Source organism: Sapajus apella, unplaced genomic scaffold (genome assembly GCF_009761245.1).
Source record: "Sapajus apella isolate SASKATOON/1434 unplaced genomic scaffold, GSC_monkey_1.0 scaffold4, whole genome shotgun sequence".
NCBI classification, from domain to species: domain Eukaryota; kingdom Metazoa; phylum Chordata; class Mammalia; order Primates; family Cebidae; genus Sapajus; species Sapajus apella.
In genome coordinates this window covers 20,515,815-20,587,903 of record NW_022436944.1, presented here as the reverse complement: position 1 = coordinate 20,587,903, position 72,089 = coordinate 20,515,815, and positions in this window count along the sequence as shown.

Genomic DNA, 72,089 nt, shown 5'->3' with positions numbered 1-72,089 from the left:
ATGGTTAACTCAAGTGTCTTCAGTTCACATTAAGGACTATGCAAACTTCTAATAGCTGCCACATGCATATATGAAGGAACTGACTTATATTGCATGCTGCCACATTTTAATTTTGATTGGAAGTTTAATAATTAGACTTGAGTGAAATAATAATGCACATTCAAAATGACTCCCCATTTTTGTTGCCTTCATATCATTGATCATGACAATGTATTATGAAAAGAAGGCCAGATAAGGGAATCAATAATATGAGGTTTTGTTCTAATTTTAAGTTCTATAACCTAAGAGTTCTATGACCAGGCCCTTATGATCAGGAAACATACATTTAAGTTATGAAGATAAGACATGAGTAAATAAAATGATTACCTGATACTATGAAGCAACATACAAATATAATAAATATAACAATTTCACAGCTACGAGAAAAAGGAAAACTGGTCAGTGGTTAAAGAAATATGGCTTCAATTGGATGTTAAGAAAAGCACATTAATTAGTTTTGGAGGCAGAAATGAGAGAAAATTTTAAACTAATTGAGCATAATGAAAAGAGTTAAGAATGAACAAGATGTACAAGGAGTAGCGCACACAAGGATCACAGTGACATAGTTATTTTAAATTTGAGGAAACTTGGTAGATGCAGCATTTTAGGCTTCTTAGGATAAAAACTTAAGACCTAAAAACCATATACTTGAGTTCAGTAAATAACTAAATTAAAATATGCAATTTAAAGTTCAAATGAAGCAAATATTTAAAAATTTAAAAGTATTTATTTGCCAAGTTTATCTTTCTATGTATTAAAAACATTCACATTCCTTATAAATAAAAGCCAAGGGATCACATCACATATTTGATGCAATTTCCCCAACACTAGAATCAACGAGAGAGCAAATAAATTAATGAATTGAAATTCATTTAGAATTGAAAAATTATTTGCTCCTCTAGAAATGGCTATTTCTAGTTTATTGTAAACTATAGTAAAGAAGTCAAAAAGTGGTGGGGTCTGCAGTGACCCCCCTTCTTGGATGAATATTTCATAGTAGGTCACTCTCTAACCTTCTCTTCCAATATTTCTATTGCTGTAAGCAGCCAGCCAGAGAGCTAAATAAACCTGTAGGACATTCTTAAGAATATCTCTAATAAGATGGCCCTGCTTTTCGACTTCTATACTTTGATCAGATATATAAAGGTTAAAATAATTTCTCTGGATAATGTTTTTCTCAGCAGTTATATAAACAAAGCAATAAAATTAGAGAGCATAGAAGAACATATTATTAAGCTGCTAGTATAATTGTAATATCTATGAGCTTCATAATAGAAAATAAAGCATATTTTGATAGCAAGAAAACAAAACCTATTAAAAGTTTACACACAAAAAGGTGGTAATTTTCATTCCTCAAGTATTTGCCCCATTTTTGCCTTAAAACGTAATATGAATAACCAATTAAAATAAAAATTTCTTTTAAACATTATGAATTAAACTGTGTTTTGGTTTATCTCTGAAATATACGTAGTCTATGATTCTTCTACACACAGTTGTTAAAAAGAATACACATTTTAGAGAGAAGTAAGAGTTTCCTGGCTCCATCAAAATACTTTTTTGGATTTTAAAACATGATTCATACATTGTAAAAATTCATTTTTAGTTTTTACTTCTATATAATATTATTTTTAAAAATATATTGAAAAGATCATGGTAACATGACATTAGGTTCAGATGAAGAGGTTATGTCAATGGCTATTTCTAGTTTATTCTTGACTTTGACCTACTTAAGCTACATAGAGTGTTAACTTCTGAGAAGTTCCAAGAATTCTAACAGAGTTTTATTAACAATAAATACACATTAGATATATTATTTTAAACAAAAAGCATTTTGCTTTCTCTTATCATTAAACCCTCATATAGTTATAAGTTCATAAAATTAAAAGATACAAATGTAAAAATCTATTGGAGCTCTGGTTAAAACTTCATCAAATTATCATTGATTTGTTTTAAATGACATATGGAAAATAATTACTTTTTGGCTTAGGTAACAATATTTTTATTGCTTCTTTTTTATGACTGCAAAAATAATCTGGAAAACAGAAATTACCCTTAAATTTCATAAAACTCTCAGGGAATAAACCCCTGAGCCTCTTCTCAAGAACTTGCAGTATTCCTCTTGCCTTAATAGGTATAGTTTTGGTGTTCTGACTAAAAACACACTACCCATTTTTTAAAATTGAAATCTTTTAGAAATTCACCCTACATTCTTTATTCTTAATTAGTTGAACTTCCAACAAAGAACTAACAACAATTTAAATCATTATTTCCTATTTTATATTCTACCTTTATTGTCATATTTAATCACATACATTAGTTTCAATACTTTTAAGTTAAATTTAGAAATATTTGAAATACTGGCATTCGAATAAGATCGACCTAAGCAGTGTAAGCCAATTTGAGGTGTGGATAAAATGTTGTGAAAAGGGTAAACAAAGGAGTAACATCTGGACTTTTAAAAAGTGACAAATCGATGTCCTCTGTGAAGTGTAACCTTTATATACTTACGTCGCTCACAATGGGTGATTTCTGTTTAGATTGTTTATTTTTTAATCATTATATTTCCAATATACATGCATGCTCTGCTTTTCTAAACTTGCTTGAACTATAACTTATTTATAGTAAAAAGTAATTCTTAAAGATTTTAGACTTTTATTCAAAATTCACATTTCATGGTATTACATTAACTAGTTTGGTATACTGTGCAACACTTGTATTTACTTAACATTAATATATATTCTCAAGAACTTGGGTTACAGGAATACAACTAATATTGACTATTACAGTGCTTAACATGCTTAATTAAATAAATCTCTATTTGTAAAATAGGGGAAAATATGCGTGACTTGTACTGCAAATTTCAGTTTTAAGAGAAAATGGATGTATTTTCTACTAGCTCAAAGATACAAGGGAAAAATTTATCTTGTGTATTATCTAATAGGCCTTCCAGAACTAAAGACCACAGGAGGTAAGGCTAACAAAATTAATATGCAAAGAAGCTCAACACTGGGGACCTATAATTTTCTTGCAAATGGTTTCTCTTTAAGGATGAAACAACACAAGACAATACCAATTTCTTTCTTTTTTTGCAAATAGATGAAGCTTTAAAAAAAATTAACACATGACAGCAGGTGGGAAAAATCTAGACAAGTAGATATTCAAAGTAGGGAGACTCCAAATTTGATTTGCCTAACATTTTACAAACTAATTTAAATTCATTGGTATGTTTTTTAAAAATCAACTTGAGCACATATATTTAATTCATGAAAAATTGGTGACCTATCAGTCTTGAAGTAAACATTTAGTAGACTTGGCGAGTCACTGTATGTTTTTGAACATTAAAGGGTCTACAAAAATAAAGAAATTTATCTTTTAAACTTTGTATTCATAATTTTATCTGTAATGAGCGTCTTATCTGTAATTTCTTTACTCTTGATCCTTTCATTTAACATAATATTAATACACTATTGATTACAAATAACCTCAGTAGGTTAGTAGACAAATAATCTACAAATCTATTTTAAGTATTTACTATACTCAGAGTTACCCATGGAAAAGGATATATTAAGATTTTAAACAATGCCATTTTCATCAATCTTCAAATGCAGTAAATTAAAATTACAGTAAATAATTTCCTCTAGTTATAGAATTAGTAGTTTCCCTACTCGTTCTTAATCCATTAGCAATGTGTGGATGTTATCTGCTTTCTATTAAAGAGCTCACTATTAAAATTTTTAATGTATTCCTGCACCCCAGGAATATTTGGTTCTGCATTACTCCTACCAATTTAAACTAGTGTTGGACAGCCTTTGAAAATAACAAATCAGTATAATTAGAATTTTTAAAATCTGAGCTTTCAGTAGAAAAAAATTATATGCTAGAGCAAATATCTTATTTCAACTTCCTCTCATACTTTGATTTTCTGATGTGTCCAAAAGTTATTTGTTGTAACAGTAACGAATACTAGTTTACATCCCAACAAGACCGAAGCTATGGAACAAAATCACATGCATTTTTATTGGGAATTCTTGTGTAAATAAATGATTAAATTTAATTGACTAATGATTTAGATATTAAAGATGATTTAATGGAGCAAGTTTAAAAGTTTTTTGTTTTAACAATTAGATTAAAATAGTTGATACAGTTGATATTGAAACATAATTGTATTTCTCTGGATGTAACAGAAAAAATAATTTTACTACTACATGTAGCAGTTTTGAATTTCTTTCTTAAACACATCAGACATATTTTTGCCTCTCAATGATGAATTTAAAATCGGAGATACTAATATATTAGATTAATGTAGTGTAATGTAGTGTAATGCTATGCTTTACAACAGTGTACTAAAAAAGTCTAAATGATTCATACCCCAGGGAAGAGTTGATGCTATCAATTTAAAGTGTTTAATATACATTTATTTAAATGTGAAGTTGCACTTTGCCTGAGGAATGAGTATTTAAATTGACAGCCTAATAAAATTCCTAAGTAATGTAGTCTTTCTCCCCCATTTACTTATTAGTCATATTTTAAAATCATTCATTTAGAGACACCAGAAAAGCATGTGAACTAATTGTTAAGGGATATAATAATTGTTTAGGGAATTAAATGTTAATTCTATGGCTATCTTCTTTTTCATCATAAATATAGAGCTTTGATCTTCAGTCTTACTTCTTAAGAGCAAATAAATTCCTGGATCAACCGTTCTACATAATGTTAATAATGTATATAATTTATTTAAAATATTCTGGCTGTTACTGTTCATGGAATCATTCATTTGGATCAAAGGCTCCAATGAAACCAATGAATAGAAAGTCAGAATATTTTTGCTAAGTAATATATCTTATTAACATTATATAGAACTATTCAAAAGTTACATCCAAATTGTAATTCTTAAACTTAAAACAATAAAATGTTTTATTATAAAATTATAAAGTAATGTTTCTAAGATTTAATATATAAAAACTAATTCTCTTTTCCAGAAGCATTTTAGTTAAAATTTCACACATTATTATGCCTTATTCTATTCTCATAATTTATGGCCCTTGAAAAATTTAATTGTTGTAGACATTATAGAATTGAATTACTTTTCATGCAATCAAATTAGTTACATTAATTATTTGCTAGAGCTATAAATATGGAAATCTGGCAAAGCAAATTGTTTTAGCTTTTCCAGGTAAATGATTAAAAATTGATTTTCCTTATGTTCTGAACAAAATGAAAATTGTCCTAGTAAGTATATCAAACTTTTAAATAATTCATTAATAGCATGTATCATTTTTAAGCCTTAGTTTGCCTTCACCAAGAGTTACCTATTAGTCAACCAAAATCTAAAAAAGTATCTAAAGTATCCACAGGCTGTATGTAGTAGGTTGCTACTCTATTTGTAACACATCGGTCTGAAATCTAGTGGAACTGCCATTCTGGAAGGGTTCCAATCAGTTATGGTGCCCTTCACATTCTCCAACAATTTAGCGACTTTCTGGCCAGAAACTTAGAGCACATATACACAGTGTTACACAGAGGATGTGATGCTAAACTTTCAGAGATTGCTATGTGGTAACCCCCTCAAGTGAATTGAGCCTTCAGAAGGGTTTGGTTTGGCCTCATGGTGGTTTTTAAATTTCTCCATTTGCTTGCCTCTAAGTAGACATGCTCTCTCTAGTTAGTTCATCACAAGCCCATCTCCTGTGGTCTTACATTTGGCCCAATTCACACAGTGTGATATGCAAGTGGATTTTGGATTTCTTATCCTTGCTTTGGATTGACAAGTGTCTCACAAAAGATTGGATTAACCTGATTTGGAAAAAGCTCCATTGTTTTTATTGCATTCTTACTTGTCACTTGTTTTATAATTTAAAATAATTCCCTGCTTCTTCCTAACCCTGATGTTTGACACCAAATAAAAATAACTATTTTTATTAACCTATAGTATACTTACAACCTATTCAAAAGTATGAACCATAGTGAGTAGAATAAACCAAAAAGGATGCTTACATATGAAAATATCACTCTTGCATAAGAATACAAAAATGAAACTTTAAGAGAGATGTTATATGTCAATTATTTATCAAGCAGAACATTAACTTGTTAATAATAAATATTTTGTTATTTATTTGTCAATTTAACAATGAACAATTGTTAATAACAATCAGTTAATAGCCATTTTGTTTCTGTGTTGTAAGCAGTCAAATATTGTCCTGATTTTTTCATTATGAAACATCATAACACTGTATATCACCAAAATTACATGATATAGTTAATAAAATAAAATCAATAATATCTCAAAGCTATATGATTTTTAAATATTTTCCATACTCATAGAATAATAAGGAATAACTACAAATCATTTTAACACATAAAATTTAAAATGACAAAATAACATCTTTGCATATGCATACATGTATTGTAGCAATTTAAATATTAACCTTTTTAAATATTTGAAAGAAGTAATTTGTCTTTATATTATCTAGCTTAAACTTAATTACTTCTTAATTCTATTTAAATTATCAAACATATTTCAATTTGACTTCCACACAACAAAAATATATGTGTGCAAAAAACCCAGACTTTTGTAAAACTATATGAAAGTGATAAAGTCAGGAATATATTTTTTAAAAGCATACACTCTCAAAAACGTTATCATTTTTCCCATTTCTTAAAGAAGAAAATGGCAGAATAAAAACATATTCATTCATAGCTAAAGAATGTAGTGCCCAAATGTCGTCCTAGAATCATTTAATATAAATGTAATATAATTCATAACAATATTGGGTTAAATAAATGTTGCCGTTAGTATAGTGTAATTTTCTTTTGTGATAAATGCCACTGACTTGCTGTTTACTTTTCAATTGATTTTATTTGCCAAATTATATACCAAACAGTCCCGTGGGTTTAGTGAATATATGAGGACTAACAATGAAAAATGTACATAGTTTTAGCACCAACTTTGTAAATTGCCTTAATAATAGCTGGTATAATGTAATAGTATTTTCTACCAGTACTTTTAATTTCTAGCTCATAAAGCCTTTTCATTGAACCCCAAGGGTGTAGCTATAAAAGTAAGATTTAATTTTGTATATAATGTGGCCTAAATTAGCTTTAAAGCAATAGGAGAAACATCCAGTTACAAAAGATAGGCTGAAATTATTATAATTTGATATGAATTTCTGTAACAAAATTAATTATTATTTCTATTCTAACATAATTTGTAGTAAAAACTTAAGTCTATTCAGAATATATATTCTATGTCTTACATTTTTAAAACTGTAACAAATGTGTGGGAAAACTTCGTGGACAAATAACAAGAAACCAAGGGCCAAAAACATGCATTTTTTCTCATACGTTCAAGTGCCCAGGCAGTCCTAAAAGCCAAAGATATTTGTGTAATATAATACTTCTTAATCAAAATATCTTTTCTACATTAATTTTCTGCTAATTATTTGCCATTGAGACAAAACAAAGAAGCCTCAACATTGTTCTTTGGTACCTCATATTTATAAGGAGTATAATTCTTATATTTGAATCATGCTTTACAATTGACAGTAAGTTCCTATTTGTGATTTAATCTTGTCAATGTGTGAATGTTTATAGCAAGTATTATTACTATCTCTATTTCATTGATCAATAAGTTTACTTTCCTGTCCAAGATTGATGCTTTAAGATGATTAACTAATTTGCCAGGTACAACAGTATAATATTTCAATATATAGTAGCATGCAATAGGTCTAGGAAAAGCTCTCACATAATTACAGATTTGGATTGTCAATTTTAATGCGCTATCTTTCTTAAGTGCCCCAAACAAACTAACATCAATCACTAACAGTATTTAAAGCCTTTTTTAAATGACCTGTAATTTACACCTTTTTTTTTTATTTCTAAAAGAAAAAAATTATTCAATAAGGCAAGTCCATTCTTAGTAGGGTGAATAATAGCTATAAAATTACCTACATGCTACAAGTATTTAATATTTGTGACCTATAGTTTTATATTAAAGACAAGTATTTAGTCTCTTTCTAAATAAATGTTGATCCATTTATAAATAAATGTTTAATAAGTGAAGAAAAATATAAAATGTAAATTTCTATTTTTAAATAAAATTGCCATTTTATTCCTTTCCTTTCTAATTTTTGAGGTTAGTACATTTTATTCTGTGTTTTAAAGTTTTGGCCTATTTCTTTACAATAAATTTTTTAAAATAATATATAAGCAAGTATTGCTAAATCTAATAGCCCAGCATCTGAGTTTTAGAGTCAGCTAAAAAACATACTGATTAAATTAAGTGAGTCATTTTATATTTTAAGATCTTGATTTCTGCAGCTTTTACATGAAATAATTAGGATATGTAAATTCAAAGTGCCATATCTAGCTCCAAAATTTGTACAAATGTACAAAATAGGCTTACTTTGTTTTTCAAAGGTTTCCAAAGGAAAAAAAAAAGGATTGCTGCTTTTCTGTATTTATTAGCTTAATTAATCCTTCCCCCAAAAGGAAATTGTCATATTATTTAACTCTTAATCGAATTTTGAAAATTAGTACACACAAAAATCAGTAATGGGAGAATAGTAAAATAACTGAAAGTATGTTTTAAAATTTTAACCTTTAGCATAGGTTAAAGGTTAAAATTTAGCCTATGGGAGGGAATTTTCACCATAAAATTATTTAATTTCATTTAATAAACATGGGAAATATTCAAATATTATTTATCTTAACATAAAATATCTATATTCAAATCTCATTTATTTTAACATAAAATATCTTGCTAAGCTGATTATCTTGGTATTATAAAATACAATATTTATTTTAAAATACAATATGAGAATAAATAAAATTAATTTTTAAAGATGGCCATTGTTGCTACATATACCAAAGCAGAGCTTGAGACCAGTACTGGCGTGCAGTTGTAGTCTCTGTACTGTAGGAGACTTCATGGTATGGCACCATAGCAGCAATTTGAAGTCCTGGCTATGAGTTCACTGACTAAAAAGGCTGACATGGCATTAATTTATTATTAATCTGGGGGCTTTTCTTCCCCTTACTCATTTTTTTTTTTAGGCTTGTCTTTAACCGAACATTTAATTTGTTTAGTTGCTGTCATTATGCTTTGGTCACATTTGGCAATGGGAACGATCTGGAAAGCTTAGAGGGAATACGTTATGGTGCCATAAATTTGAGATGGAAGTATGTTTTTGCATTTCTGCCAGGAATATCAGACAGCAAGTTACTGTTTGAAAATCTGCTTTTTCAGTCTGCTCTACTAATACAGGGGTGGGTGGTCCCAAGGTCATCTCATTTCATCCTCAAAAAGACAATCACTATTCCTGATGTGTCCTGCTTCTGTCTTTCCTCACAACCAAGAGGAAGAGATAGGATTCAAGTTCAAGGTTTGGTAGATATTCTATTACTGAATTGATTTTATAAATAAACTTGGAAGTTTTGTTTTTGTTTCCTCTTGCAACAACATATATTTATCAACCCAGCTTTTCCTATTTATAAACTCCTCTGCACAAGTTGCACATTCTACACCTGAAGTGGGAGGCCCACATTCTCCCCGCCCTAGACCGTGAAGAATGTGTTCCTGATCTGCATTTCATCCTGGCTTCCTGCAAGATAAAGAGGGATTCAAACATAAAGTCTGGAAATTCCCATGAAGAGACAAAAACAAATGATGTGGTTCAAAGGAAAAGTTGTTATAAGAAGAGATGCATTCCTGATGTTCTGCAAATGATTGTGAGCATTCTCTATCCTACAGAAGTTTCTTAAGAGCAGCTACATTTGCCAATTCAGTGTCTCCATGAGTTATCTGACTCGCAAGTGTTTATTGTGAAAAGATGTGTTGCCTGGCAACAGCTTTAACATGGCACAACTGACTTTTCTGCACTTCTAAAAAGATGTTTTATTCATTACTTGCCTTCTCTTGCTTATTTGTATGGGTACACCCTCCCTTTCTGTATCAAATTCCACTTTCTGGTTGTGAATATCTCCCTGTGAGCCTATGCTAAATGTGCCATTCCTCACCATTTATACTTAACCACATTTGTATGAAAAATACACAATAAAATGACTGAGAGGGCCATACCCTGCTATATGGGGAACAAGGAGCCATCCTTGAGAACTACAAGGTTATACCAAAAATGCCCTTAGAACAGAAAAACAAATACTACATGTTCTCACTTATAAGTAGGAGCTAAATATTGATTACTCATGAACATAAAGATAGCAACAATAGACATTAGAGACTACTAGAAAAGGAAGGGAGGAGTGGGAAAAGGGTTGAAAAACTATCAGGTACTATGCTCTCTACCTGGGTGATGGGATCAGTCATACCCCAAACGTCAGCATCATGCAGTATACCATGTAACAAACATGCACATGTACCCCCTGAATCTAAAATCAAAGTTGGAATTAAAAAAGAAAATAAAAGGATACCCTTAGTATTTAAAGGTACTTTCTAAAACTCAAGCATTTATAGGTTGAGAGGGCTTTGATCAGTTCACTACTGGATTATATTCCAAATTTCTACTCCTAACAATGAGCTTGGAGAATATGGAAGAAAACATCAAATAATAGCCAATGAGGTGTTTTAGACTTCACTCTGCTACAAGCATTGTTTTACCCATATTGGCATTATAGCCAACCCTTTTCTATCACCTCCCTGTCCTCAACTTACAAAAGCAAGCTTGTCGTTGATCCTACAGCTCTAAAGTCTGAAAGAGCAATTAAGCCACCTAGGGAATGAATTAGAAATTTGAGTTACAGTCATAAAATTTCCATCCTGAGATTATTTTGTCCAAGCTTTTAAAAATTAGACTAGAATCCCAGAAGAATTATATCACTCTGCTGAAGTCACACAAATGCTTAGTAACTCAAGTCACAAAAGCATGGTCCCATGCTACACTTTCAACAACATCATGAGATCATCCTTGTTGTGATTTACAATCACATAAGAAAATACTGTTTCTGCAGACAGCATAACACTTGAGAAGAAGGAAATCTGGTCACAATAACTACCTGATATTGCAGCCATTCTAATAGGAACAAAAGAGTTTATTGCTAGTAGAATTCATTGCACAAAAACAAAAAGAAATAACATATGCTTTCTTAGTAATTATCAAATCCAAGCATCACCTTAGCCCATTTAAGCTTCACAACGCTAGGAGAGTTTTATCATCTTCATTTTAAAAAAGAAGACTTTAAATATTTAAGTAACAATTCACGTGGCTAGTATGTGATATAGCTAGGATTTGTACCTAATTACTGAACTATATCCTCTAAGAACACAGAGTTAGCATGTAAGTATAAACGTAAATAATTACATTTGACAATGAGCATACATTACCTAAAATAGTTTGAATTTTAGAGCTGAAAAAGTTTCTGGACCAATATAGTTGCTTAATAACAATTTATTTGGCATTTGATTTTCCAAGGATTCGTTGTGTTAAACGTAAGAAGCTCATTCATTCATTCAGCGAGTACATATTGTTCTCCTGCTACATGCAGGATACTACAACCAACAGCAGGAACATAACCATGAACAAGGGAGAATTTGCATCCTATCTACACTATGCTCACAGTCTTCCAAGGGAAATAGACAACTGTAATGAGAGCTAAATGTGAGGAATAATATGCCGGGATTTGATTAGGAGAAGTAGGAGGTAGCTAGGGCTCTGAGATGGACAGGAGCTGAGTGTGTTTCAGGAGCTGAAGAAGGTCATTGTGGCTGGAATACAGCTAGTGAGGGAGAGGATAGGACATGAGGCTGGGGAGGAGGAAGGAACTGGATCACAATGGTCAGAGAAGGCCATGCCAAGGATGCCAAGATGGTCTCTATTTTCATGGAGATTGCAGTCAAGCAAAAGCACAGAATTATTGACAACCACATATTTTGTAAGTGATGCTGGATACATTAATTTACAGTAGAGACCAATTTCTAAAAATATTCCATTACAAACATGGCCTTTTCCCCCTTCAGATAATAGATCAGCAATCTAAACTATTGACAAACACTTCCAAAAAACTGGATATTTAAGTCAATCTTGTTTTACAGACAAGATAAATGTATCTCTAAAATAAATATGGTCTCATTTACAGCTCTTATAGTGTTTTCTACTATAATTTTACTGCTCTACTGAACTATAAATTATGTTAAAGGAACCATGTAACTGATGAAAAAATTATAAGATGTGAAATACAAATTAGGTTAGATTCAACTAATAATTGCTTTATAATTAAGGCTATTTTAAAAATAGAATAGTATGTAAGTATACATCAAAAGGAATGTTCACTTTGATAGTTTGGCAAACCCTGTCAATATTAACTAAAATAAGAGCAGTTAAAATGGCATGTGTGTGAAGCATTGTATCTGTTTCTTTGTGCTCAGTCATGTTTTTAACTTGGTTTAGAATGCAGTGGGTCATGCAGGCAATCTCAGCATTTTGGGAAGCCAAGGGGAGCAGATCACTTCAGATCAGGAGTTCAAGAGCAGCCCTGGTCAACATGGTAAAACTCCATGTACTACAAATGCAAAAAAAAAGAAAAAAAAACCCCAAAAAATGGATGTGATGTCACAGCCTATAGTCCCAGAGAATGGTTTGAACCTGAACCTGGGAGGTGTAGGCTGCAGTGAATGGAGATCCCGCCACTGCACTCCTGCCTGGGCAACAGAGGAAGACTATCATCTCAAAAGGAAAAAAAAAAAAAAAAAGGACAGCTTACTTTAAAACTAAAAATTTAAGAGAAAAGCCATGGGTTATTGTTTTGTTTTTGTGCTACATGAAGAATAATGGTGTAATTTTTATAAGTGAAAAGTTGATTAAAAACTGGACTGTATTCTAAGTTCTTGATATAAGACCAATTCAGAAATAATTGAATCCACATTTGCAGAAACCACTAAAAGCTGTTTGTAAACTATTCCCTAGTATTTGCATTCATAGTGGGATATTCAGACTATTTGAAATGCAAAATGTGGAATCAATATCTGACTTTAATGTACCATGTTAAACACTTTAATGTGGTTACTACATTTTAGACTGTTAAAATTAACAATGCCAGCACATCTATGAAAAGAATAGTCCTCATTTTCTCTTTTAAAACAAATAGCATTTTCGTACATATGTTTCATCATGTTTTTATGTTTCAGTAATTCAGATACAGAGCAAATTTTTCATTGGCATAATTTTTCATTACTGCAAGTTGCAATGAAGAGCAAATGAAAAAAAAAGAAACTAATTAGATTTTCATCTCTAAGCCCTACCTTGCATACATATCATAACATACATATCACAGCAAAAGTCAATGAACTAGATAATTGCCCCAAATTAGGAGATTGTGCCTCTGCTGACATTTAAGTTTTGAATCTAATGGTTTCACTATTTAACTGACCTTTGCTGTACTAATTATTTGCTTTTATAGCATTAAATATTTTTTTAAGTCAGTACATTGCTTAGTTAGGGAAAAAATGTAATATAATCAGCACTATTTTGATATGTAAACATCCAGTAATACTGACAACAATCCTCAGTTTAAACCCACAAAACACTAAGAAGGAAACAGGAAACAACAATGTTAACAAAAGCCCAATTTAGTAACTTGCCAATCTTTTATAGGTAATAGCTTTTAGTCACGTGTATATACACCCATGCTTTCAACATATAGTTTTGAAGAATCTGCACAAAACAAAGCTATCATGATACTACCTCAAGAGGGCAAGTTAGAATTAAGTCCAAGATGGTGTAGGGAGCAGGCAAAATAATAGCTAGCACTTGTTTGGTGCTTATTATGTTGCAGACACTTTTCTAAGCACTTTTCACGCACAATCACATGTATCAAATCCTCACAACAGCCCTAATAAGATAGGTAGCAATATTGCTATTATAATATTCTTTTAGAGATGAAGAAACTGAAGTTAGAGTTAACATCCCAAAGCAGAAACCTTCAAGACACTGCTGCACTGCCTCTTTGAATGTAAAACAGAGGTTTTCAGCCATCTATTCTTTATTTTCTAAAAGGTTACACTGAGATATTTTTACATTTTGAAGTCCCTTTTGCCAGCTAATTTGCAAAAGTATCATTCTCCAGGTGGCTGCTACCAAAACAGTCTTCTTTTCAATATAGCCATTCCATGCTACTGTAAAATTTGAATACAAATCATCTGACATGCCATCTTGGTTGTTGGTTCACTTAGCAGATACATTACTAAGCCAAAAAGAAGTGTAAAGTATTTCAGAGAAAAAAAAATGATTCTGGAAATTTCTTCTCTACAGGCACAACTATGCAAGGTTTCAAGGAACCATGACTCAAAAATCAAAGCTCGCACAAATTGGTTAACGAAAAGCAACAAATGTCCTCAGCAGTCCTCTTTATAGCCTTGGAGTGTTCTGTACTGAGCAGTGAGTACAGTGCTCTAGTGAGCTCCGAGGGGATTAATTCTGCAGGTAAAGGCAGTTTTTAGGACTCCCTTGAGCCTCTACTAGAGATTCCTAACTGATCACTTGCATACCAACTCCCTTGGCAGGTGTAATTTTCATTTTCCCCCCAATACTTAAGAATACTTAGAAATCAGGGAATTTTGCAGCAAATCTAGATTTACAGTCTTCTCTTGAAAAATATTACCATCAGTCAAATTTGGGCAGGCTACCACATAACAATGATCAGCTATGAGCCACTACCTCTTCTGTATCTTCAGCTGATTACTATCCTCATCACTATTGCATCTGATGTAAGATTACGTTACATCCTCTCATTTTACAGGAGAACCATTTCCTGTGTTATCTGTGACTCCTCAGCCTAGACATGAGTTTGTGACCTTTTCCCTAATCCATGATTTCTTCCGGCCCTGAAATTCTATTTAAAAACAACGAACAAAAAAAACAAGCAGGAAAAAAAAAAAAAAGCCAACCTGGGGTATCACTAATCTGAGTTTAATGATTTTCTCAAGGTCTTCATTCTAGGACTGGTTGAGAACATAGTCAAAATTGATACTCATATCTTCTGAAATCTAGGCTTTTGCTTTTTCCAACACACCTACACACTTCACATGCCTCTTATTTGCACATAAAGTGATCTGATTCTAGACCAGTAAGATTTGGAAATACCGTTCTTGCAGCTATAAGGAAAGCTAATTTAGGCTGCTTTGGGAGTAAGAAAACCTAAGAGTTGGGTTAATATTTGGGCAATGCACAAAATTTACCACAAATCCTATTTACAGGCCAGGCATAGTGGCTTATGTCTATAATCCCTGTGCTTTGGGAGGTCAGGAGTTCGAGACCAGCCTGGCCAATATGGTGAAACAGTGTCTCTACTAAAAAATACAAAAATTAGCCAGGTGTGGTGGCACATGCCTGTAGTCCTAGCTACTCAGGAGGCTGAGGCAGGAGAATCACTGGAACCCAGGAGGCAGAGGTTGCAGTGAGCCAAGATCGTGCCACTGCGCTCCAGCCTGGGTGACAGAGCAGGACTCTATCTCAAAAGGAAAAAAAAAAAGCTATTTAGTGAAAAGATTTTAAAAGCTCAGAGCCTGAGTCATGAATAGAAAAGGGTATAAGCGATATGGGGTAATAAAGAGATGATACTCATATAGGTGGGCTGCTTCTATGACATCATCAACTAACTGTGTGGCCTGGAGTCCTCCGCATACAGAAGTGGCTGAAGACTCTCTCTATTCCAGAGTATAATCATGTTTTCCCAGTGTCCTCTAAGAAGCTGAGATATGCAGGCTTGAATATGCACATCCAACTTAAGGCTAAAACCAAGATAGGCCTAAAGTTCATCTCAAAAATTATAAGAATATAACCTTGTCCAAATTTTTAATAATATGTTACTGAGCAAATGGATCCAGAACTTTAAAGAAAAACATTTTTAGTTCCTCTAGGGGAATTATACAAACAATTTACAAATAACTATGATATGTAAAGTAATCTGGTAATTCTTTTCTCAGAAATCCTATTATTCAAACAGGATTTCACACTAATTAGTTATTCTTTTTATTCAGAAGCACCAGTCGGGCTAGAAAGTATTGGAAAAGAAACCAAATTTAAATGGTTTCTGAAACAAACTGTTTTTGTCTAAAAACCAACAGATTTATTCCAGTAATAAAAATTTCTACACTTAAATGCATGCATATATTATTATACCCATATTAATTCAAATTAAGCTGAGTATATGCATGTGATTCTGTAGCTTTATAACAAATAGAACACTACATTTTGATTTCTGTAGAGACCAGGTAAATGAAAATAAAAGCCTTTATTGTTATTTATTTATTTAGTACTTTTCTAAATGCAGAACAAGAATCTAGATTTTCCTTCCCTAAATGATTAATTATTAAATTGAGTTTGAAATCTGCAACACAAAGCTCTCAAATATTCCAGTGCTCTATAGAGAAAACTCCAGCAAGCTGCACAATGTTGCTTAGTCTTTTTGTCTGGTTGAAGTGTAAGGGCAAAGCTGTTGACCTTCATGTTTTATAAATCACCTGGGTCTTCTTAAGAAAAGGCACTTGATTATTATTATTAATTTGTAAGGTAAATTTTCGGAAAACCTGTTGCTTTCCCTACCACAAGGCCTTTGTTCAAAAAAAATTCTATCTTTAAAACCAATATAACGTTCTCAACTGAATTAAAGTAAAAAAATACTTTCCCCCCCCCTTAAAGATGTCTCACTGAAGAAAAATGTAAGGGGAAATGAGTCTTCCAGTCAACCTTTGGTCTTATACCTCAAACATCTGTTTCTCATCAGCTAAAGCTCCATATTTCACATATCCTGATTCCATTAAGTTATTATGTAAGAAAAATGTAGGCTTTTTAGAATAAAATGCATTGAGGTAATAAAAACCCATGGATAACGCCATGGGCTTTAGAGTTAAATAGACATAAGCTCAAATCTCAGTGCTCCCCTCAAACTGCAACTAAATTTTCAACTTGTTTAAACCTTGGAGTTTTGTGCATAAAATAAAGTAACAATATAAAGTATTCAGCATGTTACATGTCCCTGAAAGCCACTCAGTAGATGGAGGTTTTATTGTTGTTTCCACACAATAGTCATACTACGCAAGTTACTAGTAAAGCTGTCATTAACCATATTCTCATCTCACACAATTCTGGGATAATAAAAAGTAAACCAAGAAGGGTTGCTCCCTTATTTGTTATGTTATTCATTAACCCCTCCCATCAATCTACTCACTACTAAAACAAGTAGCAATGATGGGAAGAAGAAAACATGCAAAGTTGAATACTCACTTGCCAAAAAATGTGGTGGCCAATGCAAAACAATAGAAGTAAAGCAAAGGAGAAACAATGGAAAAGGGAAAAAGTAAAGAAAAGTGCAAAAAAGGGGAAGCATGAAACATCCTTTGAGTCCATTCTATCTGGCTACTCTTCATAGTTATGTAAAGGCATAGCTCTCAGAAGCCATGAGTGGATAGGAGAGTGATTGCGAGCAACACTGTGGAGTGAGAGAGAGGGGAAAAGCTGGAATAAACTGTGTACACACACATACACTCACAGGTACCACCTGATTCCATCAAAAATTATGAATATATACCTACACATATGGATTTTAAAGAATGCATATGTATACACATATCATATATTTTATTAGATATATATGAAAATATATATTAGGAGAGCTATATATTATTTAAAATTCGGATTAATAGGTAGATACAAAGAGATGGAGATAGATTACTGTTATAAATGGCATGTGCCTGATTTTCAATTATAAGGCCTTTGTAGTCACAGGACTCAATGTTGTCACAAACACATGTGAAGATGGAAATTTTTCCTCTTTGATAATGAAGAGTCATACTGATTTTCTTGAACTTGAAGCTTTATCAATAGGTCCATTCAAATTTGACAAGAATCATTCCACAGGTGACAAAGAATTGTTGCAGGTAAGGTTATCTTACTTGAAGCATATAACTTAATGTCAATAAAATTATAGTTTTCATGGTGCCATAAAGACTTTTTTCTTTTTAAATGATTAGTCTTTTAAAGAATATATATACAAATATATATATTTAAGAATATACATATTCTTAAAAAGAAAAAAATTAAGATATATATATCTTGACCATTTAAAAAGGGAAAAAAATTAAGATATGTATCTTAATTTTTTAAGATTAAGATATATATCTTAATTATATACATATTTCTTAATTTTATCTATAATTACATATATAAATAACATGCATATAAAAACTGAGGAATACTTCCTGGTTAATATTAATCTTTCAACATAAGATATTGACTGTATGATCATTTTGTATACATATATGAAAGCAAATGAGAATGTGGGAAGGAAAAATACATTTTAGTGCTTAAATACCTCAAAATATATTACACATATGTACTCATAATTTTATAATAATTAATTTTAAATGTTATTATCTGTAATTCTATAAAACGAATCATGTGCTTTTATGCGTTCTCACTCTAGATCTTGCCACCTTGATTTTCCCCCTGTTGAAATTCTATGCTCCCATCTAGGCCCAACTCATTTGCCACCAATTTCTACACTAATTAAATCCTCCTCGCATTCTGATAGTACTTTGTTCCACCTCTCTTATAAACCTCCCTTTATTTTGCTTGATCTTTAGTTATATACTTATCAGTTTCCCACTCCTTAAGGAAAAGGTCTTTATTAACTTCACTGAACTATCTTTAGCACTGTGTCTGACACAAACATTTATTTGATTTTACTGACGTGAAGTATAATTACTTATTCATTTTCTAAAAGATAGTCCTGATTTAGATCAAGAAGTTACTCTCAGACCCCAAAAATAATACTATGGGTGGGGATGTAAATTGGAAGATGTCTCAATATTATTAAAAACCAGCATTTCTGATTTTTAATATTTAGATGGCTTTTTTGTTACCAGGCTTTTATATACTCTGACCAAACTTAAAGAGGCAGGCAATGGGTTGAATTCCTTCCAGAATACAGCTAGTGCTCGACTTACGACCATAGTCGGGACCGCGGACCGGTCATAACACGATTTGGTCGTAAGTTGAGTAGGCTATATGTACAGTTGAAATGGTGCACGCGGAGATGGTAGTGCTGCCGGAAGCTGGTCCGCACTGTCATACACCCAGCTGAGCAACGTTTGCACTGCCAGACGCGGAGCAGTCGTGGCTAGCAATTGTGGTCGTAAAGTCGAATGGTCGTAAGTTGCATAGGTGGTAAGTGGATCAATAACTATGAGTTTACAGGAAGTTTTTCTTAAAGTTCTCTATGAGAGAGTATAGCTTTACCCATTCCTGAGTCCCATGACAACATTAAAAAATGTTTTTAAAAATAATACTATTCTCTTTAATTCATATTACAAAAACTTCTGAAAGCAAATTAACTAGACATTTTCAAAAAGTAGCACAGAACTTTGTGAAACCAAAGAAGAATCATTATCTTTCTTACTCTTCTGAGTTCTTCACCTTGGTTTTACAAGCCGTGACCTGGAAAGCTTGCCAGCTTGTCTTTACTTTCTATTTCTAAAGATAGTAGTTGGCTGGGCATAAATGGTCATGTCTGTAATTCCAACATTTTGGGAGGCCAAGGTTTGATGATCACTTGAGCCCAGTGAGACTTCACCTCCACCAAATACTTTTAAAAAAAAATTAGCTAGGCATGGTTATGTGCACTTGTAGTCCTAGGTACTTGGAAGGCTGAGGTGGAAGGAGGATCACTTGAACCCAAGAGTTCAAGGCTGCAGTGAGCCATGATTGTACCACTGCACTCCAGCCTCAACAACATAGTGAGAACCTGTTTCAAAAAATATAAAAAGTAAAGATAATAGTCAATAAATCATTTTAACCATTGTTTGTTGAGTGGTTACTATGTGGTAGACACTGTTCTGACATAATTCTCACAACGACCTTATGAAGCAGATAGTATTTTCTCTCCCATTTTACAAATAAGAAACTGAGGCATTGAGAGATAAAGTAATTTCTCTAACTCATATGGTTAGTTTGTGGCAGAGATTGGATTCACACTCATATCTGTCTGACTCTGGGTATGAACATTTAACCACTGCTCTCCAGTGCCTCCCATTGTGAATGCTTCATATGCAGAAATTATGAAAAATAACCACCTGTCTAAACAGATGCATTATTTCATCTGCTCATTTTATCTTTTTACGTGCATATGTCCATTTCTCCTATAATAATTTTCAAAAGTGTGAGCCTTTTCAGACCAAATTTGGCAAAATATGTATATCTTGAGATTTCTTTGTTATTGTCTTAAAGTATTCAAGAAAAAAAGTCAGGACAGAGGAAATTTCTACAGGGAGGATGACAGGTGGTAAGAACCCGAGTGCCTGAAAATAAATTGATTAAAGATTAACTCTTAGGTAAGAAAGAATCAGGTTGGGTATTGCCAGGTCAGACTGGCAGTGAGGCTGCTGAGTTCTGCAATCCGTCCATGTGAGGAAAGTCTGTGGGTCACACTGCACTAGTTGCAAGAATTACTAATTGTCCAAATTGTTTTAACTCTAAGATTTCTGAGTAAAGTCCAGGATAAACTCTAAAGATCTTGTTTAAATGTAGTCTCCACGGTCTGTTATTTGAAGTGGAATTTAATTTTGACCAACCAAATACAAAAACATTATTTCTCCACTTACAAATGAAATAATAAGGGCTAAAATGGGTGTTTAATACTACTACAAATATAACGTTTACTATGGCTAAGTAAAAATGTCATCTTTCAATGGTGTCTTAGTTAATTAGTACTTTTAAAAAACAATTTGTTTCCTAAACTATCTTTATTATATGCAATTATTCTCAAATTATTCATAAAATGACTAATATCTAAAATTGTAATTTGGCTGTGTTGATACTATATAATTATTATTAAACATTAGATATGCAGATATAAATATGCATATACCTATTATTTCAAATTTGTTAATATTTCTATTTTTTTAATGAGAGATCTAGTATGAGTAAGGAAAATTCATTATTAAACAAAAATGAAATTTGATTCAGACGATATTTCCATAAGCTAGTCACCTTAAGCAAAGTACAAAAACCTTATTTAAATGAGCAAATTACTTGCGTTATATAATGAAAAGGAATATTCTGCCATGTATTTGTAGATTATTGAAACAAGAAACATTTAATTAAGAAAATAAAGAAAATTCAAGAATATTTTTTACTATGAATTATGACTGCCAATCAAATTCATAGTCCATCTGTGTTAGTTTCTCATATTTATTGTCTAAGAGATAATAAAGTAACAATTGCTGCTTTTACTATGTCAAGGCAGATATGAGTAATATTTATAGACCATACCCATTGTAAAGGGTATAGGGTTTGCATTGCACCCAAGTGAATATCTTTATACTTGAATAGACCAGAGAATACTCATTTTTTCCCAAATGTATTTTTTTGTATTAGAGATAATGATATTATGCAAATTAGCAAGGCTTAATGTTCCTACCAATATTTGATGATTTGAAATCAGCCTTGGTTAACAGATGGCCCCATCTTTCTAGAACATAATTGATATTCTCTTAGAAAATCTCAACAGAAAGGCCGATGGACATGTATTCCACCTGGTCCCTTGAGGAATTGTCATTTTCATAGGAAACTTTCCAACAACAGTTTTTTTAGCAAAATTCTCAGTTTTACACTCACCAAAAGCAAATGTATTCTTTTCAAATTTCCCCCAGTGTTCTAATTTTTCATATCTTTATTTTTTTAATTTTGCATTTGTGTTGTCCTTTTAAATTGTTTTAAGGTTGCTAAAAATATATATTTATCATGGTGTTTTACTCAGAGATGAATTCTCTGACAAAGCCCAGTGAACTTACTGAGATTCAGAGAGGAGGGAAAAAAAAGCTATGTAATCAAACCTGGTAGGCACCCAAAGTTCAGACAAAGCAAATGGAGCCTGGCACACATGAAACTATTTAAACCACAAGAATTCTTATGGCTGTAATAGCATTTGTGGGATGATTGTATGAAATGCATGCACACCTGTTAACTGAGAACACAATTTCACATTCAGTGGCTGGCTCCTAAACAGAAACAGCTTGTGTTTGCCATTGACATGAACTTCCAAGACCAAATTTGCAAAGACACAGGTAACCCAACAGTTCACTCTAACCACCAAGCACCACCTAGACTTCCTGGAATAAAGACCATCCCTGGGATTTTGAGAAAGCATGAGCCTTTTAGAGAAAGAGTGGCTGAGACCAGGTGTGATTGATGAGCCCTTTCATTTATACAATGAGATTCAAATCCAGGCTGAAATAACTAATGTAATGAAAGAAAAAAAAAAAACTATAAAGATTAATGAGTTTCAAGAACTGTACCCTCTGTTCTGAAACAAATGTGTTAGCAATATTGTTATCACTTCAAAAAGAAAGTATTTTCTGTTTTTCATCTCAGAAATTTCAAATCTTTTTGAAATTTCAACTGCAGTGTTTTAAATTCAATAGTCAAGATTTCATTGAAGGAAAACAGATACATACAAAAAGGTAAGATAATGCTAGAAAAAAATGCATACCTCTTCTACCAGGAGAAAGTCACATTTTAAATGTCTTGGGCCACAAACGTCACTATGTATATAACTTTTAGTTACAATCAGTTGAGGTACAGATAATAAATCCTCCAACATTTGGCAATTTATCGAAGAGAAATACTCACAACATGAGCTACATAAACTCATTCTCTAAATGAGAATATTTTAAAAGATATTGACTACAGATGTTTCAAAGTAGAATTTAACGTCTCACTGGGTGTCCCCAACTGGTGATCACTCTATTGTAAGCTTAACTCTTTAGCAAGGTCATTCAAATTCCTGTTTTCCCTTCTCAACTTTTCACCAAGCAAGCAGTCATTGTTACATTTCAACACTTCTTTACATCAAGCACCTAATATAAAATGGGAACAGCTGCAATTTCACTGCCCAGCCCTTTCTTCCACCCTTACAACATTTGTTCTGTTAATGTAGGTTAATTCTGCAAATAACACTTCTGTAAATTGTTCTTGCAAACTGCTACATCATTTATGTAAGGACTTCTGTGAACTTTGAAAAATTAATGCCTTTAATTTTGGTTGATGGCAACATCAGCAGAGCTCTGTAAATTGCACTTTAATGAGATTTTGCTACAGGGGATAATCTGCTACTGACAGAGGAACATCTTGAAAACATCTGTAGACCTATAATTTCTCTATGACGATTAGATCCCACCACAAGACTCCAAATACAAACCCAAAATAAAGAAGGAAAATGTAAAGTTCTAAATGAGAATACAACCTGTTCTTTAAAAGCAAGAGGCCTACTATGAAAAGTTTCATGAACTGAAAATAAATCATTTTTCTGACTAATTAACATTTAGCTTTATTTAATTAAGAAAGACTATTACTATCTCCACTGCTGTGCATCTGTATATAATGAAGCAAACAGCAGTAGGTATAAGATACCACTGAGGGATATGCTCAAGTAACCCAGCATTATAGGTACAAAGGAATGTCTATTACTACAGTTAAGTAACTGACATCAGTCTTTCTTTAATGTTGTCATAAATAAAAGGAAGATTTCCACAGATGCCTTCACATATGGTTTCTTATTTGTCTCTGATGGAGACTGGAAGTTGGATTAGATGCCAAAATTAAATGATTTAAATAGACAGCTGCATAATGGAAACTACTAAATAACACCTTATAAAAAGTTTCTATTTATAGCAAGTCTAAATCACAGAAGGATACAAATTTTATTTTGCTTGAGCTAACATTGCTTGTTGTTCTAATGCCATTATGTCTAATGCCCACAGTTACGTTACCTTAACATTCACTCTTGCTCATGTTTGTGAACACATACCTTCTTTAAAATGGTAGCTTTTGAAATAGCAATTCATTTTCTCTAGTCAAACACTACACTTGCAAAACAATCTGTTTGAAATATATATACCATATTTCTTAATTTGCATAGGTTGAAATAAATAGAAAGTGACTCATATGTTACACTATATTCTTCACCTTCTATGCTACAAAATTAATAGCTATTGTTAAAATATTGACTTCCAGACCATAATTTCCAATTTATAATGCTTATGTCGATATGATTTTTCATAGGAAATAAATTAAGTAAAAACTACAGAATTAAATAAGTGCATAGACAGACACAGAGAAACTGTCACTTTTGGAAAACTTAAATATACCAACAGGTTTGTTTGCTGTTTTAATTGATCCTTGAAAGTCTATATTGTATGTGTATTCTAAAACATTAAGTTATAAATAAGAATGATTTAATAGATTCTCAAAACTGGACCTGAACAGCTTCACTGTGTAATAAATGAGGGAAGTTTATATAACTTCATTAGTAGAACCCAAAACAAATCATAGTTTTCATTCTTCTGCTGTGTATAAAATGCAGCAGAAAGGGAGTGGAGTGGAAATGAGGTAGAGGTCTTGAAAGGGAAAATGAACACATCAGGAAATGGCCAGTAGATATTTTTACCTGTAAAATCTGAATAATCCAGAAGGAATGATGCTGCATGCACTGGGCATTAGGCATAAGTACCAATATCTTTCTTCTGCCCATCCCCTGACTGAGATTTGTGGGCAGGATGTTAGGGTCTCCCCTAGTACATATAGGTCAGCCCCTGGACACCATTTTGAGCTTGAACTTTGGGCCATCATCATGGTTTCTCCGTCTCCTCCCTCTCTGAGATTTGTTTACTGATCCTGTACCTTAATTCATTTTTCAAAGACTCCATCCCTACATCTATTCGTAAATATACCTAAGGAGTCCCTTATGTATAGCTAACCAACTCATTCCTGTCAAAGACTTCAAGTGCAAATAAACACACAGTATTGTGGGTAGCCGTCACAAGAAATACTTCACCTGTTCCAGAAAGAAGACATTTGGAGGAATAATTAAGATAATTTAGATCATTAGGGTACACTGCTTAAGCAGTGCTAGGTACTCATCAACCTAATGAAAAACCTACAATCATAAAATTGTATATTATCTTTATTCCTCAGGATTAAACTTTGTCAAAATGTGACTTCCAAAGATAAAGAGAGTCTATTCAGTAACTAATGATATTGCACTATGTTTATTACTTACTACAATCTATTGTCTTTAAAAGCTCATCCTGGAAAAACAAATGTCAATTATTTGCTATAAACAAATGTAGATTCACAGAATTTGCTGTTTTTAATTTCTGAAGCTGAACTGGCCACTTGCCGTGACTAAACTCTTACATGAGTTTACAAAACTATCCTCCTTTTAGGCAAGAAGGCTTTAAGAAATTCTAGCTAGCCCTCAGGACCCAGCATCTTATGTAAATAGAGTATATTTTAGAGTCCAACAGACTGTAGTTTTAATGTCATCTTAGACACTTCTGAGCATTTGAACTTCCAGAAAACTATTAAATCTCCCTGAATGTTGGGAGTTTTTAGTTACAAAATGATTGATAATAATGTCTACCTCACAGAGTTTTTGCAAGGATTATATATATTACACAAAGTGATTTCAAAAAATTCATGGAAATGCATATTATAAAACATCTATGCATGGATTTCAAAAAATTTTGCACCAAAAAAATCCTCATACTAACTTGTTACAACATGTTTAAGCAGGATCTAGTTTGAGGCACTGGGAAAGATAAGACATCAGTTTGAAAACAGCCTCAATCAGAGTAGCATGAGTTCTGCTAAAATTGAAGCAAAAGCAAACATGAAATTTATGGTGAAGCTTGGATGAAAGAATGGTGATATTATCAGTGCATTATGAAAAGTTTATGGGGTCATTGTACCAGAGAAATCAGCAGTTTAGAAATGAATAACTCATTTTAAGAAGGAACAACACAGTGTCAAAGATGAAGGCTGCAGAGGCAGACCATCCACGTCAATTTCTGAGGAAAAAGTTCATCTTGTTCACGCTTTATTGAAGAGGACTGATGGTTAACAGCACGAACAATACCCAACACCACACACATCTCAACTGATTTGGCTTACACAATTCTGACTGAAAAGTTAAAGTTGAGCAAACTTTCCATTAAATAAGTGCCAAAGTCTTTGCACCCAATCAGCTACAGACTAAGTGCCATACCTTTGTAAACAAGTGGGATCAAGGTTCTGAGGCACGTCTTTGAAGAATTGTAACAGGACGTAAAACATGACTTTAACAGTACAATCCTGAAAGCAAAGCGCAGTCAAAGCAATGGCTACCAAGAGGTGGAAATGGTCTAATCAAAGCAAAAGTGGACCAGTCAAAAGCACGGATCACAGCAATGTTTTTTTTTTTTTTTTTTTTAGAATGCTCAAGGCATTTTGTTTGTTGACTTTCTAGACAGTCAAAGACAATAATGTGAGAGTTTTTTGAGAAAGTTTATCATGAGAGTGTTTTGAGAAAGTTAGCCAAAGCTCTGGCAGAAAAATGCTCAGGAAAACTTCACCGGAGAGTCCTTGTCCAACATGACAATGTTCCTGCTCACCTCTCTCATCAAACAAGGACAACTTTGTGAAAGTTTCCATTGAAATCATTAGGAATCCAACTTACAGTTCTAATTTTTCTCCTTCTAACTTATTTTTGTTTCCTAACCTTAAAAATCTGTAGAGGGCACCCATTTTTCCTTCATTAATAATATAAAAAGAATGCATTGGTATGTTTCAGTTCCCAGGACCCTCAGTTCTTTAGAGATGAACTAAATAGCTGGTATCATTGCTTACAGCAATTCCTTGGATAGAGAGTATATTGAGAAATAAAGTTTGTATTTTTAGGGTTTTTTTTCTTTTTTCATTTATTTATTTAGTTATTTGACAGAGTCTTGCTCTGTCACCCAGGCTGGAGGGCAGTGGCACAATCTCAGCTTACTACAAACTCTGCCTCTCAGCTTCAAGTGATTCTAGTGCCTCAGCCACCCAAGCAGCTGGGATTACAGGTATTTGCCACCATGCCTGACTATAATTTTTATATTTTCTGTATATAACGAGGTTTTGCCATGTTGGCCAGGCTGGTCTTGAACTCCTGATCTCAAGTGATGTGCCTGCCTTGGCCTCCCAAAGTGCTGGGATTACAAGCATAAGCCACCACACCTGGCCCATATTTACTTTTAGTTTTTAATTCCATTTTTCCCGGAAACTTTTTGAAGTCTCCTCTTTTTTTTATTTTTAGTTTTTGTTGTTGTTGTTGTTGTTTGTTTGTTTTCGAGACAGAGTTTTACTGTTGGTGCCCAAGCTGGAGTGCAAGGCTGGGTCTCAGCTCACTGCAACCTCCACCTTGCGAATTCAAGTGATTCTCCTGCCTCAGGAGAAAGCTACTGCTTCCCAAATAGCTGGGATTACAGGCACATGCCACCATGCCCGGATAATTTTTTGTATTTTTAGTAAAAATGGGGTTTCACCATGTTACCCATGCTGGTCTCGAACTCCTGATCTTATGTGATCCGTGCCCCCCACACACACACCCACCTCTCAAAGTGCTGGGATTACAGGTGTGAGCCACCATGCCCGGCTGAAGTCCCCTATTTATGTAAAGAAAAGATATACGTGTGTAAAAGACTGTCAGTAAATATTAGTTCATTTTATTAGTTCCCTTTTCTTCTCTCAGCTTCCCCCACTCCCTGGCCAATTGTTACCAGTTGCTGCTAGTGTCATACATCACCTTACCTAAAATCTTTCAATCAATAAGCCATGTCTTTTCACAGATAGCTTTCAGGACCATGGAGAGATCTCATGTGCCCTTTCCCCAAAATACATTAGTTCTGCTGTGCCAGGGGTTAGTACATCGATTAAGTAAATATATTCTGAGGGCCGATATAGGCACTATGTTAAGTTATGGAGAAACAGCATTTTACAAAACAGATAAGTCTCAAAACTTGCGATACTTTAATCCAGTGATGACATAGACATTAAATGAAGCATTTGGCTCCTACCACTACCCGCCAAAAGAAAGCCACACATACACCTACCAAGTAGATAGGTAAGATTAACAAAATGTATAAAGTTCTATAAGAGGAATTCTTACCTAATCTTGTGGGCTTCATGGAGGAACTTGAAATGAACAACTGTCCTGAGAGGTGACATTTTTGCTGAGATCTCAGGGATGAATAAGAAATAATTGAATTATGCCAGGCATGGTGACTCATGACTGCAATCTCAGCACTTTGGAAGGTTGAGGAGGGAGGATCTCTTGAAACGAAGGCTAGTTGACCCTAGCCTAGGCAACAAAGTGAGATGCCCATCTCTACAAAAAATAAAAAATAAAATAATAGCTAAGCACAGCCATCAAAACCTTTAGTTCCAGCAACTTGGGAAGCTGAGGCAGGAGAATCACTTGCATTCAGGCATTTGAGGTTGCAGTGAGTCATGTTTGCACCATTACACTCCAGCCGAGGTGACAGAGTGAGATCCTGCCTTGGAGGAGGAGGAGGAGGAAGAGGAGGAGGAGGAGGAGGAGAACAAGAGGAAGAAGAAAGAAGAAGAAGAAAGAAGAAAGAAGAAGGAGGAGGAGAGGGAGAAGAAACAATTGTGCAAAGAGAATGATTAAAGAATGCTCCTAGCTGGGCATGGTGGCTCATGCCAATAAATCCATCACTTTGGGAGGCTGAGGCAGGTGGATCACCTGAGGTCAGGAGTTTAAGACCAGCCTGGCCAGCATGGTGAGACACCATGTCTACTAAAAATACAAAATTAGCTGGGTGTGGTGGCACATGCCTGTAATCCCAGCTACTCAGGAGGCAAGGCTGGAGAATTGCTTGAACCCAGGAGGTGGAGATTATAGTGAGCTGGGATTGTGCCATTGCACTTCAGCCTGAGTGACAAGAGTGAAACTCTGTATCCCAAAAAAAAAAAAAGCTCCTGAAAAAGAATTATCTGTTAATTTTTTTTTCAAAGACCAGTGCAGCTAGACACAGTGGTGCTCACCTATAGTCCCAGCTACTTGGGAGGCTGAGGTGGGAGGATTGCTTGACCCCAAAAGTTTGAGAGTAGCACAAGAAACATCGTGACATCCCATCTTTATATAAGAAACAAACGAGACCAGTGCAACTAGTGTAGACTGTTGAAAAAGTAGCACAATGGAAAATGAGACATAAGCAGACTCTTGCAAGTTATACTATAGCCTAAAGATAGAAGACTTGTAGATCTCCAGGTCATTATTTTTTAACTACTCTGTGTTATTTTGGTATATGTTAATTGTTATTTTTAAATTGTAAGGTCTGGCCACACTGGGCCTGCATTTCTACATGGAGGCAATAAACCATTTCACCAAGTACACAAGGCATAAGCTCTCCAGTTTGTCACAGTCTTAACTGGTCAATTGCACTCATATGTGCTTTCTGCTCATCCTCTGTAGTCTTGTAAATTTGCAACCCTAGATTTTGGTTTCTGCTTTGTCTGTCAGATCCAACCCTGATTTTGTATCTCAATATGGAGAAAAAGTCACTGCTTTTTTTCCTCGGATTACATGTTGATGGCCAACCCCTTGGAAATATTTTCCAAGATATCAGTGTATCCCACCCTTAGCACAAGGATCTCGGAGCATGGCCGGCTACTCAAGTTGTTATAACCCACTAGCCCATTAGGAGGTTCCTGCTAATGTTTGTTTGTTCTACTGGATGTTTTCTTTGGACATACTCTCCAGGTACTTCTTTCACCTCTCTGCAGAATGAATGAATGAATGAATGAATGAATGAATGAATGTATTTATTTATTTATTTACATAGAGTCTCACTCTGTTGCGCAGGCTGGCGTGCAACGGTGGGATCTCAGCTCACTGCAACCTCCGCCTCCCAGGTTCAAGAGATTATCGTGCCTCAGCCTTCCCAGTAGCTGGGATTACAGGCATGTGGTACCATACCTAGCAAATTTTGTATTTTTAGTAGAGATGAGCTTTCACCACATTGGCCAGGCTGGCCTCAAACTTCTGACCTCAGATGATCTGCCCACCTTGGCCTCCCAAAGTCCTGGGATTACAGGTGTGAGCCACTGTGCTCAGCCTTCTCTGTGGACTTTGGTATTATTAGTTCAGTAATATACCTCTCACAGTCAAAAGATACAATTCCAAACCTTGGTCTCTTCCTATCTGCCTTTTTTATCTTTCACTGAAAAGTCACTTCTCATATTATGTCGAACAGCGCTCTTTTAAAAGAATAACCAAAGATATATAGAGAGAATAAGTTAGTGACAAACCCTCAGTAATTTGAGACAAAACTATCCAGATCCCTCAATTAATGAAACTTTTCTTATTACTTTACCTCTAAAAAATAAGAAAGTAAAGCAAAAAGTTTCAAACACAAAGACATATATCCCCATAGACATCAAGGAATTCGATGCAGTCTCCTTAACTTTCTATATTCTTATCTGAACTGATAATCAATGAAAATTAATATACAGAATGGAGACTATAAGTGGTACTACAAGTTCCTAGATCATCAATCATATTCATTGCATTTCTCATATACTAAGAAAGGAAAGGTGCTGATCTGATACCTTATGCATAGTTATAACCTGATATTTGATGAACAGAATGAAATGCAGGCTAACATATTTTAGAATTATAATGTTAAAGCTAATTATAAAATTCATTTAAGTGGTTTACTCTACCATTTCTAGAGAAGTAGTGATTTTATTAGACATTGAACAGTTCCTATTAAAGATATTAAGCGAGTAGGTATCACATAAACAGAATAATTTGAAGCCATTTGTTAAATAAAGGTTGCCAGAAGGATTTCCATTAGAGACTGGTTGAAAGCACTTCCTGTTCTGGCAATGGTTGTGACATCTCTGCTGTACATCCTGTGCTGCGCTTGTTAGCATCCTACTCACAACCCTTTCCCCTGTTTGCCAATGGTAATGGCCCTTTTCATAACAGCATCCTAAAAGAGGTCCAAACTCTACTAGCTTTCTATCCCCCGGCCATTGTGGTTAAAATTTGTATCACTGCAGTCTTTATCCATTTGCCCAGCAATCCTGAGGTAACTGGGCATTTTGAGATTCTTTTAACATTTGCCTATTGCTGCAAAGAGCTTTGGCCAAAATAAAAAAAATTATCTCAAAAGACATAACGGATGTTTTCATCACTAAATTTTTTGGTAGTTTAAATTAAAATAAGAATGGTACACTTCATACATTGATTTTCTTATACTTAAGCCTTTAATGCCAGCTAAATAACAAAAGGGCCCATTAATGTAAAATTCAGCCTAAAGTCAATTGTATTACAAGCACTCTTAATACTTGTACATTCTTAATGTAACAAGAAGTCTGAAAGGCACTTAACTGGATACAGCTGTATGCAAATTTGCTCTAAACTCCTGAAGGTTAGAAACAGACATTATTTTAATCTTGAAAAATAAACCATGGAGTGTCTAGCATTTGGGTCTGTTAAACTCATCTACTAATGATTCCCCCATTAAGCCATAATAAAGTGTTTGAAAGTTGATCCAGTCCTTTGCACATGATAAACAAAGGGACTGGAACTACAGCAGGCTCTGCCAAAAACCAGCAAGAGAATTCTTGAATATATACATCCTCACACAGCTGTCATTCACCCCCACTGTATTATATATTTTGAGATAATTAAACAAAACGACATGACATTTATCTAAAACTCACAAATTTGCCTTCTGGGAATGTAGCACAATCTATGGTCTGATTCAGAAAGCTATTATCCAGTTGAAGGTGAACCAGGCTTTTACACATGAAAGAACAAAATATTCACAAATAAAAATGTGGGCTGAGGTATAAAATATTTTCCTTGTCACTTATAAGTGTGGTTCCACAAGGAATATTAATAACACTATTATCATTTCGAAGCATACTAGATTATGCTATCTATAGTTCTCAAGTAGAAAGCTAAGGTGTACATAAACACATCTATAAACAGATTGTGTATTAAATCACGAGTTACATGGATGGTTTTCTAAAATAAAGAAAAATCTCAAAGGAAAATAGAAAGTAATTAATTATATCATAAAACAAATAACAAGAGAGAGATCATTTTTTGTTTGATATCTTTACCGTACTTAAGCAAAATAACTGGAATGTCTTGAATATTTATTAAATGCTGCCAAGTTAGAGTTCATAATACCCTTAGTTTCCTTTTTGTTAGAGCTAAGATATATTTTGGAATATAAACACCAAGTAAATATACATCAAAATTAAACATTGCTACTGTAGTGCCCACTGTAATTGTTATCATTTTATTCACTGAAATATTATTAAAACAATTTATTTATTGGTCTTTTATTGATTAATGTAAATAAAACCAAGTTATTTATCATTTATAGCTATATCCCAAAAAAAGGGTAAGAATGAAAGAATGAGAAAGAAAGAAAAAGAAAGAGAGTGAGGGAGGGAAAAAGAAGCTTTTGGTTATTCAACAAATATTTAATTATAACCTACTACATGTCAGGCACTATGTGAAATGCAAAGAATACAAAAATGAACAAAAAATGGGCAAAATAATTATCTTCATGGACCTTATAGTTTAATTTGGTAGCCTTATATTAATTAGATAATGATTAAAGATATACACAAATTATAACTATAATATGTGCTACAAGGAATTTTCCGTGAAAATGTAAAATAAGAGGTTAAAGCATCCTGAAGTATTAAAAGTAGAACTAAGATTTGAAGATTATCTGGTAGGAGTGTTAACAAGTATTCCCTACAAAAGAACATGTACAAAGGCCCTATGGCCCAATTGGAGATGGAAAAGAACTGAAATAATTACATGGCTTCGAATTATGTTGCTAAATGAGGCTTAGAGATGTAAGTCAAAGCCTAGCCACATACAGCCTTGTAGGCCTTGCTAAAGGTTTTTGTCTTTACCCCAAAAACCATGTGGATCCATTGAGGACTATTTTAATCAGAAATTTTTATCACCAGATATGTATTTTAAAAGTAAATGTCTAACTGAAGTGAAAGGAACAAATTGAAAAGGGACAAGAATGAATATTAAAACATAAGTTGAGGCATTGCTCTGAGAGAGAGAGAGATAATGGTATCTTGGACTAGTTTGCTAGAGGCAAAAGGAAGATAGTAGATGCCCTAGAGAAATATATTAGAAGTAAAAATGATAGAAATTCATTTCAAATTATATATGGGGGTCAGGCTTCTGACAAGTATCATTAGATTAACGGTTGTACCTTTCATTAGAACTAGAAGAGGAACAGGAAAGAAAATAATAAATTCTGCTTTGAACATGTTGAATTTGAGGTGCCCTTGGGACATTCTTGGTAGAAACATCAGTTCAACATTGATCAACTAAAGTATGTGTGAGTGTAGGTCTGTATATGTGTGTGTATGTGTGTGTGTGAAAATGTTAATTCTTTGAGGGCTACATATATAAACCTTTCTATTCTATTCAGTATCAGGCACATTTGGAAGTATTAACTGGTAATTATATATTTATTGGTTTCCTATGAATGCCTCAGAGTTCAGTTTTTATGAAATCAGCTTTTAAAACAAGCTATTTCTGATACCTTTATTTCCAATGGCAGAAATTAAAGAAATAAGGCATAAGAAATAAAAGAGCAAAAAGGCAAAAACAAAAGCTTATTTAAGAAGATGTGAAGAGAGTTAAGTAAACCAGAAAACCCAGCAAAGATACATGTGAACCAGTTACCTAAAATGAATGTACCTCATGATGAGAGGAGGGGTAAGTAGTGGTGCAAAGTACATTCTCTTTACAATCCTGGGTCTGGCTGCCAGTGACCAACAATAGACTTCTAACACATTCTTCAACTTACTGATTGAAAAATTGAAATATACCAAATATACTGTCTATGTTATATGTTAGAAAGATATTTAAAAAGTAGTAGTTTAAACAAGATAAAGTTTATTTCTCTCTGTGTAGCTATACAGAGAAGGCTGTACAGGGATAGTAGGGCTGCAGTCCACAAGATCTGCCAGAAATGCAAGTTCATTCTATTGCATTGTTAAACTAGTCTCAAAACTTAGCCTTTAGCTTACAACCGAAGAGGTGTACTTCAGCCAATGGAAAGGGAGACAGGGCAGGTGGGGCACATGCACATTCACTAAAAGATATGGGCCAGAATTAGAGCACGGCATTTTTGCTTATATTTTTAGGCTGGAATTGAATCATATGGCCACACCTAGCTGCAAAGGAAAATGTTCTCTTTAGCTAAGCATATCTGTGAATATTTTGTTAGCTAAGCATATGTGTGGATAAGATAAGAATGTAGTTTCATGGACAGATAGTTGCATCAGGTATAGTCAATATTCTAGATGACTGTCTCTAAAGCCACTTCATTCATTAATTTGACAAAAATTCATTGAATGCTCACACACTGGAAAGAAGAGGACAACAAGACACCCTCCATCCTTGACTTCATGTAGCTGAAAGTCTATTAACATTTGGTAATAAGCTCAACAAAACCACACAGAACCATATCTAACCCAGTTTTCAGGTAGGAGGAGGTTCACAAAAAGTCACCTAGATCAGAGAAAAATTAGATCTAAAAGATGAGTAAGGCTGGAAGCAGTGGCTCACGCCTGTAATCCAGCACTTTGGTAGACTGAGGTAGGTGGCCTAGGTAGGTGGATCACCTGAAGTCAGGAGTTTGAGAACAGCCTAGCTAACATGGTGAAACCCTGTCTCTACTAAAAATATAAAAATTAGCTGGGCATGGTGGTGGGAGCCTGTAATTCCAGCTACTAGAGAGGCTGAGGCAAGAGAATTGCTTGAACCTGGGAGGCAGAGTTTGCAGTGAGCCAAGGTCACACCACTGCACATCAGCCTGGGTGACAAGAGTGAAACTCTGTCTCAAAAAAAAAAAAAAAAAAAAAGATTGGGCACAGTGGCTCACACCTGTAATCCCAGCCAAGGTGGGTGGACCACCTGAGGTCAGGAGTTCAAGACCAGCCTGACCAACATGGTGAAATTCTGTCTCTACTAAAAACATAAAAGTTAGCAGGCGAGCACCTGTAATCCAAGCTACTTGGGAGGCTGAGGCAGGAAGGACCAAAGCTCTGTAAATAATCTCTCATAAAGAAATAAATATGAAAGTTTATCATTTTATTAATATAAGCTTTAGAAAGAGATTTTCTTATATTTTTTAGATTAATCTTCTCCTAATTTTCTAAGAAGAAAAAGAGAAACATGAATATTCAAGCACAGAGAAAAACGAATATTCCTATTGAAAGGGGTCTTTTGCTATACTACATAATAAATAAATAAAGTTTTAAGGTGTAAAATGTGAAATGTTATACTATTAGCAAAAATATCAAGATCTCAATAAGTTCTTTTAAAAAATAATAGTCACAAAGAACTAATTTGAAATATGTATGGCATCAGATTTCTTATCATCAATATTGGAAATTAGAAAATGACAGTGCACTGCTGTTGAAATTTTCTGGAAATTATCTTCAACTAGAAACATATATCCAGTGTAAATAATAGTCAAATATAGTGATAGAATAAAAGAATTTTTAGACATGAAATTTCCTAAATATATTTACTTTGGACCTTTTCTCAAGAACCTAGTCGAGAATATGCTCTACCAAATGGAGCTATGAGTTAGGATTGAGGCAAATATGGGAATCAGAAACAGAGAACCCAAGCATAAGAGATAAGTTGTTTATTGAGGACATTTGACAGAGCTTTTGTACATCATGGAAAGATTTGACTAGACATGGGAAAAACTAACAAATTTTAAAAGTAACACAGTTTATCTACAGGAAAAACAAAAGATTATATAATACAACATGTAATCACCAGATATTATTTGGAGTAAGAATAAACAATATTTATATAGTGCAAATAATAAGGAAAATATAAAATTTTGATGAATTGAAGGATGGGCAAAGGGAAAGTATTGTGTCTCCTCTGGTCAGATGAACAAGGAACAGTCTTTCTCAAACTATATGGCTGTCAGATCAATGCCCAAAACACACACATCTTCCCCTGTATGATAAACCATGTCTGGAGTGCTGAGAAACCATGACCCTTAACCTTCTTTCCTTTGGAGTCAGGAATCTCAACTTTCCTCTCTACTAGGTCTTAACTGGTGGTAGTTTTATTAAAACTTTATTTATCTACATTTTTCTAATAATGTCTTTACTTCTGTGTGAACTTACTTAGAGGAGAAGGGTAGCTATCCTCTATCTTTACTTCTGGACGTTTAATATACTGCACATACAAAAGAAATTGTTGTAAAGCAGATTGACACAGAAACCAAACAACCTTTTGCTGACCGTACAGGGCTTAGTATTTGTTGCCCAGTAGAACTGGAAGGGCAACCCACCAATGATTCAGAAATGAACCAACTCTCAAGGAAGAAGTAGAACAATGGCAGGGAAGAGAAAAGAGGTTAAGGGACTGTAAGGAGAAGGGACTTAAGAAAACACATCTCCTGGAGGATGATATCATAGGATGCACCCCAAGAAACAGAGTTAAGGATCCTAATAAGAGCCAACACTCTCAAAATTCTAACACCCTGTTGACTATGTATGGGTTGGATTACATTACTTAACCCTGAAGAAAAGAACGGGTAAAATATTTTTCTGGACTTTTTTATGTGTTCCACTAATTTTGTTTCATTCTGCACTCTTCCTTTTTCCATAATATGAGATCGATGTCTGGGTTTCACTACTCATTTTTCAAGTTTCCATTTAAGTTCTACTTTTATTAAGATATCTTCCATCCTATCTGCAGTTCTCATAGAGCTATCGGTCTGCTCCCTCCTTTAGCACTTCATTCTACATTAATCACTATATGGTTGTAATATTTTCACACAAATATATGATGAGATTCTGATGTTTAAAAATGTCTTATGTTTCTGCATTTTCCACAATTATTAGTACAAAGCTAAGTGCCTTAAAGAAATTGAGTAAATATTTTCCTTATAGTTTTATGTTATATACAAACACAACTTATCACATGCTTATATACGTAAGCTATGTGTGCAATCCATTATAAAAGTAATCTGTCTTTATATCTACATATCCCCTTCAGAAACCTATAATCTTCTGATTATATTTTTAAACAATTTTAAGTTTTTAAATGTTTAGGAATATTGTCAACCAGTTGTTAAATAAAATCATTATTTAAAACTAAATTTTATTTTTAAATATGTATTGTATTAAATATATTAAAATTACCTAAACTACTTTAAAAATAAAGATAGTAAGTATTTAAAATCCATCACTTTATATTAACCACATTTTACTATTATCTTTCTCTTTAAGCCTACTTTACGTGATATCATATTGGTAGCTTGAAACTGGCCTGAAGTTGGTGGGAATATTTACACCATGAAATCTGAAAAACATTGCCAAACAGGACTTACTATTTTGTTGATATTGTTGTCTACACAAATGGAGATTAAACTTAAAAATGTGCCACTTCTATAGCCATTAAATTATAAGTAACTCAGAAACCGAAGAAATATTCTTCCAACATTTGAAAACTGTTATCTTATTCAGAAAAAAATGTAACATTATTAACAAGTGAGTTTCAATATGTCTTCATTGGTTTGTTTTCTTACTATAAGCAAAAATATCGAGCAGCATTCATGTCAAAATACACTCATTCACCAATTGCAGACACAGCTTGGCTACAAGTAAAGAGTTCAACAAAAATTGAGGGCAGCACTCTGAGAATCAGTGGGCTATATGGAATTTATAGTAAATAATAGTGTATATTTTATTATTTTACAACTGTTCACAGTACATTATTTATATAGGAGAGTTTATAATATATATGTACATGTATATATCCTTTTTTCTTTGAGCAAATTCTTAAACATCTGTCAGCACACTACTGCCTAAGGTAATTGTTTGCAATGCATATTTCCAGGCCTCAATCCCTCAAATTCCAAATAAGTGCTCCTAGAATAAGGCCCAGGAATCTCTTTATTAAACAGCAACTTTTTTTCTACAGTGAAAGCCCAAGGTTTTAATAGAGAAGAAGAGAAAAATAAATGAAAGAAAAATGTATATTTTCTGAGTTAAAAAAAATTCTAGATATTAGATACTTCCTTTAAGACAACTTTTACTGATAAAAGAGACTATATTATATTAATGAGAAGGGAAACAACCTGTGTCATAATTCTACACTGGGGATTATACAAAGCAAATTTATTTTGTAAATTAAAACTAAAATATTTTTCTTCAAAAATGCTTGTTTCTTAAATTATTCATTTAACATTATCACTATAGTCATAACCAATGAGGGAAAAAAGAAGCCATTTCGGAACTATTCATGAAATATAGATATCAATTTTAGTTTTTCTTTCTTCTATAAAACTCATTGAAAGCTGTCTTCACCTATAAGATAAAGATTTTGCTCTGGGAATATTTCACTGAAGCTTTCTATATTCTGAATATCAATCTGTATACGTAATTTGTACCACTGAAATTTATAAATTCTATCTTTGTAATTATCCCTTTAACAGTTTATCACTATTTCTACCCGATAATAGACTAATGAAACTTTTCTCTCCTAGTTTTATGACATAATATCTCTTTATTATAAGACCATCTAAATAACTTTGTTTAATAATATGTTTCGAAAACATCGTTTTTAGCTGAACAACTAAATATTTTTTATGAGAATGTCATTAAACATCCACTTAACTGATTTTATTCAATTCTGCTAATAATTTTTAAGGGGTTTAAATACAATCCCTAGTTATTTTTTTATTGTTCAACAGTTTCTGGAATATAAACTTTAAGGAAAGGATAGTATGCTAGCCCAGGAAGACCCGCTGAAACACCAAAAGAGACCGGGTAAAGTACTCATACAATTATGAGAATGGTTAGTATGAAGAGATATACAGGTACTCATTATTTGAGTTAATTCAAACCTATTTCCTCAACAGGCACATACTACACTTCTATATTCGTGTTTGTACATTTCCTATCTCCATGCATTGCACACTGGGACATACCCAAGTTATGTAAATGGGCCATAACATAGTGGCCTTAATATGGTTAGTTGTAACTACCTTTAAAAGCCTGTATTCTTGCACTTTGTAACATATCTGAAAATAAAAAGGAAGTTTCTTTATCAATTAAGAGAGAGAAATGAATGATTTCAGACAACATTAAGCAGATTCTATTTTCTAGACATCCTCACTTCTGGGAGCCTGTGGAAATCAAAATATGATAAATCTTTATGTGGCCAAAGCCAAGCAGATTCATCACTTTATCTGTCCTTAATATCTAATTCAAAAGTAACCAGCTACATTCACAGCAGGGCCTACAAGTAAATTAATTCAAAGCCCTTAGAAACCTTACAATAACCAGAATTAAACTTCCTTTGTCAAGAGCTTAACGGTGCTAAAATTTTAAATTAAAATACATTTGGAAGTTCTGAAATTAATAAATCAAATTTATTTGTGACACTAGAGACAATTTAAGTTTTTGTAATTAAAGAATCAAAGGCAAATCCATTTGAATTTTTTTCTGAATGTCTTAGAAGTTAAAGAATCATGCTTGAAATGAAGTCTTAAGTTTTATTTTCTGTTCTTGTGTCAGTTTGCTGAGAATGATGGTTTCCAGGTTCGTCCATGTCCCTACAAAGGACACAAACTCATCGTTTTACTCTTGATAAGTTGCTAGTATCTTGATCATGATATTGATATACTTTCCTTCACTACATTTTTAATATAATAAATATAGTAGCCCCTATATTTATTACTTACAAATCCTTTGATATACAATTAAGTATACATAATAAGAAGATTGCTAAACGTTGTAAGTAGAATATTTATTTAGAGCTTTAAATTATATATATTTAGGAGCCAGGTATTTTTTTTAGTCTTAGAAATTGGTAGATCACTTCTGCAATTTTAATTACTTGCAGTAAGTATAAAGAAAATCATCAAAATAATTTGCTATTTTCTTTTTGGTTTTATTCTCCTACTTGCTAAAAAGAAAAGAGGGACTTTTAGAAACCCATGTACATAGAGGGCTTATCGTATATAGTATAATTTTTAAATGTTTCAAATACACATTATCCAATGTAAATTTTGGACCTGATAAGATGTGTTTTCAAGTTGTTGTTTGTTTAACGTTTGGGATATATTTTTAGAAATATATTTAATATATTTTTGAATGAAATGAAAGTGTCTCCTTACTATTGCCAAGTCTATGATTTACACACAGTTTAATTATTCAGATGTTTATTATGTTCTACATAATGAAATTTGGACCCTCACATTTTCTTCCTACATGCTAGATGCAGGCTGCAATTATAGCCACAGATATCTGTTTATTTGATGAATTTTGCTTCTTCTGCATAGTTTGATAAATATGGAAATAAGTCAAAACCTACTTTATATACAGTAATTAAAGTGAAAAATCTAGTCATGATGCAAATCCTTAATTGGACTCCAGGAGAGATATGCAGAATTTCTCTTTAATAATATGGGATGACTGGGGACAGAAAAACAAAGCACACTAAAATATGGTTTAGAAGCACAATTAATCACAAAACAGAAAACAACCAATTTAGCATAGCTCATTCAGTGACTCTCATGGCTCAGGTAATGTTCTTTTAATCATCTGGCTCTAATATTAAGGTTGTGTCATGTGCATCTGAAGAAAAAATACAATATATATGCTGATCTTCAGTGTGAAACGTGTTCTTTGGTCTAATTTGTAAACAGAGCTCTTTCATAACAAAATGCTTAAACTACTTAATGACATGTAAGTGAATGATCAAAGTAGTACAAAATGGTTTTAACTGTGTTCTCTAAATATATTAATTTATTAGATCAAAAAAAAAACCTTCATTTCTCATGATAATTTGTTAGTTCTCATGCAAATTTTGTTTGGTACCAATAGGTAGAAACAACCAGCCAAGATATGTTTTAGGCTTACGACAAAATAAAGGATATACTTGTTAAGCAAAATTAAATTAATGTACCCAGGGATTGTGCAGATGTGGCTGGAAAACAAATCATTAAAAAAAAATCTAAGAAAGATAAGTATTTGTTTTCATGTACAATACATGCATTTCTCTAATCAGCTAAAACTTAGCCATCATTGTCCCCTAATTTAATTGTAAAGATATTATTCTCCATATATGCTTTTGTAATATCTCATTAACTAGAAGAAACTGAATTTATTGTGCTACTTTGTTTAAATATAAATTCCATTATTCTGTTCTGCAGAAAATGTCTCAATCCCATACGAAGCAAATGAGAATACTGCTTTAGAATTTAGAAATGGTACCTTCCCAAAGTTATCCTGAATTACCTAAGTATACCAAAATTACCTATGTGTTTGCATTCTGAGATAAGCCAAAAAGGGGCTTATGTCTTTATGCTTCACAGGCACTCAATGATATTATCACAAGGATCATTTTTCTGTTCCCCAGATGTGTTCATCAGGAGAGACCATGACTGCAGCTTCCATGCTGAGAGCAGCTGAAATCAGAGAGGCTTGATGTCCAGTATTCAAATCACTGCAAAACTCTTTCTAACCCAAGATGTCTACCTTCCCAAATAGATGAAAGGAACCAAAGATAACTGAGTTTAGATGGAGTATTCTCCTGGCTTTCCTAATGACCTGACATCTCTATGAGATACTTGCCATAAAACTTAAAGGCTACATAGAGGATGCCCTTTGATGTCTTTTAATGACAGCCTGATGGCCTTTGATGTCATCCTATGGCATTCATTTTAGTTTGCAAACTGAAGCATAGTTTAATAGCAAACAATTTCTACAGGAGTTAAAGTAATATTGATGCTGCTGATATCTAAAACACACATTTACAACCAAAAAAGTGAAAAATGTATCTTGTTTTGATATGTAGAATAAATGTGTGTGAATTTAAGTATAATTTACCTGATATTATAAATATTCAAATGTACAATGGAAAATTGATTCATTGTGTACATTTCATGACGTTCAGCATGCTTTACTTACAGAATATTAATAATAAGGTCCCAGTCCTCTCAGGTAAATACTGCAGATTTAGAAGTAAATGTGCTATATTTAACTTCTATATACTCAATACACCTTCGGAAATACTTAAAAGATGAAAATATTTTCTTAATTTCTGAAACTTTGGTTCTCACCTTTCCATTATAATTAAAGATTTGTGTTTGGCAAAAGATCATTTATATTGTTTTCTCTTTTAATTTCTCACTTTCCAATGTCAAATATTTATAATTTAAACTTCTGGAGATATTGGTTGCAGAATAAAGGCAAATGAATCCTTCCCCACACCTTTAGACAAATTCGTGATTTATTCTTTTCTGCAGTTCAAGTTGAATGTGACTGCATAGTTGAACTTTTCCTCCTGTGATCATCAGAAGAAAAGGTAAGATTAAAATAATATTTCTTACCAGACCTGGCAGACAAATTTCTAGCTGCATTGAATAGATGCTTTCAGATCACCTCAATCTGTTTTCATTTCCTCAGGTATAATAAAAACTACAATCCACTGAAAAAATATATCTACATTATTTAGGTAGTAATCAAATAACCCAAGGCAGTTACTTGTTAATTAATCTTTTAATTCATTTGCTACTTCACAGAAAATTACTTTAGTGGTTTCGTGTTGTTGAGGTTGCTTTATAACTAAGAAATTCTAATATAAGTTTAATTTTTAACTGTGTTAAGTAGAATTGCCTTGATATTCCATAACATTTGCAATATGATAGAACTCAAAAAATGGTATCTATTAAGGTGAAATCATGTTTCTTAAAACTAAAAGAAATAAATAAAAAGTTATTTCTGAAAATTTTAGCCCATAGTGATGTATCCTTATTTTAAAAACATTTACTTGAGAGGCTATTACAAATACATATGTGACTTTGCATTTAACTAGCAGGTTTCATTTCCATAACAAAAATTCTAAAAATTTCAGTCTAACTGCCAGAATGGTTGTGTTATTTATCATGCAACCACTCTTTCGTACGTGCCTACAAATATTACAACAAGTCCAATGCCGGTAAAATTTTAGTCTTTAAAATTTTTTAAAAACTAAAATCATGCTGCCTTCTAAAAAGCCCAACATTTATTGCCATCATTTCAAAAAAGACAAAGAAGAAAGGGAACGAAGGAAGGAAGCAATGTAAAGAGAGAAGAAGAAATCATCAAAACAATGTTTTCTGGCATCTTAAAATTATACTGGCATTACAATGTAGAAACAAACTCAAGTTTCTCATTGGAAATATATAGACTTAACTGTGTGTATTTATATGTATGCAAATATGTAAAAATATAAACCATTTTTTATCTTGTGAAGCCTCAAAAATGCCTATAGTTTATTATTCTCTAAATAATTTGTAGAAAAATCATGAACCAGATGTTTTAAACTCTGTTATTTTTAAGAAACTACAGATTATTTATTTAATATTTCTTTATCATTTAAAATATCTTAGAGCTTTCAAATATTGAAGGGAATGTACAAAACTGCATAGCATATAGTCAACATCTAAAGCTCTAACTATTATATAGCTCAACGTGTTTCATGTCAACAATAACCAACAAAATAGCCTTTACTCCTCTAACAGGTTACAAATGCATATGAGAATACCAAGCTTTAAAATACAAATAAACACACTCTGTAAAGTATGACAACAGAGGGCTCTTACAGTTTCATAATCTGACAGTAAAAATCGTTATTGTTCTCTGAAGGCATGTGTTTACAAAAGCTAAAGCAAGTATGGCTTTCACTTTCTCCCCTGCCCTCCCCATCACCCATAATAGGGTTAATTAGGAAGAAATGTTAATTGTTTTATACACTTTAAAACTATGCTTTTGGCAAAACTCAAGAATTTTGTCACTTCTCTTCAACATATTTCAAATATTTTTAATGAAATGCCTAATTTACATATTTTCAAAAATCTTGATTAATAACTTTCAACATTTATCTCTTTCATATTTTATCATATAAATATATGTAAATTAGAAAAAAACTACTTTTCTTCATCATGGATTATAATTGTACTGTGAGCAATAGTTCCCTTTTGAAGAGAAACACTATTAAAACTGAAAATATCTGCAAAAATTCCTAAATCTTATGTATGCAATTTTGCAAATATTCTGTAACCAAGTAGAATAATAAAGGCAAAGTGCTTCCCCTGCCAAACAAAATATTCTGTAGTTTGGGGATGGAGTATAAGCTCAAGCCCTAGAACTTAAATAACTATTTTAGATAAAAACAGTTCACAGCCTAAAAATGGCATTATAAATGATGTTGTTATGAAGCTAAGTTTATTATATAAGGATGTAATATACACCTTATGGTCGTGAAATGTCTACCTCCAGCCTTACAGCTTAACAAGCAGACACATTTCTTGTATCAAAAAATCTACTCTTGGCCAGGCACAGTGGCTTACACCTGTAATTCCAGCACTTTGGAAGGCTGAGGTGGGTGGGTCGCCTGTGGTCAGGAGTTTGAGACCAGCCTGGTCAACATAGTAAAACCCCGTCTCTACTAAAAACACAAAAATTAGCTGGGCATGGTGGCATGCACCTGTAATTCCAGCCATTTGGTAGGCTGAGGCAGGAGAATCGCTTGAATGCAGGAGGTAGAGGTGACAGTGAGCTGAGATTATGGCCACTGCGCTCCAGCCTGGGTGACAGAGTGACTTCATCTCAAATAAAAAAGGAAAAAAATCAAATCTACAGTTGAAAGAATAACAATAAAACTAACAAAATTTCCACGGCAGTTACTGAGTGCCAAATACTATACTAAGAGCATAAGACATCAATTTACTTTGTCCTTACTCATTCTTACACAACTCATTTCAACTTTGTACATTACCTGGAATAATTACACATTACCTAGAGGGGGAAACTGAGGCACAGAGAGGTTAAGTAGCTCAGCCTAGGTCACACAATAAGCAAAAGTAACTATGAGACAGTACTGATTTGACTTCCAGAGTCAGATGAACAACTTAGCTTTCTATATGGCCCCGCAGACAATTAGACTTTTCCAGCTTCAACATTCTAAGGAAAGGAGATAGGCCTTGCCACAAGAGATAAAGTCAGGAAGAGATGGTCAGCAAAATCTCCAAGAAGGGCAGCCAGTCTCCTAGGCAGCTGGATGGCCTGAGATTGACACTTATTAAAGGAAAATGATCACAGAGCTTGAACCCTCCTTGACGCAGAAGTCCCCTCCAACTGTGAGAAAATATCATGAGTGAAGATAGAGTACATGCCATGGGTCACCAAGTGGGGATGAGCACTGAAAACTTGGCCCACTGGATATGAAACCCGAAGTGAGGGCAGGAGAAGCTACAGCGGCTTGAACAAGCAACAACAGTGGCGAATGTCCAGACTGACAACTGCATGAGGGAGACATTCTGTAAGAGAAATGAACACATTCAACAAAGAAGGATAGAGGGAAACAAAGTTGTAAGGTTCGCACTGAGAGCAACAAACCCTCAGTTGTTGAACATTAATCTAAGGAGAAGGAAGCCATAAAATCCAGCCTCAAAACCCATAGGAGAACAGATGAGGGCCAAAGGAACTGAAGGGTTATGAAAACAGTTGATAAAGCAGAAGGCAACGATTTAGCCCTCATCAGAAAACATTTACCCATTCCCCATTCGAGGACTGGTAATGTGGTCAGAACAAGGATTGCCTTGGCACAGTCTATAATTAATTGGAATATTTGATTTTATATTTAGTAAGTGGAATTAAGAGTTTTTTTCACAGAGCCATTAGAGTTTTCTCTAGACAATATCTTTTAAATTGCAAGTTTAAGAGCCTTAATAGGGAGTTTGTCAAGTTTAAATTGCTAAATGCAGCTGGATCCTAACAAAAACTGGTCACTGGGCAGGTGTAGACACAGACATATCATCACTCTGTTTGCGTATTTCTCCCAGACTGGTGGAGAAGGTGAGAGAGACCAAACAGTTCCAACATCATTGGTGCTTCATGGCTTCACAGGGCAAATTATCAAGAAGTCTACCCTTTCTCTGTTTATTTTTCATTGAGTATTGAAGTAGGTGGTATTTGCTATAAGAGGTGGGCATAATAAGGTCACTTTGTTGATTCTAAGTAGACAATTTGTGCAATATTGTGGTAAGATTATCATTTGAGCTTAAATTACTTTGAGCATTTTCCTTCCCCCAGATCCATATTCTCATTTTTTTCTCGTTTTATTTTTGTCAGGCCCTTTTTATTTTTTTTACCCTAAAATATCTCTCTCCTCTTAATGTGGTTCATATTAGCCTGACAACCTCCCTGTCTGCATACCTGTGTCAATCAAAATGAAGTTTTCTACCACAGATTCTAAAATTGAGTGATGCTATCGGGTTCATTAGAAGAAAATATTTGTGCCTTTCTCTTCTTCTCCGAATTCTTTTAACTTACTTTTTGTTTTTTAACTTACTTTTTGTTTTTTAACTATTGCATTTTTAAAGTTTTAAATATATCTAAGAAAGGTTTTCGGCTTTTTTTCCCTAGTTCAAATGTACATATAGAGGTACTTACTATATCCCCTGAATTGAAGTTAGCTAATTTGAAAATCTACTTGAATCCTATCCAATTATAGCATATATACAATTTAAAGTATCTCTCCTATTGTACAAATCCTTTTGTTTAAAAAAAAAAGCAAACTGATAGAAATGAATACAAATAAAAAGCATCATCTCTTTAAAATTCATTATATTTGCATTCCACCCCCATGTAGTCCTCATTATCTCTTTTTAGTTGATTCCTGTAGCCCTGTGCTCATTTTTTCAATTTTCATAAAGGAATTTTTATTTCTTTCAATTACATGTGTTCCCAATATTTTAGTTGCCCCTCACATTTTTCCAATGAAGAGCCAAAAGTCATAGTTTTCTTACACCGTTTTGCTGCAGTCAACATTACAGTTAATGTCCTTTGTCTGAATTGTTCATCATTATCCCCTAGGTCTGTTGTTGTTATTTTTGCATTATATTTTTTCATTCTCCTGAATATCTAATGTGTTGATATTATTTCCTGAGACTCTCATTATTTCTAGCACTCTACCCAGAGTAAAGAATGTATATTCTATTATTTTCTAAATTGCTTTTACACTATTTTTAGGAAAGTTTGAAAAATTAGATGGCTGTAATGCATGCCTCCTTTTGATGGTCCAGGACAAATCAGTGCAATTACAGCTATTTTACACACATTAGTGGAAGTTAAGTTACCTCAAAGACCATATGTTTTTAAATTCTAAGAAAAATGATCCCAAACTTGTATTTAAGTATGTAAACAAAAAAGCCATGAGCTATCCTACTTAGAGAAATGTCATATATTACATATAGGACTTGCAGAATTTAGAATTCTTATGAAGTAAATCTTAAATTCATATTCTCTTTATCATTCTATTTTGTTTTACTGCTTTCAGAGTAGAACTAGCCAACCATGGATGGCAATTTATAAAAATTTGTTATTTGTGGTTTCTACTTCGGCTTTTCCCCAGGTGTGAAAAAATATTTTAGGAATTACACTCCCAGTCTATATATAGCATTTGAATAACAAAATCATCAATATTTGTATCAAGCAGATAAAAAGGAGTATTAAAAATATTTTTGCATGTTTGTTAAATATAAAAATACCATATACAATATCTGCTATGTTTACATGGTCTTAAATTCAAATCATAAAACTATTAACAGATTTTTGCCCATTTTTAGAAGGGATAAGGGGGTTATATGGAGAAATTATAATCTTGAATAAAAGAAATTTTTCAAAAGGTGATTTGTACCTCCCTAACCTGTAAACAGGACATAATTTTAAACCTTAACATTCTATTCTTACGGAAAAGTTCATGAGAACTTCTATCATAAATGAAAAATTATTCATTGATATATAATTTAATGTCATGTCAAACAATAACTGCAGCCAAGCACAGTAGTGTGCTCCTAAAGTCCCTGCTATTTGGAAGGCTGAGGCCAAGGGATTGCTTTGAGCCTGGGAGTTGGAAGCCAGACTGGACAATATAGTGAGACTCAGTCTTGGGAAAAAAAAAATAAAAGTATTTTTAGAAACTGAACTCCAGATTGTATTCAAAAGGAAAACATGCAAAAAAATGTTTTCCATATAGCCACAAGTAGTACCAAAAATGATGGTACTCAATATGACTTTACCAAATGTATATTTTTCTGCTTGCTCTCATTCCCAAAAGGTAACAGCCAGAGTGTAGCAGCCTCTGATGTGCTTTTTGAATCATGGCAAAAGTTGCACCTCTGACATGCTAAACCACTGTCCCAAAACTAGAACCTGAGGCCAATCACAATCAACCAGAGTAAGTTTAAGGGAGGCACACAGAGAAGGAATAAGTGATACACATTATGAATTAAAAGCAACTTCTCCCATATAGAGCCAGCATCTTGACAAGAGCTTGTCTTTCAGAATGATAGGTGTTATTAGGTTCAGAATACTGATTCACAGGGCAAGTATGTCCACCATTAGAAGACTAATGTTTCACTTTGAAACAGTTGTTTATTTTCTGCTTAGAGTTGGTTTTTGGCAAATGCTATAATATAATAGATTGTCTTAGTACATAGATGCTTATTTGTATAGCTGGAGGAGGCCCCAGGACACAGCTAGTTTGATATTGTACTATGTAATATTTTAAATACTCAGCTAATATTGGAAGTAATTAAGATAACTCCAAGTCTCTATAGATTTCAGAAAAAGAATCTTTTTAGGCAAACTTTAAAAGGCAGAGATCTTATTTGAACTAGAATTAATAGGTGTTCTGAATACAGAGAGGTCACCCTCCTGCTGTTTGAAACCGCACCAATTGGGAAACCTAGAAAAGAAGTTGCCAATCACTACCCAAAGTGGTCAGCCTATTGGAGAAAGCCTGGTCCCAAGCCAAAAGCCTTTAAAGTTACATACACCCAAATTTCAGTGAAATTGTTTTCCTTTTAAAATTGCCTACCTAAATTACTATGGCAAGCCTAACACTTAAATAATCATGAGAATAAATAAACTCCACACACAGCATTCTCATTCCTGGCATTGAAAATAGCTATGACTATAACCTTGTATCTCTGTCTTACAAAATGCAGATTGTTGGAGTGGTTGCCAAATCCCATGGTTATGTTTAGATAGTGAGAAATAAAATACACAAGTTATAAGTAATCAATGAAAGGAACCTGCACTTTCCAACTTTGTTTTAACATGCTTATTGATGAATTGTTATTTTTTATATTATTTTAAATGAATACCTCAAAAGTACATTTTATCCATCAATTTCTTCTTACTTCATGGAAAATGACAGTAAATTAAGATGCATAAATGACATCTCTCTGTCTCTAATATACATCTCTATATAAAATGACGTATCTATGAATGGTTTTGTTTAAAGCATTAATAGGGTACTTAACAGGGATTCTAGCTTAAATGCAGCGTGGCTGTTGAGATTGTTAAAAACCAAGCCTACGTATTTGTCTGTAAGACTTTAAATTGATAAAAGTATAAATTCATACATTATCTTTCTGCATCTGGGATGCATTAAAAGAGAATGAAATTTGGAAAGGTTAGAGAACGATAAGAGTAAAAAAAAGAGATAACATAAAGATGGCATGAGGAAAACCAAAATGGCAATTAGAGGGTGGTAAAAGTTTTATTTACTGTATTATTATTATCCAAAACCAGATAATATTGTTCATACCACCAAAACAGATACATGTAGCAAAAGTTTTAAAGAAAGTATTTTATAAGTGTTAGCCTGATCTTCAAACTACAGCACATTCTCTCCAAAGCATTATTTTAAGAAAGACGGCACTATATGATTCAACTATAAGTAATCAACCTTTATTTATATTACTGTTATTCACTTTTCTCCCAAAATATACATCTTTTTTCCAGACTTACTAAAATTCTTTTCAGACTTGTGAAACATCTTTGTCAATGTACTCACTTGCTACAATTTGCACTATATTACCCAAATTTGTCCTCACCCTGCAGAAGTACTTCGTGAAGACTTTCATTGTCTGCCAAGAAATTAACCCTCAAGAACAGGCAGAGCTCCCTATACAAGTGCTAATGAGTGCTTGGCTTGCATGCAGCAATCTCGCCACGGCAGCTCTCACACAACAGTGTTAATAAGTATTTAACACCGTTAGGGAAGCCTCCTAAGTTGGGACAAAGCAACCAAAAGAGGATGTTCTATTCCTCAACCCCAGTGGTTCTCAAACTCTGGCATGTTTGGCATGTTTCAGAATCACCCAGTGCACTTCCTAATATAGACACCAGACCCCTTTACCAATGATCCTGATGCTGTGGGGCTGGGACAGGGTCTGGGAAGAAGCATTTATGAGTCCATCGTCACCTATGATCCTAATGCAGATAATTCATGGGTAAGACTTACTCTGGACTGCTCTAGAGTAATTGATGAAAGTATAAATGCATACATTATCTTTCTGCTTCTGGGATGCACGAAAAGAGAATGGAATTTGGAAAGGTTAGAAAAGGATAAGAGTAAAAAGAGGGATAACATAAAAATGGCATGAGGAAAACCAAAATGGCAATTAGTAGTTTGCCCCCACTATAGGGAGATGAAATAGATAAGGAGAATTCTTTATAAAAGTGAGAAGTAAAAAAGTGAGAGGGTGGTAAAAGTAAGATGTGGTAAAATAAAAGGAGTTGCTTTTAATGATCATAGTCACCATTCTGCCATGATTATTAACAGCAATTCCTTTTATTCTCAAAGTATCACAGTCTAGACAGTACATAGTTGCCAACCCTGGACCCAACTTTACAGAAGTAACCAAATGGACCATATTTTGGGCTGCCCTATTCTAGACTGTTTTTAGACGGGAAATGCTGTGACAAAACTGAGACTAATTGAGATAGAGAATACCTGTGGGTTTCGAGCAAAAGAAACAGGGTGATTGAGAAAGACCTGGCCGAAGCGGTGAGCTCAAGAGCAAAAAACTTGAAGTATAACAGGTCGATGCATATGATAAACAAAACACAAGTCAGTGTAGTTTAGCAGTAGAGTGTGAGAAGGTGAGGGTCAGTCAGAAAAATATCTCCATAATGACAACAACATCCCATGAACCAGGCATAGCTATAAACCTCTATATACATTAATAGATTTAATGTTAAAAATAACCCTATGAAGTAAGTACTATTGTTCCCATTTTACAGATGAGGAAATAAAAGCCTGGAGGCTGAAAGAATTTTACCAAAGGCCCACACATAGCAAGCGATGAAGCCAGGATTCACAGCTGGGAAATCTGATTCCAAAGTTTGTGCTTTTAAAACATTTCTCAATGGTGACGATAATAGTAACAGTAATAATAATTATAATTAATGCCAGCTAACCTTAAGTAAGCACTTACTATCATACTCTTTTAGGTATATTTCAGGTATAATCTCATCCCATCATCATAAAAATTTCCTCAGATAAGTACTGTTATTTTCTTGATTTTACTTATGAGAAAAACTGCGGCCTAAATAGAGAGCTATAACTTGTACATAGTCATGAGACACAAAAAGCCTTGTAAACCATGAGAGATTATATTAAATTAGATGATCTGATTTGAAATGTCCATCTATGCACATTTTTACTCTTAAAATAGAATGTGTCTTTTTTTATTTTTGACACAGGGTCTCTGTTTCCCAGGCTGGAGTGCAGTGGCACGATCATGGCTCACTGCACCCTTAACCTCCTTGGCTCAAGGGATCCTCCCCCTCAGTCTTCTGAGTAGCTGGAACCACAGGTGCACACTGCGACGCCTGGGTAACTTTTGATATTTTTTGCAGAAGACAGGATTTCATCATGTGACCTAGGCTGGTCTCGAGCTCCCAGGCTTAAGTGATTTACTCGTCTCAGTCTCCCAAAATACTGCGATTACAGGCATGAGCCATCATGTGGGCTCATCTTTAATGTATCACTAAAATCTAATTTCAGTATCAACTTGGGATAGCTGTGTGTCTCTAATATAAGCCACAATGCAAGGAGTGTTCCTGACTTCTGCGTACTCCATCAGCTCACAAACTTCATCCCCACACTCCCAAACCATCATCACAAAACACACAATTTTATCCACAAAAACCATTTTAGGTTATTATTTTGGACTTACTTTTCCCTTTACAGTTCTTCTTAAAACCATTCTAAAATAAATATCTGTATAAAATGCTGGGTCCAGGAGAGTCGCTATAGTGAGTCTTCTACCCTTGAAGGAAATGCTTTAAAAATGGTTGGAAAGAAAAGTAAATACAGTTGGTTGATATGTGCTAATTCCAGAATTTTTGCAGCCCTGATAATTTTCTAACTCTGTTTGCCTAAAAAATGTAGCCCATTATCTCATTAGCTTCCTCATTATTGTTTCACAAATAAAAATTAGTCTGAAGCACAGAGAGGTTAAATGGCTTGTCAAAGTTGCAAAAATCAAATGATAATATTAGAAACAATCTAAGAACTGGCATAAATGAGCAGAACACCACCTTCTTGTGACAAAGATGTGCTAATCTGTATCGAATCATACAGAGCTATGAAAAGTGGGAGGAAAAACATCCTGAGAACAATTCCTAAAAGCAAAGCAGAAGACAGATTATACTTGATCTAATCAAAATCTAGCAAGTGTGCTGAAGAAATCACCCAGCTTTCATTTTTCAAAAACCATTAGTTGTCAAATTATATGCAAGATAAAAGAAAAAATTGCCTTTGGCTGAAACCTACTGCTAAATTTGGTCAATTTTGTTGTTTATCAGTGCATAAAGTCCTCGCATTTACCATTTGACAAATCTGGAGGAGAAAAAAAAAACCACTTGCTGCAATCAGGTGAAGTAGGTTATTAATGGTTCTGAATAGATACACAGGATTGCCTCATCCTGAGGCAATTAAGGATTGGAAGAAAGTGTGTTTAAAATCTCTAAGGACTGACTTCATTGGAACAGGTGGTCTTTCTACAATTGACATTATTTGTATAATTCTGGATTGCTCAGTATATTTCTTTTTTTTTAGCAAGTCATTCATGAATTCAGAGGTTTTCCCTTTTTTTTTTTAATTCCAGCTCGACAAGAAATAACCTAAAGAGAGCCAAAGATCTTAAGAAAGAAAAATAGAGGCAAAAAAAGTAATTTGCATTCTAAAACTTCACACCAATGAGGTTGTAATAAAATTGAGACTAATTATTGAGAAAATAAATAAATAGAAAACTTCCAGGTGACCTTCCAAGTTGAATCCCTGTACCACTTTGACTCTGGCAACCCTGTCTAAAAATATTTGTCTGACAAAGTTGCAAATCAAAGCATCTGCAAATTTTTTTATTATTTTTTATTTTTTATTGCATTTTAGGCTTTGGGGTACATGTGAAGAACATGCAAGATTGTTGCATAGGTACACACATGGCAGTGTGATTTGCTGCCTTCCTCCCATCACCTATATCTGGCATTTCTCCCCATGCTATCTCTCCCCAACTCCCCACCCCCCACTGTCCCTCCCCTATTTCCCCCTGACAGACCCCAGTGTGTGATGCTCCCCTCCCTGTGTCTATGTGTTCTCATTGTTCAACACCGACCTATGAGTGAGAACATGCAGTGTTTGATTATCTGTTCTTGTGTCAGTTTGCTGAGAGTGATGGTTTACAGGTTCATCCATGTCCCTACAAAGGACACGAACCCATCATTTTTGATGGCTGCATAATATTCCATGGTGTATACGTGCCACATTTTCCAAATTTTCTTTTCTTCTTTTTTTGAGACAGTCTCACTCTGTTGCCCAGGTTGGAGTGCAGTGGTGCAGTGTCGGCTCACTGCAAACTTTGCCTCCCAGATTCAAGCGATTATCCTGCCTCAGCCTCCTGAGAGGCTAGGATTACCACCACCGTGCCCAGCTAATTTTTTGCATTTTTTAGTAGAAATAGAATTTCACCTCTAATATGTTGCCAGGCTGGTCTTGAACTCCTGACCTCAGGTGATCTACCTACCTAAGCCTCCCAAAGTGCTGGGATTACAGGCAAAGCATCTGTAAATTTTTTTTTTCTTTTTCTTTTTTTTTCTTTTTTTTTTCTTTTTTTTTTTTTTTTTTTTTTGAGGTAGAGTCTTACTCTTGTTGCCCAGGCTGGAGTGGTGCAGCGGCACAGTCTCAGCTCACTGCAATCTGCAATCTCCGCCTCCCGGGTCAAGCAATTCTCTTGCCTCAGCCTGCTGAGTAGCCGGGACTACAGGCATGCACCACCACTTCCACCTAATTTTTGTATTTTTTAGTAGAAACATAGTTTCATCATATTGGACAGGTTGGCCTCGAATTCTGTCCTCCTCGGCCTCCCAAAGTGTTGGGATTACAAGCATGAGCCACTGCGCCCTGTCAGCATCTGTAAATTTCTAAGGCCAAAAGTTAGTGGGAGGGAAAACACTGTTTCCCAAATACAAAAATGTAGGTGGACAGAGTGGAATTCAGCATGTATGTTTCTATTAAAATGTTATTTTCTCCAGGAATCTCTCAATAGCCATCCCCTAACACACAGACACATTCACACAATATTAGATTAGATTGTCATAACTGATTTCTCAAAGTTGCTTACACTACCCTTCTTCTAGCAGATGCCACACATTGCTGTTAGTTGTATAATGTACTGTCTTCCTTATATTAAAATGTATTGATCCTCAAGAAATGAAATTGTTCAAACAATTAGTGTATTTATTTTCTACTTAACATGAAGATGGAAATGGGGTGGATTAACATTGTCATCAAAAGATCTGCTTCTTTCTCCCCTTTATCTCTGTCATTTTCAGCTAATCAGCTACTCCCTCAAGATGGCTGTAGTGTTTCTCTGGATAGACCCAGAGGGGGACCCTGCTTGAGTCTATTAATTACTGAATAAATAGCCTAGCATTCTGGTTTGTTTGGGGAAGTTCCATTTTACATCTATCTGTGCATTCTTCCTAGTATCCCCCTTTCATGCTCAAAGGTATTTCTATTTGAATGAGAAATTATTTGGCAACCTTACTAATGTCCTGAAGCAAGTTTCTTGAATTCATTGAGCCCCCATTTTCTTTATAAATAATGATGACACCTCTTGAATGGGTGCATGTAAGAATGAAATAAGTGGGATATTTTATGTAGAGTACCCAATGTCTAGTTAATCCTGAATGGATGGCACCTCTTTAAATCAGATGCCTTAATGTTAAGGATGAACTGGAAGATGGAGCTTGAGTGGTTACAGAAAAACATTGTAATTTTTCAGGTACAAAAAATAAAAAAGTAAAAGGGGAGAGGAAACCAAGGGCAAGCTGGCATTGAAGGACTTAAAGGCAAATTGGATGTGGTGACTAAAGAGGAAGAAGTGTGAGAAGAAAACTCCTTGAGCATGAGCCCGAAGGACTGAAAATTAATGATCTTAAAACATGAAACAGACTTGAAGAGGAGAAGAAGAAGGGACAGAGGAGACTTTCAATTCTATTTTAGACCTGTCCAAATTGACAAACCGTGAATTTAAAAATACATATCTTTGCTAGGAAACCGAAAATGGGGCTTATGAACTCAGGATGGAGTCTGAGGCTGAAGATCAGGAGTTCAACACCAGCCTGGCTAACATGGGGAAACCCTGTCTCTACTAAAAATACAAAAACTAACCAAGGCTGGATGTGAGGGCTCACACCTGTAATACAGCACTTTGAGAGGCTGAGGCCAGCAAATCACTTGAGGTCAGGAGTTCAAGACCAGCCTGGCCAACATGCTGAATCCCATCTCTACCAAAAATGTAAAAAGCCAGATGTGGTGGTGCTCGTCTGTAATCCCAGCCACTAAGGAGGCTGAGAGAGGAGAATCACTTGAGCCAGGGAGGTGGAGGTTGTAGTGAGCTGAGATTGCACCATTGTACTGGGCAACACAGCAAGACTCCATCTCAAGAAAAAAAAAAAAAAGCAGGGCGTGGTGACTCACACCTATAATCCCAGCTACTTGGGAGACTGGGGCAGGAGAAATGCTTGAGCCCAGGAGGCAGAGATGTGCAGTGAGCTGGGATTGTCCCACTGCACTCCAGCCTGGGTGACAGAGCGAGATGCCATCTCGCATTTGTATCAATGGATGCTGAAAAAAATAACTCAGTCCTCAACACATGTGTAAGGAATGCCTATATCCTTTTCAGAAGTGTCTTTATGTTGGAGTTGTTCTGTCACTTGTGTTGCTATTGTCACCACTATCACGTATCTAGTACAGAAGCACATACAGAATTATTCCTCATAGCAGGCTGAGCAACATTCTCTTTGAAATGGTGGAGAAATATTTATGCCTCCACCAAAGCACTACCAGGACCTCCCAACATGCTATTTTGCTATCCTAAGATTATAAATTTTGTTTTGTTTTCTCTAGAAAAGATATTAAATGTTTCTTTCACTTTTGCCAAAAGGTGTAATATCAATGTTAAGGTAATAATATTAAGCAGAATATATAACTAACTTCAGCTTTACTCTTAACTCTCAATTTTCATTATTGTATACTCATGTGAATCATGCTTAGTTTTTTAATGTGTTTTCCTGCATTTGTGATAGAGTCAAGTGTTTATTTGCTAGTTTAAATTTTTCATATGCACTATTTTCAATTACATTAGTAACTATAATCCAATTCACTATACAATTTATTCACATTTTCTGAAACATTATCCAGAATTTTACATTCTCCTGAAGGGGCCACTGGTCATCACAGACAGAATGAAATAATCCCTTTCTTTATCCTAATGCTTTATCCCCACATCAAAATCAAAATCAAGTTAATCTTTCTGTTGCCTCAAAAACTCCAATATGTTGCCTCCTCTTCTGCAGTGTCCTGGTAGTACCAATATCATTCACTGATTTTATTGCCCCAGAAACAAATATTTTGGAAAATACATTTCAATAGCTTCTAGATTATGGCACTATCATACCATTAGTCAGAAAGATCATTTGCAGTGTGATAGTATCACAGACCAAAAGAGTTAGAGGGAGAGAGATGAAGTAAGCTGATGACCCAGGAGCACTCAAGCAAGATAACTGAAATTTTCAATCCTCAAAAGATCACATGAGCTCCAAATACAGTTGTTGATGTAAATAACATCATCGTAGGTTGATATTAAGAAGGTCAGCCCAATTCTTAGCCTAACAAAGAGGATGTTTTCAGGAAAGTGTACCAATTACTTTTCCAAATTCCCAGTCCCAAAAAAGCAGCAACAAATTTAGATTATATGATGCAGATGTAGGCAAATAACTGACTGTCTGCTAGACAAGAAGAAGCAGCAAGCTATATACTCCAGATGGTTTTTGTTGGCTCATGAAAGCACTAGACTGCCAAAGCATCAAAATGATCAGCATTTACTTATTTCAGTTAATAAATCATTTCCCCAGAGCTGCTGTAAATCTCACGATATTTAAAACTTCTTATGTAGCCACAATATGATCAAATATTTTTTGCTCTCAAAATTTTCCTGGAGGAGTTTAACACCAGCCTGGGAAAGATGACAAGATCCCATCTCCCCAAAAAACGTTAAAAATTAGCCAAGTGTGGTAACGCATACCTGTAGTCCCAGCAGGAGGATTCCTTGAGTCCAGGAGTTCAAAGCGGCAGTGAGCTGTGATCATGTCACTTCACTCCAACTTGGGCAACAGAGCATAACTTTATCCCTTAAAAAAAAAAATCCCCTCGGGAGAGGATATAATACGAGCTGTTACATTTTTCAGTTTGAAAAGCGAAAGTAAGCTGGGCTTGGTGGAGAGCACCTGTAATCCCAGCTACTCAGGAGGCTGAGGCAGGAGAATTGCTTTAACCTGGGAGGCGGAGGTTGCAGTGAGCCGAGATCACACCATTACACTCCAGCCTGGGCAAAAAGAGCAAAACTCCGTCTCAAAAAAAAAAAAGAAAAGAAAAGAAAAGCGAAAGTAGGACCAATATGTTATTTTCTACAATATGTACGAAGTCAATCATAACAAAATTAGTCACAATGAACCTGGTGTTCCCTAGGTCAACGGGGTGACTATAGTCAACATTCATATATTGTACATTTTAAAGTAGCTAGAATGGAGTAATAATTTAAATGTTCCATGAATAAAGAAAAGATAAACATTTGGTGATGGACATTCCAGTTACCCTGATTTGATTAAATGAATGTATCAAATTATCATAAGTACTTCAAAATATTTATATATAATATGTATTAATAAAACAAAAGCAAGTTAAAATGAAATACAAGGCAATCAATCCTTTTAGGTAACTGAAGAATATTTTGCTCCCTAAATAACATTCAGAAAAATAATATTGAACTATATATTTTAAGTTATATACTACTACGTTTATAGTATTTGGAAATTTTACTGCATGCTACATTGTGCTGTCAAGTATCTGCCTGTTGTATGGCTACTGTCCTTCAATCCCTACACACATGCATATCCTGGCACAAATCTTGGTTCTTTGGGCTTCTAATATACTCCTTTCATGTATGTGCCTATGTCATATCAATTATTTCAGCCTCCGGTCCACAGCTTCAAAGAACGTAAGGACTGAGAGCCTCTTTTTCTCTCAAATAAGAGATTATGAAAATAATATCTTCCCATGTGATATCTACTGCAGCCTTATTCCAACGTTTCCAGAATATAATAGGTGTCTGGTGAGGGATTTGGTCCTGCCTTCCTAAGGCAATGCCGTCCACAATCAGGACTTCATATAATGATATTTTCAATGAGAGATTTTTGTTCAAAGGCAAGCATAGGTGCGATAAAATTGTGAGAGGCACAGATTTGCCTTTCGAAGAGCTAACAGTCATCAGTAATGTGTGTAGTCCCAAAGACAAAAGCTGGATAGAGACCAGAAGATGTAGATGTGGTCCTACACTAGCTGTGTTGATTTAGAGTCAGTTCATTTCCCTCTGCTTCATTTTCTTGATCTGTAAAATGAAGGATCTAAATGATGCTTAGATCTCCACCAGAGACAAGTCTCTCTCATACTGTATTCTACTCCCAAAGTTTTCTAGATTATGAGAAATCCTCTAGACTTTCATATTTTATTTTGGCTGGCCTTTGATGCCTACATTTCTCCCACTATACCTTTAAATGTAAATGGGTAACCACAAAAAACCTACTAAATTTTTTAGGAAATTTTAATTTTATAAAAGTTATCTAAATGACTAATTTAATATAATAGGACAAAATAATGGAAGTTTGCAATTATTTCTGTGAGTATACGTATAAAGAAAGAGAGAGAAGCAGCCAGAGCAATTCCATATGTGAAAACAATGTGTGTTTTTAACTCTCGACACTATAGAAAATCAGGAAGGTACTAGTCCTTTTATAACTAAAAGGGATCCAGTGTTCTTTCAGAGACTACACAGAAGAGGTTTCTCCCACAGATTCATCATGACTAGAAAAGGTGGTGAACTCTCTACCTGAAAAACAAACGGACAACTAATAAAAGGCTCCCTGCTCCCAGGAACCCAGTTGGGCTTGCTACGCCCTCGGTTTTGCAGCAGAGCATTTCACTGAAGCTTGCCACATGTTCTAGGGTGTCAGCTCCACCTCCAAAATATAATGCATCCAGTGTGAAATAAATATACCCCTGTAGCCAATATGAATAAACTGCTTTTTGTGGTTTCTATTTTTATTTCATAGTTGTGTTATACCAAAAATCATGTTGTTTTGAAGATCTAGTGAGTTGAGTAGGACAGGAAAATAGTTAAGATGTTATTGAAAATAAGGTAATTGTGAGTAAATACTGCACACATTTACAAAAACATAAATATATAAAACATATTTCCAGGAAGCTGCAATGTAACATTATGTTTTTAAATAAATATTAACATATTAAGCATGTAACTCAAAAAAAATCTCAAATCAAACTCTTATACAGAAATATAATAAAATAGCAGGATATCTAAAATTTGAAATACAATATCTACATTATAGTGGCAAATACAATATCCATATTATAATGGCAAAAATATATGTGTGTAGCAAATACAATATACCACATTGGAGAATTTAATATAAATTTATAAATATAAATTTATAAAATTCATTCCTTAGCAAATACTTTATCATTTGGTACTTTGGTTAAGTAACAAATTATAAAGAATATGTTATGATAGATATCTTTACTTTTGTATAAATAATCTATAAAAAAGGTTTTAAATTCCTATAAATTTATTTTGAACTCGGGGTATGTGTGTATACCTATATGTATGGGGGGATACCTAGATACATATATAAGGCTAATATTGTAAAAACTATATAGACTATTTCAATATAATTCAACATAATTCATATTCAATATAATTCATATTCATACTTTATGATGTAAGATGATAATACAAACTTTTTTGTATATTAATTAAGATCACATACTCGAATTTACAAAATAAGGTTTGTTGATATTTAAAACAATAAATAATTACAGAGAAACTTTTTTGGGGGGGAAAAAATTATAATTAACTCCTCATCCTCTTTCCTAAGCATACCAGGATACTAAAAGTTGCCTGAAATATTATTTGAGACTACCAATTAAGCAATTACGTGCAATTTTTTCAATCTGACCAAACACAAGTCAAAGCCAAAACATGTTTAGAAAACTTTATTATCTCTATCATTCTGATACCAGTGTCTATACTATGGCTTTGTCTTAAAATCTTCATGAGAGAGGATATCTGAGAAAAAAAAAAAAAAAAAAACAAAGATATATTTAAGAAGTAGGGAAAAAAAAACCTAGTTTTATGGGTCTTTTAAGTTGTTAGAAAGTCATCTGCATAAATAATCAAATAATGGTTTACTTACTTGTTTTAATATATAACCATAATAATATAAGAAAAGAGGGAAAATAGTCCAAGTATCAGACTATATAAGCAATTCAGAGGTATTTAACTGATGGCTACAGAAAAAAATACTTAAAACATAGTATAATTCTAGGAATTAGGGCATTTCTTTGTGATTAATATATTTTAATTTTGTAAATGATGATCAAAGGTGGGATAAAAAATTCATTGGGTGAAGATTGTCAGTAATTTCTCATAAGAATTTGGAATAATTTGAGTAAACAGGAAAATTAATACAGAGACATTTAGGGGAAAGCGATGGGCAATCAATGCAAATGTTTTAGTTTTTAGACTCAAAATGCATAAACAGTTCCTGCCGATTTTCATAAAATCTGACGTGTTAATTAAATGTGAGATTAGAACCATGTTTCCCATGTTAATTCTTACTCTAGAGGAAACACATGTTATAGCCTTGTACTCACCTTTTGCAGATTTTGCAAGTCCTGGGCACCTTGTCAGGGGCTACCCAAGGATGCCTATGCCTTCAGCCAGGTGAGATTTTATGGATTAACACTTTCTAAAATCACATACTCAGCCGATATTTTAGGTGACTTTCATCCTCTCTGTTTCTGTATATCTACCCTGCTTTGCCCACACTCCAATCTCTTTTTATATTTGCATTTATAGCATGTCTTTGGAGGTATAATATTGTTTATTGGTATGTCTGTATGTACACAACGGATTACCTGTATGCATGTGTATAGGAAAATGGTCACTAAAAACTGCAGAGTTCACTTAATTGTGGGGTTCATAACCCATTACTCAAAACATCTTGACTATTTTCACTGAAACACTTGTGTGCTGATAAATAACTTTCCTGAACAAAGAATGCCATGTAGAATCTTTTATCTCAAAAACTCACTTCAGAAGCATTTACCTTTTCCAGCCCTTCACCCCATTTCTATGTCTACTTCTAATACACTGGTTGCCTTGGGCTCCATGAATAAATAAATGTACATAAGCCCTCTGGAGAACTGTTTGTGTATACCTTCAGCTAGTGCCCTGTGGAGTTTTTTTAAGATGGAGGGGACAACTAATTGAACAGCAATGCGTCTATATTTTTTATGGAGAATATTTCTAACAATCTATAAGAACCTTTGGTTTTCTGTTCTAATACTAAATCCACTTCACCCTCAGCTTCTGTACATTTCAAAGACTATTTATTTTCTTCCAAAACTACCTTAATAGAGGGCTAGTATATTGTGAATTTCACCAGTATGAGAAAATATTTAAAAAGAGACTTAATGAGCCAATAGTGTGTTTTTCAATCATTTTATTACACAGCTTGCATATGAACTCTTGAGGTTTGAAAGTAATTACATTTTTTCCCAATAACATGATCCAAATATATGACTGCTGATCCTGAAAACACAATTTCAGTCCTCGCCAAATTAAAACAAATGGAAATAAATCAAAATCAATTATTTGATTTTGAATAGGGAATCTACCTGTGAGGAGAACATCATGAATAACTGTTGCTGGATGATCAGCAGAGTGGTCCTCACCAAATTGATAAGAGAGGACGCTTTCTGATTAAAATTCTTAGTCTTTCTTTCTTTCTTTCTTTCTTTCTTTCTTTCTTTCTTTCTTTCTTTCTTTCTTTCTTTCTTTCTTCTTTCTCTTTCTTTCTTTCTCTCTCTCTCTCTCTTTCTTTCTTTCTGAAAATTACATGAGATGAAATTTAATTGAATTCTTAATTGGAAAATTAACTTAATTCTTCATTTAAGGTTTATAGAGATCTTCACATTTTCTCGTCTATTCCCAAACTTTGAGAACCTGTTGGATCAGGTTCTGTTTTGATGATTTACTGTATCACTATTGAAACACACAGATGGCATGAATTTTCCAAAACGTTCTGTCTTCTCAAGGCACCGGGATAGCAGCGGAAGCTTTTCCAAGCAATTCCCTGGACAGCTGAAGTTTTTGCCTGAAGTGCAAACGAATCACAACTCCGAAACTTGGCAAAGGAACTTTGTTTGGACTCTGGGGTTGTGGGGAACCCCTGTGTGTCCCTCTTTTCCCTCCCCCAACTCTTTTTCTAAAATCTTGACATCCACTGGGAGGAAAAGTGGGTTAATTAGGCAGGAGTCTCTGGCTTGGCCCCCAGCGGCGGTTTTCAGGTGGCTGAGAGCCCCACCGCCTTCCATGCGCGAAGTGATGAAAAGGGGAGGGAGACCGCGCCGGGCGGGCCGGCCGCACACAATGGAGCAATTATTTGTCTAAAGTTCCATCCACTGTGGAGTTCCTTGCATAATTCAAACGTAATTAGGCAGACGGTGTTCCTTTTAAAGGCGTGACTTTGTGGGGTGGGAGGGAAGCTTATTTACTTTGGGGCTTCTCTAGGATATCAGCTCCCGGATGAGCTGAAAAATGATTACAGGCAGATTTGCACCACATACATGAAGAGTTCAAAAAGTTTGCTCTCTTGCAAATGGAAACCTTTCCAACTTTTATCTCTCTTACCTGCTCATCTGCAACCTGATGTCATAGACTCGCATTCAAAGACGGTTGACTGAAAACAACAAAAACCTCTTGGAGACTGTGCTCATATGACTAACAGTCCAATTGCTTACCCTCTCCTTGAATGTTATTCCCCTCATTCAACTACCATTATTTCCTGGTGGCCGGGACTAGGTCTGAGTCATGCCTTCCGCTCACGTCTAGAGCTGGGTCGCAGAATCTCCACCAATCTGGAGATTGGTCCTAAAAAGTCTCCATGCAGAGGGAAAGTTTGGGAGCAGAATGAAACTCAAAAAGAAAAGAAAAAAAAAACAAAAAAACAGCTTTGAGGTGAAGGGGTAGGCTTGTCCAGTGAGGAGAAGTTTGGAGTGTTCTGTTTGTTTACCTATTTTATATGATTTTCTTATTTATATGGAGGTAATGGAGGTGATGCCAGAGTGATGATCAAGAGAAGGGTTTAGAAATGGCACCACGGAGAAGAGGGTGCTTGTTTTTGCCTGAGTCAGCTAGGGATGGAGCTCAAAAGGTTTCACTCAGCATCGTTCAAAAATCGATTGTAAATTCATACTCTAAATACATATACATGTGTATCTCTAGATGAATATTTACCCTAGGACATATCATATAATATACATTACACATGTGATATATTTTTGCTATATATTCATATGTTCTTATAAATAGCATATGCCATCTAATAAATGTTTATATATCATTTTATGTACTCATATAAAAATAAAATAAAAACTATGTTCATGTATACCAAATACAGTGATACATATACATTATGGGCATATGTTAGGCAATGCATATTAAATGTTAGGATCTGCTTGGATGCTGCATTTCATGCCCTTTCACATGCTGTTGAAAAGCCTGTGGCCTCTCACCGGGATCCCCGCATATACATTCATCTCTTTCTTCCTCAAAAGCTCTAACACTACCTATCACTTCCAGCGAATAGAAAGAAAGTTCTTGTTCAAACTGTAGTCCCTAAGCCAATAGATGAAACTCCTATTTTAGAGGAAGTTTCCACCGGATAAAGACCACAGGATAAAGAACAGAATAGGCCACCGGATAAAGACCCAGAAGTTCAACTTCTGCGCTTTCCGGGGAGGCTGGGTCCGAGCTCCAACTCTAAAAATTCTCAAATCCGCTCGGGAAGATCATCTCGCACTGAGGCCATTTGACCTGGTGGTACCAGGTTGCGAGTAACGCTTGGTTTTTGGGGAGTTCGACTTATTTGACTCTCTCTGTGGCTCCTCCCCTAGCCCACCCCAAACCCCCAGATCTGGGCCCCTTGAAAATACTCTGGCCTCCGCAGAAAATTCTGAAGAAAGTGCAAAGAGATAACTCATATCATTTTTCTATTATTCGATTTCCGTTCTCTGGGTTCTTAATTCCAGCCTTTCCTAGGTGCTACTCTGAGTCAAAAAGAGTTAGGTTTTGCCCAACACACCCACATCCAGGATTCTTGACCACACGGGGGGGATTTAGAAAACAGAAAACTCGCTAAATTTGAGGGACTTTTTGGAAAATAAGTTGGTGGGAAGGGGACCAGTGCTGCACTAAGAAGATTCAAGAATGGGCCTGCTTTGTCCGATGCAGTCGGTTTTCTAGGACAGGGGGCGCGGGGGTGGAGGGGATTTCATTTCTTTAACCCAGATCCACGCGCCACCCCACCTGCCCCAGCGCTGGGCGGTTAATATTGTGCGAGTTCCTGTGCTGTATTGAGAACGTACCCTAACGTCTATAGAAACCTGGTGGAAAGAATGTGATGAATGTGTCTAATTGGTTTAACTCACCACCTATTCACAAGAATGAAAGGTCCATCATTAGGCTTAATTAAGCTTTTTTTAAGTCGCTGCCTTTAATGATCCTAGAAGCAGCTAGGTCCAACACCAGCATTTGCGTCATTTTAATTACCCTATTTGTTGCGGATATGGCAAAGTTACCCAATATTTCCCCACATCCCTTCCAACTAATAGAGGAGCGCAGCAAACTGGGCAGTCCCACTTCCAACCCAGAGAGGGCGAGGGCAGCGTTTGGAACTTTGACACTGGGCTGTCTGGCGCGGCTTCCAATTTCAGTCTTTTCCGCCAGGCGTGGCTCCAGTTTAGACCGCGGCAGTGGTCTAAATTTGAATTTGAAGAATTTAGACCACTACCTTAGGAACGATTTGCCATCGGATTTGTCCTCGGCAAATGTGTCACCCAGTTGCAGATGGATGGGTGGATAGATGATTGATTGATTGATTGATTGATTGATTCCTGAAACTTGCCAATTAATGTCCTGGAAAGAGGGCTGCTGAAAAGCTTCTACAGAACCTTGTTTGGAGGACCGTTGTCCTCAAGCAACCTGCCCACGGGATTCTACACTCACTGATGCGAATAACTCGCTTTTCCTGTTCCCTCTCCAGCTGGCCAGAGCCTGAGGCTCCCCCATTCATTCAAGAGTTTCCTTTTAACAAACTTAGTGGCAGGTAGTTTGTTCATAATTGCCTAGCCCACTCCCTTCTGCAAATCACACACAGGAGCAAGCAGGCAATCAGAAACTTTTTAAGTACTGCAAGAGTGCTTAAAAATCATCCACTCTTCACATTAATTAAGCTTTGACAATTCAAGTTTCTATGGATTGGGACCTCAAGACTTTCTCCCTCACGTGAACAGCAGTAACTTAGTGTATGCTACTCAAAATTTTAGCCCTCACTTCACCCCTGCTATTCTCTCTGTTGTTGTTGTTTAAAAAAAAAAAACAAACAAACAAACAAAACAAACAAAAAATCAAATAAATAAAAACAATTCAACCTCTTGAGAATTTTTGCACAGGGGGCAGGAGCTTGAGTTTTGAAATCCTTGTCACAATCAAGGTCTCTTAATCAGGTGGGAATCCATGGATTTACTTTTTTCAACAGCAACACACTCATAGCATTTTAACATTGTGGTATGATTTTTACCTCCCACCTTTCTAAATTTAGGAGTTCACTGCATGAAGCAAATCAGAGAGAAGCCACCTAAGCCAGATAACTGGTTTCATTCTCCAATGTTTGGCAGAGACTTGTAGATCAAAATGAAATGTTAAAAGCTTTTTTTTCCTTAGAAAGGATAATGACAGAATCTGTGCAAATGCCAAGAGGAGAGCAACTAACAATTTTCCAGAGGAGTGAGACAAGTGGCTATTTGGCAAGTGCCATTAGCCACAGCTCTGTACCTGGGCACAGCTCTGCCTTGAAGCTGCTCAAGCTTGGCTCTCTCAGGATGTGAAATGCCCTGTTGACTGCGGGATCAATGAGGGTGGGGGGGGGGGTTGCATGAATGGCAAGCCATAGGCAGCTGGTACAAGCCTCCAACTTGGCCCCTCCGGCCATAATCCTGAGATATGTGCCCCCAAACCCCTAAAAAGTGGGAGCCACAGAGTCTGAAGCATGTATTTGGGTGAGGAAGGGTCTGGAAGCTGTATAAGATCTCACCTCAGGAGTCACTCCAGCACCCCATAGCTTGCTAGCTACTCTGTAAATTTCACTTCATCCACAGACTTCCAGGATGCAAAAGTCATTTCACCTCAGCGAGTCCTGGCTCCGAGGTACAGGCTGAAGTTGCTGGTCATTCTGAAAGGCACTGAGTCAGACAAAATTAGCCTAAAACTAGGGCCTAACCCTCCCCACCGCCCCTTCACCCCTTCGCATTTCTTCCAGTGAGCTAACCTTGCTGGAAGAGGGATGTGGGAGGTAAGGGAGGTACGGATGAGAGAACTGGCAAAGGGAGTGTTTGAATTGCAAGTTTCATCCTTAGGAGAACTAACGGACCTAAAGAGCATCCCTGTGGTAGAATCCTTGGGGGCATTTCTGTAGGGGCCCCTGAGTGAGCCATCAAGACCCAAGACCACACTACCCCAACCCGTTGGCTCAGGAAAAGCATTGCCTCGTCCCTGTTCCTTGTTCTCTGTCATTGGACACATTCACTAACTTCTCCAAGACATACAACTTGGGACAAAAAAACAAAAAACAAGAAACAAAACAAACAAACAAGATCGTTCAGTGCCATTCTGGCTATCAGTTTTCTTCCGACTTTCAGCCGTCCTGTTACCTTGTCTTGTGCTGCTCTTGTTTCTGCCTCCATTGGGAAGGGAGGTCTGTTTCCCTTTCTCCTCTTTCCCTCAGGTGCCGAACTTTTTACACCGGCGCTTTGTTACTTAAGGAGAAAAACTGAACGGTGCAGGATGCTGAAGGGGAGACAGAAAGAGAAGGTCTGGCGGCCTGGGTGCGGCCATGCGTGCAGCCCTTCCCGGTTTGTTTTTGTGCACAGAGTTGGCGCCAGAGGGCAGCGCCCCAGACCCCAGTCCTGGCTGGACAATAGACGACCGGACAGCTGCGGCCGCTACAAAGGAGCCCCTCGGCCGCGTCACTGTTTACTTAGTGTCGGGCCTGACCCCAGGGCCGTTTGCGGCCAGTACAGATGCCGATTCACCCTGGGAACCGGCTTTCTGTCCTCCGTCCGCTGCGCTGGCCTGCGCGTGTTTGCAAACAACTTAATTGACTTCTCGAATATTCATCGGCTGACGCTGGCTTTAGGGAAATTTGAGGGGAGACTCGCTGGGCAAAGACCCGTGACCTCTGGAGGTTTGGCTCCCCACACCCAGGTCCCGGCCGCCTCGCTCATTCTTTTCTTCTTTCCAGAGGAAGTGGATGGGCTTCAACTTTAGACAATTTATTGTTTTAATTTGCCAGCCATAAGTAGGGTCAGAAAGAAGCCAGACAGCAGGCCCACAAGCCGCCCCGCGGACACACACGAGAACAAACACGAACACGCTGTGAGCCAGGCCAGAGAATGACCTTTGTAGGTGGAGAAAACCTTCATCTGGGGCTGCTGCTGGTCCGTTCCTTTCCGTGCACTTCTACTGACACGCCTGGGCATCATAATCCCTAACTCTACTCGACTTCAGGTTTAAAAAGAATTAAAATCAGTAGGTAATCACAGTACTACTCAAAGGTCGATAAAACGTTCAACTATTTAAAATAAGGTTTGCCTTCACACTGGAAGTCACCTAGTCTTTCTTGTCAGCATCTAGAAAACATTTAGAGATTTGTTTCTTAGATGTGCAGACTGAAAGGCTGTCTGGCAAGGAGATGTCTTACTTAATTAGACCACCCCCGCCCCCCAACAGGGATGTCTCTTTCTTTGGGGCCTCTGTCTCTGAAGAACTGCCAGGAACCCATGTCTGCAAAGACAGCTGTTGGGGCTGCCCCAGATTCCCCTGACCCGACTCTAGTCCACATCTGGGCCTAAAGATCCTGCTATCTCCTCCCCATCCCAGAGCTGCCACACAGAGCCTTTGATATTGTCCCAGGCTTAATTTGGTGAGGCAAGAAAACCACCTAACACCTCTTCTTGTCCCCTGATTTCAGGAAATCTTATTTTTCCTAAGTGCCCCTACAGACTTGAAGGTAGGGGTGGGTTTTTCCACAAGCTCCTTCTATGAGTAGGGCTGGGCTTAAACCTGTGCTGAGAATACTGGAGAAGATGGGTGGAAAACCAACTAGGACAGAGAACGCTGAGCTCTTGGTGCCCCCAACTCCCTCTTTTATCTCCTTTATGACACTGTTTGCAATGACTGTCTAGTTTAGATATGACAAGACCAGCGCCTTCCTTGAAATGGAAACAGAGGACTGAATAAAGAAGAAAAAAGCACTTTGTAGTCTGCATCGTCCATCTTTAATTCAGAGATGCATCTCTACTCCAGGGAGCTCTGCCTTTGATCTCTTTGATTTTTTTTATGCCAGATCTGTTATGGACTAAAATTCCTAGGTTTTCCATAGAAACATCTCCATTCCTTCGGGATATTGATGTTTTCGTCTTCCTGGGGGTTATGATATGGTAAATCAGATTCAGAAAAGAAGGGACAATGCCAGCATTCATGGGCCTGGGGTGGGGTTTCTCTTGGCCTTCTCCCTCCCTCTCTCTCATATTCGCTCTTAGTCCCTCTCATTCATACAAATATTTCCTCCCTCTCTCTCTCTTTTTCACCTTTCCTGCCTTCTCTCCACCCTCCTTCCTCCTTTCCTCCTCCTTTCTTTCCCTGCCTCATTTTCTCCCCGTTGTTCTCCTTGTTCTCGAGGGAACCAAAATAGGGGTTGAGATTCTGGTCTCTTCAAGCCTTTCAAGCGCCTTCAACTTTGGCGGCGGCAGCAGCAGGTTGCGTTGCCATGGAGACCATACTGTATGGCTGCGGCGGCGGCCGCGGCTGCCGCGGCTCGAATCCCCTAAACAATGCCGCGCCAAGTGCAGGTTTCTCGCCCTTTTCCGTGCACTTTTCTCTTCTAATGGGGCTAGTGGCCTCAAATGGGCGATGCATCTTGACACGAAAACAATCCCTACCCCTCCTATATCCCCCCCTCCTCTGCTTTTCCTTCCTCCCTCCACGTCTTTGATCTATTAAAAATCAAAAGAACAAAGTCACAGAGGAAAGTTGAGTTTTGTTGTGACTGCCACTGCACAAAATGGAGCTCTTCAAACAGAGTATGGTGGAACCAAGGTCTGACAATGCTGATCCAGGGTTGGTTGTAGCTACAGGTCAAACTGGACAGCTCTATACAAGAGGACACAAATTATAACCAGGCCCGCCAAGGAGCAGCAAGGCTCTCCACCCCAAACCTGCTGTAGCTAGGAGATTCTGTTGGCCAAAAATGCCTCCAATCAGGCTCCAGGTGCAACATGAGTGAGGGCTCTAACGAGGCCCCTAGGTAAGGAGCCATAAGGACCTAGAGCTATAATATCTCTCAATCTTAAATCATTCTTCAGAGCCTGTGCGTGGCATTAGACCCCACGCAGATCTGGACACGCTATAGCTTCCTCCACAGTGCTTGGCGCAGGGCAGGTAATCAACAAATAATCGCTGGTGTTTGTTGCTTCTGCCCGGCCAAACCCTCCGCTAGGGGGCGCGAGAGGCGGTTTACCCAGCCAGAAGGGAGTGGTTAGACACTACAACTCAAAAAACATTTACACTTTACCATAAAGGACGGTTAGATGGCTGGAAAAATAATGCCAAAGCAAACATACTGAATTCAGTTTTTCACTTCCAAAGGGACAGTAACATTAATATTATCATTATGGTCAGATGCCATTTGCCACAATTTATTGCTGGTGAAACAAACACTGAGCCAAAACACATACAAGCCATTTCCCCAGAACTAAGAACATTGTAAGATCCTCAACCTTCAGACATTCAGAGCGTTTCTTTAGGTAATGTATTCAGCACCCACTACTTAAATATAGTATCAATCGTTATTGAACTGGTTTTGTCTGGTTCTGACATGCAGACCACACATTGATAGATTCATTTTGTCACACGGAATGTTCTATTTCGATAGAAAAAAACACACAAGTAGATTTCAATTACATTAATTTCAGTTTTAAGTTAATGAGAAACATGGATACTGCATACTTCGAAAATTTACTCAGTTTGGATTCAACATTTAGTATCCAATTTTTTGGTTAGCTTTTCTATGTTAAAAATAGGCTTGGCAAAAGCTTCTATTTGAAATAAAATAAAAAAATATTAAAAGAGATTATAAAGTAAGAGATGGAAAAGCAGAACTCAACTTGAAAACCTTTAAATTCTCAACAACTGGATTGTGTGGTGTAAAGTCTATCCCAACATTTTCTCAAGGAGCTGATGTTCTGATGATGCCTGAACATTTTAGTAATGTCCATAAACTTCAGAGGCTGAAATACAGCAAGCAAAATGTGCTAGCAAATGATAGACATTTGGCAAAATAAAATTTAAACATTTTTATTCGTTAAACCAGGAGAAAAACTATGAATTAACAGAAAATTCTAGTCATTTTAAAAACAAAATTGTAGAGGAAACATGTTAATGTAACTGGGTTTTCTTCCTGAGCCATGTTTGAACAGCATAATTATTTGTGATATAAAAAGAAAGGAGAAAAAAATGTACAATACAGAATTGTTGCTAGGGATTTGCAAACATCATGGAAAAAGTAGTACAAACTCTTGCCTAGATCCCAGAACTCTAATCCCTGGATCATAATCTCCAAAAGTAGGTTAGAAAAATTTGCCTCAGCCACAAAGTCTTGAGAAAATGAGATTGAAAACTATTCATTAAATCAGATGGGAGAAAAATATATAAATGTTCTTGGCCCAAGTGACCAGGATTGGTACTTAAAATTTATGTTGTTAAGTAAGTTCAAATATAAAATTTAAAAAAGAGAAACTTTTGTCTAGCAACATAACTGCTAATGATACGTGTTCTCTTACTGGTTAAATGTACTGTAGACATATCCACATGCACACACGCAAGAAAGTTCCAGTTTGAAGAACTTTACCTTTTTTCTCTTGTGAGTTTTTTTTCCATCTTTAATTTCCCTTTGCAATTTCAAATAAATTTAGAAAACTACTCCCTAAACAATTAAGGCAGAATGTTAACTGGCCAAAAGTTTCTGGGCCACCTTTTAGCCCTTAGGAAAGACTGAAGGGAGATATCTGTGAGTTCTCTTCACAGACAGATGGAAAGGAAACAGGAAGTAACAATAGTAAGCACTACCTAGGCTAGAAAAGGTGATTCTGTAGGGACTGAGTGGTTCCGTTCATTCTGAATGCAACTTGAATGCAAAGACAGAGAGCAAGCCTACACACACACACACACACACACACGCACACGCACATGCACACGCACACGCACACACACAGTGGGGGAAGAGAGACAGAAATCCCCAGACTCAAAAATAATAAACCTATACAGAGTGACTAGCAGTTTCAGTGACTCAATATCCAGTTCCCCCGAAATTTTAAACATCTTAGCTTCATTTTCAGTGATCAGCGAGAGCTTAGGAAAGGAGATGTCCTGGGTATAGTCTTCTTTCTTCCTCTTTTCCTCTCACAGGAAAAATCTCTAACCTTGGAGAATAAATCCTTACTTTCAAAGTACCTTCTTATTT